General features: G+C 35.8%; 4 protein-coding genes across 4 annotated transcripts; all 4 read left to right on the forward strand.

Moving 5' to 3' along the window:
* Positions 1-21493: 21493 nt before the first annotated feature.
* Positions 21494-22068, forward strand: LOC133879855 (uncharacterized). The gene is made up of 2 exons (XM_062318642.1): positions 21494-21595; positions 21664-22068. Exons 1-2 carry the CDS (start codon positions 21494-21496, stop codon positions 22066-22068), a joined length of 507 nt encoding a protein of 168 aa, XP_062174626.1.
* Positions 22069-23205: 1137 nt separating this feature from the next.
* On the forward strand, positions 23206-24200 carry LOC133880040 (RING-H2 finger protein ATL70-like). Its single transcript, XM_062318906.1, has one exon. The coding sequence runs from the start codon at positions 23548-23550 to the stop codon at positions 24046-24048; it is 501 nt and encodes a 166-aa protein (XP_062174890.1). The 5' UTR covers positions 23206-23547; the 3' UTR covers positions 24049-24200.
* A 9872-nt stretch (positions 24201-34072) lies between these two features.
* On the forward strand, positions 34073-34702 carry LOC133880415 (RING-H2 finger protein ATL70-like). Its single transcript, XM_062319364.1, has one exon. It carries the CDS (start codon positions 34127-34129, stop codon positions 34595-34597), a length of 471 nt encoding a protein of 156 aa, XP_062175348.1. The 5' UTR covers positions 34073-34126; the 3' UTR covers positions 34598-34702.
* A 22919-nt stretch (positions 34703-57621) lies between these two features.
* LOC133879430 (uncharacterized) lies at positions 57622-59092 on the forward strand. Its single transcript, XM_062318006.1, has 3 exons — positions 57622-58093; positions 58192-58340; positions 58732-59092. The coding sequence occupies exons 1-3, from the start codon at positions 57806-57808 to the stop codon at positions 59030-59032; spliced, it is 738 nt and encodes a 245-aa protein (XP_062173990.1). The 5' UTR covers positions 57622-57805; the 3' UTR covers positions 59033-59092.
* Positions 59093-66863: the final 7771 nt, after the last annotated feature.

Consider the following 66863-nt stretch of genomic DNA (forward strand, 5'->3'; position numbering starts at 1 on the left):
TATATATTTTTTACTGTTTATTTGTATAGGCATTTCTCTTTTCAGTGCCCACAGGCCTGTTTAAATTCGACCTTTTTCTTATTTTTTTTTTTTATTTTTTTTTTTTAAATTCACCCAGGCTTAGGTGAGCTTAATGCTGATGCAGATTATCTGAAAATTAACATTGTTTGAAATGGACAGAAATTTCTACAAATGGGTTTGTAACAAATTTCATACAACCTACATATAAGAGTAATATATGTCATTTAAACATGTGAGAAGCATATGTTTTTCTATTAATGCTGTTAAAATAGTATGTGAAAAGCAGATTCTATTAAAATAACATGTGTATATTGGCATGTGATATACACATCAATCTTATATGTGAATTTTATAAAATTTTTTATAAACCGATTTGTAAGAAACGTATGATAGTTTGAAATTCCAATTTTGCTTATTTTTATGAATGGCTACATCTCCATAAAAATAAAATAAAAAAAAATAAAAAAAAAAAGCTTTTTTGCTTCTCTTTCTTGGGGAAGGTAAGGCTTTGATGTCACCTAACCTACAGTTCTTTTTCTCATGCTTCTATTAATAAACTCGAGTCAATGTCAAAACCTAAACCACGTAATAGAATTTATTATTGTTATTATTATTTTAAATGGAGGAAGAGTCATTATATAATTAACATTAAATTTTATAAATTTAATAATATATATGTTGTTGCATGATAAATATTTTATCAAGTTTTTTTAAAAAAATTAAATAACATGGCAATACATACATCATAAAAATATATTATAGAATATATTAAGAGAAAGAGAAGGGTGCACAAGCAGAGATAGAAAGAGATTGATGAAGACTGTTAGAACTAGGCTTAGAGCTACTTCTTCAATATATTGAAATATGACGAAATTGCATTACAATAAGTAATATTTATAGAGAATAAAAAAAATCAAAACTAAATAAGGAAGATAATAGACCTACAAGAAAATAGAATAAAGATCTAATATAGATCATGTTCTAAATATTCTAACATCATGCTTGAATTTGAAAAAGAAAAGAAATTGAGAATTTTTTATTTATTTTTTATGAAACTGGATCTGGTACGAATTATACTAAAATTTAAGCGTAAGCTCGGCCTTTAGAATTGCTGTTGAAGTTGATGACAATCTTGTGTGGCGAGAGATTGAGCAAAGATGGATGTGAGCTCAGATGGGGAAAAGATCCAATGTGAGGCAAAGGAAGGAAAATGTTAGATTTATAACACCAATACAACAACTGTACAACAATCCCTCACATGAGGATGGGTCCCACATACTGGGGCCCACCCTCATGTGAGGGGTTGTTGTACAGTTGTTGTATTGGTGTTGTACAAGAATCAAATCCCGCAAAGGAAACTCTAATTGCCCACTCCCAACACCATTGAATTTGTGACATAAACGTACAACTTGTGACAGATTTTTCCTAACATCTTTCTAGTCTATTTTTACGTATTAAAAGGAGATAAAATTTAGAGAAAAGCCTTGGATCTCTGCTAAATAAGATTCCTTATAAATTTGATTAGAATAAGCTTGTCTCATTTTTTATTATTTTAAAAAAAAAAACAAAAAAACAAAAAATATCGGTTTAAGATAAGTTATTCTTTGAATTCTTCATCGATCCTTTTTTTTTTTTCCCCTTAATTCAGTCTCATCTAACTATTAGTTGAAAAAGGGTCTATTTTATATACTTATATGATTGGGCTTTTTAATTATCCATAAAAAAAATGTTATACATACCATTTTTAACATGTGTCAACTTGTGGTTGGAGGTTAATTATTAGAGAGTTAAATGCTTATATTTTGTTATTCAAATCACACAGACACATGTCAAAAATTGTAAAAGAATTGTATGTACTTTTACAATTTGTTAGAATATTAATTTAAATAATTAAGTCTACTATTTCCTATCGTTTTAAGCTTTAATAATAAGTGATAATTGTAATATGGTATTAGAACAAACACTATGATCATTTCGAACTTTATCTCTGTTATTCAACTTCTATTTCAGTTATGAGAAAATACTATACACACTTCCACTCACAAACTACCTAAAGTTGTACTAAGAATAATTATTAGATTTTCGATGAACACTATTGAATTTTGTATTTAATGGTAATTTTAATATGCACTTACGAGTGTGTATCATTGATTGTTAAACACTACACATACTCCCACTCCGTAACTCCCTAAACTGATAGTAAAAATTAATAACTACTAAATTTTGGATTGATCTTTATTGAATTTTAGATTCAATAGTGATTTTTATTGACACGTCAAGAAGTGTGTATTTAATAGTATGAAAGTAAGAGAGTGTATCATTTCGCTTCAATCAAATATTTCACGCAACCACTCTGCTAGGCGGTTAACGATTTTAAGATAACTGCATGTTAGTAGTTATTGAAACTCATAACCGCACCGTATGACCGATTTTTAGGTATGGGCATATTTTGGTGTTACTTAAGAAACTAACTAAAAGGCGCTACATGTACAATCAATGTTGGTCTCAACTGGGCAGTTTATGAGTTTCAATATGAATAACCCAGCACTTTTAAACTAGCATAAAATATGAATAACCCCTCCAATAACCCATGAAACCTCATAATTAATTATCCAATCAAAAAGTTAGGGATATCACATACAAGTTGCAAGAACATTACAAATACAAATACATCATTGCAAATCTTAAACATTACAAATCTAAAATCCGTCTAAAAAACGACATCGCTTTTTATATTATTATTTTTACTAGGGGTAATTATATTTTCTATCTTGAACTGAAAATGCCGACCTTCTTCTTTTTTATTTGTTTTTTATTTTTTATTTTTTATACGGTCTCATCTAACTATTAGTTAAAAAAAAGGGTCTATTTTATATACGTATATGATGTAGCTTTTTAACTATACATAAAAAATGTTATACATACCACTTTTAACATGTGTCAATTTGTGATTGGCGGTTATTTCAGAGCAGTAAATGCTTATATTTTTTTGTTCAAATCACACACTCACACATGTCAAAAAGTGTAAAAGAGTTGTATGTCTACAATTTGTTAGAATATTAATTTAAATGATTAAGTCTATCATTTTCTATGGGCTTAAACTTTTAGAATAAATGTTAATTTTAATATCGAATTAAAGCAACGCTCTGAGTTCAACTTTGTCTCTGTTATTTAACCTCTATTTTAGTTAAGAGAAAATACTACACATACTCCCACTCCTTAAAAGTAGAGTAAAAATAATTATTTGATTTTGGATTGATCACTATTGAATTTTGGATTCGATAATATGAGAGTAAGAGCGTTTGTATAATTTTTCTTCAATCAAATATTTCATCTTTCATATCAGCTTACAAGTTTGAAAAGTGATAATAAGAGAAAATACTACATATACTCCTACTGCCAAACTACCTAAAGTGGCACTAAAAATAACTATTTCATTTTAGATGGTCACTATTAAATTTTAAAATCAATTGTAACTTTTACAAACCCGTTAAAGAGTATGCACTTAAGAGTACATATCATTTCTTTTTAATTAAATATTTTACGTTTACCCTTTTATGTCAACTTATAATTTTAAAATAAGCGGTAATTTAACACGGTCACGCCTTTATCATACTTCCACGCAATATGCATATAGTTAATACCACGAGTACTCAGCTACCACAGGTGTTAGGGATAAAATCAACCCTAGAGACACGTGGATCCAATGACATCTCGGAGTTATGTCTCGGACACTTGTTCCGCATGGTTCCACCCAGCGAAGGGAAGGTCGTTTAGGTCCGAAGACATCTCGGAGATATGACGATGTCTCGGTCTTAACATTCCAGGTTACGGTATGTAAAATATCCCGAGATCTCCCAGCCAAGATGGAGTGAACATATCTCGGATATTTGTGCCTCGGAGTAATAACACCTCGGTATGATATCGAGTCGGTGCGATATCTTCTCGGGGTGATATCCATTGGATGAGTCAACATCTCGGAGTATAAACATCTCGGACTTACACAACCCTGTTGTGGTGCGGATATATCCCGAGATCTCCAGGTAAGAGCAGGAGGTCAGTTGAAATGTGCTACAGTCTTCTAAGAAGGTGCCATGCACCACACCCGTCTCAGAATTCGATAAGGATAGAATCCCAGAAGATCAGGGATTCACTACAGATCCATGATTTATGGGATAAAATGGATAAACTACAGATCCATGATTTATGGGATAAAATGGTTATTGACATGGAATCGAGTTCAAAGAAGTACAAACACAACCAACTGCGGATTCCACACTCCTACTCAAATTCCTAGAAGATATGATTAAAACACGAACCAGGTTAGGACTCAAACTCCTAATCCAACTCGATGTCAAGAGGGTCCGGCCTATAAATAAAGACCGTCATACCAGGTAAAAAAACACAAATTCTCTAAGCTCTTGAGATTAAGATTAAGAATTCTCTGCAGAAAACCTTTTAGACTGACTTAGGCATCGGAGTGGGCGTGGTCGGCACCCCCGACGAGCTGTTTGTTCCTTTTTGCAGGGTTGAGGTGTTCAGTAGAAAATCAGGTAGCGAATCCTTAGGCAACACGTCACCATACCGGAAACTGTACCAACAGTTTGGCGCCGTCTGTGGGAACGATCAATTGTTCTTACGAAAAACAAATCCGCAATGGTGACGACGAGACGTTCCAAATCGATCTTAAACGAAGTACCGCCAACCAGCCGAGACGATGCTCGTGGAGAAGCAGAATCTGCGGATCCAGAGGCCCGGATAACCCAACTGAGTCAACAGTTAGCCCAGGCGCAGAAGAATGTGGAGGATTTGTTGGCTCAGAACGCTGTGCTCCTAGCCGCACGAACTCCGCCGCCCAATCATGATGTAGCCGATGGGACAAACCACGAAGGTTCAGGAGAGAGAAACGGGCGGAACGAGAATCATGACGGGCGGAACGAGAATCAGGACGGGCAGAGCGAGAACCATGGAGAGAGAGCCGGGCGGAACGAGAATCGTGGAGAGCCCATCAATCCGGTTCCACCCACGGAGGCAGAAAGGAGGTTGCAGAAGATGGTCCAGGATCTGGGCGCGAAATATGATATGCTGTCAAAGACGATTGACCAGAGGCGTGATGGGAAGGAGTCCCTTGTTGACAACCTCTTCCAGCACAAGGAGTCCATATTCACCGAAGAAGTGTCCAACTGCGACTTACCTGGAAGATTCAAGGTACCTGACATTCCTGTCTTCTCAGGCAGCGAAGATCCAGTGGAGCATCTGGACAATTTCAGGTCCCATGTCTCCCTGCACAAGACACCAGATGCTGTGGCATGCCGAGCTTTTCCTCTCACCCTGTCAGGAAAAGCCCGAGACTGGCTCAGGAATCTCGCACCAAGGTCGATTGATTGCTTCGACACCCTTGGACGAAAATTCCTGGCCCAGTTCGTATCCGGGAGAGCTAGAAGAAAACCCCGAGGGTACTTACTCTCTGTACAGCAGGGACCAAATGAGTCTCTAAAAGATTATCTGTGGAGGTTCAACCAGGAGAAGCTGAACACAGAGAGTGCACCAGACGACTTCATTTACGGTGCAATTTTTCAAGGCTTGAAAAAAGATGGACCTCTGATGGCGGAATTGGCGTTGAAACCGCCGAAAGATCTTCAAACCTTTATGGTGAAGATGGACAGGTACATCAACCAGGAAGAAACGCTCCGAGCCCTCCTCAGTAATTCCCAGCAGCAACAGCAGCCGTCCACCGAGAAGCCTAAGAAAAAGAAGAATCCTGAGCCCGTACAGGATGCTGGTCCCGCAGAATATAAGAAGGCGAAGAAAATTTTGGAGATTACAAGTGGACACCGTTGAACACCTCCATCACCGAGGTGCTCATGGAACTCAAGAAAGATCCGAATTACCAGAAACCGAGACCCATTCAAGGAAATCCCCCTCCGTACTTGGCTCACAAGTACTGCGCCTTCCACGATTCACACGGTCATCTGACCGAGCAGTGTGTTTCATTGAGGCAGTTGATCGAGAAATTCATTGAGAATGGGAAGCTAGTCCGATTCCTTGCCAATGAGAGGAATCAACAGGAGCGAGATCACTATCCGAGGCCTAGGAGGGAAGAAGATCGGGATAATAGAAGAAACTATCAACCGAGACAAGATGAAAGAAGAGAAAGAAGCCGAGAGCCAGCACCTCGGCCTCGGAGGGACGAAAGAAGGGAGAGAAGTAGAAGCAGGCCTCGGGGGGCGCAGCAAGGTAATATTCCTATCATCCACACCATCTCGGGAGGATTCGGAGGAGGAGGTGAGTCCAACTCGGCTCGGAAAGCATATGCCAGGCAGCTCGATGATTTCGAAGTTTACTCGGTCCAGAGGCCCCCAAAGTCTCGAAAATATAACCCTCTGGTTATAGGGTTTTCTGATGATGATTATGCTGGAGTCTCGCTTCCGCACACAGACGCCCTTGTGGTCACCTTGACCATAGCAAACTATCAGACCCGGCGGATCCTCATTGACACTGGGAGCTCGGCTGATATTCTGTTTAAATCAGCTTTCGATCACATAGGTGTTCCATTAGAAAAGTTGGTTCCGGTCTCGTGCCAGCTACAGGGTTTTGCTGGAGAGAAGGTGTTGCCTCTCGGTTCTATCGATTTACCTGTGACAGCCGGGACTTATCCAAGGCAAAAAGTCATTATGGTGAAATTCCTAATAGTTGATAAGGTCTCGGCCTACAATGCAATTATAGGACGTACGGCTCTCAATGATTTCAAAGCGGTGACTTCAACACCACATCTCAGCATGAAGTTTCCAACAGAAGAAGGAATTGGAGAGGTAAAAGGAGACCAGAAGGAGGCTAGGAGATGCTACAATCTGTCCTTGAAAGATACCCCGAGGCAGCACGGTCGGGGGGAGAAAACCAAGGAGGATGGAAAATAGCAATCACCGTTGGGGGAGCCTGTGGAAGCCTTGGAGGAATTCGAGATAGGCGACTCGGGAAACAAAATTCATATAGGCTCACAACTCCCTCAACCCATGAAGGAAGATCTGGTGGCGTTCTTGAGGCGCAACAAAGATGTATTTGCCTGGAGCCATGAAGATATGCCGGGGATTGATCCCTCGGTTATAGTCCATAAGCTGAATGTGAGCCCAAATTATCGCCCTGTGAAGCAGAGAAGAAGAGCTTTTGCTGCCGAACGAAACATGGCAGTTGCTGAAGAGGTAGAGAAGTTGCTGAAAGCTGGATTCATCCGAGAGGTGGATTATCCCGAATGGCTGGCCAATGTAGTGCTGGTAAAGAAGTCTAACGGGAAGTGGAGGATGTGCGTAGATTTCACCGACCTGAATAAAGCATGTCCGAAGGATAGCTTTCCCCTGCCTCGGATTGATTTATTGGTGGATTCGACGGCCGGGCATGAGCTCTTGAGCTTCATGGATGCCTTCTCGGGGTACAATCAGATCTGTATGGAAGAAACAGACCAGGAGAAAACTGCTTTCATCACAGACCGAGGACTCTACTGCTATAAGATGATGCCCTTCGGATTGAAGAATGCTGGAGCCACATATCAACGACTGGTGAACCGGATGTTTCAAAGTCAAATTGGCCGAAACGTTGAGGCATACGTAGATGACCTGCTGGTTAAGAGTGTTCGGGCAAACAAACACATAGAAGACCTCCGAGAAACTTTTCGGACTCTAAGAAAATACAACATGAAGCTCAACCCCGCAAAGTGCGCTTTCGGAGTTTCTTCAGGCAAGTTTCTGGGGTTTATGGTGTCACAAAGGGGCATTGAAGCTAATCCAGAGAAGGTCAGAGCTGTCCTCGAGATGGAGGCCCCGAGAACAACAAAACAACTTCAACGACTGACAGGGAGAATTGCAGCCTTGAACCGTTTCATATCACGGTCGACAGATAAGTGCCTTCCCTTCTTTAAAATTTTACGAAAAGCATTTATATGGAGTGAGGAGTGTGAGGAAGCTTTCGAAAAATTGAAGGAGTATCTGGCCAACCCACCACTGTTGAGCTGCCCAACCGAAGGGGAGATCCTTTATCTCTATCTGGCAGTCTCTCCCTCAGCAGTAAGCTCGGTACTAGTCCGAGAAGATTCAGGGGTTCAGAAACCAGTCTACTTTACAAGCAAAGCACTGCATGGTGCGGAAGAGAGGTATCCTCGGATCGAGAAGTTAGCGTTCGCTTTAATCATTTCAGCCAGAAGATTGAGGCCATACTTTCAGGCTCACGCTATCCGAGTTTTAACCGAGTATCCAATGAAGAAGGTGTTGCAAAAGCCTGACCTCTCGGGAAGATTAGTCAACTGGGCGGTGGAACTCGGACAATTTGATATCGAGTTTCATCCTCGGACGGCTATCAAAGGACAGGCTCTAGCAGACTTCCTGGTAGAGTTCTGTAACATTCCTGAAGCAGAAGAACTTCCTAAGGAGTCAACCTGGGTTGTGTTTGTAGATGGCTCCTCTACAAAGAGCAGAAGCGGAGTAGGAGTCCTCCTCAGGAATCCTGAAGGGCAAGAGTTCGGTTTTGCTGTGAAACTGGACTTCGTTACAACAAACAATGAAGCTGAGTACGAAGCGGTGATAGCAGGTTTGGCATTATCCAGAGAGATGGGGGCAACCAATGTCGAAATCCGGAGTGACTCTCAGGTAGTCGTAGGCCAAGTCCAAGGGCAATTCGAAGCACAAGAAGATAGAATGGCTAGGTATTTGGAAGAAGTACGGAGATTCCAGTCCTATTTCGAAAGGTTTGTCATCACAAAAATACCTCGGGAGGAAAACATTCGAGCTGATGAATTCTCAAAGATCGCGTCGGGAACAGAGGAAGAGATGGAAGCATCAAGAAGGCAAATTATTGTTCTGACTGAGCCTTCAATAGCCCCGAGGACCAAAGTTATGGAAGTAGACTCAGCACCAGAGGAGCCAGAGTGGGCTAGGGACATTATCCAGTTCCTTAGACATGGGTTGTTGCCCGAAGATAAGGTTGCAGCTCGGAGGGTGAAGATACAAGCGGCACGGTTTTGCCTTCTCGGGGAGACACTGTACAAAAGAGGATACTCCGAACCCCTTCTCAAATGCCTCTCCAAGGCCGAGTCGAATTATGTCCTCAGGGAAATTCATGAAGGAGTGTGCGGAGACCACTCAGGAGGAAGGATGCTGGCGCAAAAAACCATCCGAGCAGGTTACTATTGGCCCACGATCAAAAAAGACTCAGCTCTTCTTGTCAAAGCCTGTGATAAATGCCAGAGATTCGCAAGAATCATGAAAGCAAGTCCCGAGAAGCTCATCCCCCTCACTTCTCCATGGCCATTTGCAAAATGGGGGGTGGATATAGTTGGTCCGATGCCGGTAGGAAAAGGTGGACGGAAGTTCTTGATTGTAGCTGTAGACTACTTTACTAAATGGGCGGAAGCAGAAGCATTAGCAGCTATAACTACTGCGAATGCCATAACCTTCCTCTGGAAGTCAGTGGTGTGCCGGTTCGGGATTCCTCATGCTTTCGTCACAGATAATGGGAAGCAGTTTGACTGTGAACCGTTTCGGAAGTGGTGTTCGGAGCTTCGTATCCGAAACCATTATGCTTCGGTACAATACCCAAAGGCGAATGGTCAAGTAGAGGCGACAAACAAGACCTTGGTAAAGATCCTGAAGAAAAAGCTTGATAAGAAGAAAGGAGCATGGGTTGAATACGTTCCAGAGGTGCTGTGGTCGTACCGAACCACCAGAAGAACTCCAACGGGCGAGACACCATTCTCACTTACATATGGAACCGAGGCGGTGATACCTGTGGAAGTAGGATCTCCAAGATTCCGGGTAGCTCACTACAATCCAGGACTCAACGACGAGAATGCTAAGGTACACCTGGACCTGTTGCAGGAGAAAAGAGACGACGCTCATGTCACATGGGCGGCATATCAGAATCGAACGGCTCGGTACTTTAACAAACAGGTGGTGCCCAGAAAGTTCCAAATCGGAGATTGGGTACTCAGGAAGGTGAGCTTGATGACGAAAGACCCAACAGAAGGCAAAATGGGACCCGGATGGGAAGGCCCCTACAAGGTAATAGGATGCCATCAGAAGGGAGCTTATCGCTTGATGACCGAGACCGGAAAGATACTTCCAAGATCATGGAATGCCGAGCATCTGAAAAAATATTTCATGTAGTTCATTGTTTTCTTTTTTCAGTTTTTTACAAACAATTTCATATTCAATAAAGAATGTCTATTTTCAGTATCTACTGACAATCGCAGAAATCCAAGAATCAATCCGATCTATATACTTAGGAAAAGTCTCTCGGTCGCTCAGCACCGAGAGCAGGAAAAGTCTCTCGGTTTGTCCAAAACCGAGAGCAAGGAAAGTCTCTTGGTCATTCGACACCAAGAGCAGGAAAAGTCTCTCGGTCGCTCAGCACCGAGAGCAGGAAAAGTCTCTCGGTCGCTCAGCACCGAGAGCAGGAAAAGTCTCTCGGTTTGTCCAAAACCGAGAGCAAGGAAAGTCTCTCGGTTTGTCCAAAACCGAGAGCAAGGAAAGTCTCTTGGTCATTCGACACCAAGAGCAGGAAAAGTCTCTCGGTCGCTCAGCACCGAGAGCAGGAAAAGTCTCTCGGTCGCTCAGCACCGAGAGCAGGAAAAGTCTCTCGGTTTGTCCAAAACCGAGAGCAAGAAAAGTCTCTTGGTCATTCAACACCAAGAGCAAGAAAAGTCTCTCGGTCGTTCAACACCAAGAGCAGGAAAAGTCTCTCGGTCGCTCAGCACCGAGAGCAGGAAAAGTCTCTCGGTTTGTCCAAAACCGAGAGCAAGAAAAGTCTCTTGGTCATTCAACACCAAGAGCAAGAAAAGTCTCTCGGTCGTTCAACACCAAGAGCAGGAAAAGTCTCTCGGTCGCTCAGCACCGAGAGCAGGAAAAGTCTCTCGGTTTGTCCAAAACCGAGAGCAAGAAAAGTCTCTTGGTCATTCAACACCAAGAGCAAGAAAAGTCTCTCGGTCGCTCAGCACCGAGAGCAGGAAAAGTCTCTCGGTTTGTCCAAAACCGAGAGCAAGAAAAGTCTCTTGGTCATTCAACACCAAGAGCAGGAAAAGTCTCCCGGTCGCTCAGCACCGAGAGCAAGAAAAGTCTCTTGGTCATTCAACACCAAGAGCAGGAAAAGTCTCTCGGTCTTTCCAACACCGAGAGCAAGAAAAACCTAAAGGTTAGTCCAACAAAGACTATCAATGCAGGATTGCAGGCTTTCGGAAGGACAAGAGCATCCAAGAAAGAATCTGCCCACGTCCTTTCCTCAGATAACCCGAAGTGGTTATGAAAAGAACACTAAGACAAGAAAACCTCTCGGTTGGAGGTCTCCAAAGGTTGAAAGATTGAAACCTTCAAAGATAAAGAAATTAAAAGGTGAAGATTTCAAGTTATGATTTCATTTCAGTAACATATGAGGTCTCTTACAGATTACAAAGATTTCCGAAAAGAAAGGTAAAACTCAGCAACCTGACTACCTACCCCGAACGACTTGGCCTGCGGTCGCAGACTAAGGTTATGGGAGGTAGCTCTTTAAGGTGAGTAGAAAAAGTCTCTCGGTTTGTCAATTACCAAGAGCAAGAAAGGTTTTTTGGTTTGTCCAACACCAAAAACAGGAAAAGTCAATTCCTTAGAGAATACGAAGAGACTACGGAAAAAAAAATGCCTAAGTAAAAGGCTTCTCTGAATGCCATGATCAGAAAGGAAAGAATTAAAGGATAGAAATTTCATCCAAAATATATTATATTCAAAGTTTTGTACAGGTAAAGAAAAAAGAAGATAAAAATTCAAGACAAGAAACAGCTTCTAGCTGGCAGGATTGTCAAGAGGGTCTTCTTCGGGATTTGGCGCGTCAAGACCCCAATTCGGGACATCGGGCATGAACTCCTTACCGAACTCCTCCATCTCCTGGATGGCTTCTTCAGGAAAACCCACCAGCATCGGATCAACCGTCTCAGGATCAAATTTGTATTGGGGATTCGTCACCAAGGTTCGAAAATTTTCGAAACCCCAATGACAACCCCGACACCAACTCTGATCCCGAAGATGTGGTGCGTAGCTCAACTGCTTCTGGTAACGCTTGAGCTTTGCCCGATCTGCGTCATATCTGGTCCTGAGCCGAATCAAGAGACTCTCCGAGTGATCCTGCGCCTTGAGAGCTTTATCCCTCTCGGCTATAAGTCTTTCAACTTCATCTTTGAGCTTGTCCTTTTCGGCTTCGGCACTCAAAGCATTCTTGCACGCCTCGGAGCATTCGTTCTGCACAGCCAACAAACGGGTAGACAATTGATCTGCGCGATCCAGCTCGGAAGAAAGACTTTCAACAGAGCGAGTGTACCGATCGTTGGCCTCCATTACTTGGTTCCTCAAACGAGCGTTAGCAGAACGCATCTCGGATATGATCGAATCCCGGGAGGCGAGTTCCTCGTCCTTGGACTGAAGAAGAGACTTCAGCGTCGCAACTTCATTCTCTAAACCCGAGATACGAGCTTGCACTTCGGGGGAAGGAGTAGGCGGAGGCGCAGGACGATTCTCGTACTTCTGCCAGAGGGCTGTCATCTTCACAAGGAGCTATAAAAAAAAAAAAAGTAAGCCAAGTCAGAACCAAGATGCAAGCGGAATGAAAAGGCCTAGTTCCAGAAACTTACTTGATAATGAGAGATAAGAATGCCTTGAGCGATCTTCTCGGGAGAAGACACCCCTGCACTCCCTAGATATCCCTCGGGGATTAAGTTCTTTATGGCCTCCATCGGATGACCCAGAAGACCCCTGCCCAAAACGTCGAAACCGACCGAGACCCTAGGGGAAGAGCTGGGACCCGCATGAGGTTCAGCCCCTGCACTTGGAGCCGCTTCAGACCCGACAGATCTTAGTCCAGAAGGGCCAGCCTCGGCACGAGTAGAAGCCTCGGGAAGCACACTTGCTTCAGGGATAACGTTCTCGGGGTCGATCCGAGGCTCCTCAAGCACTTCGACACGAGGAGTTATTTCGGGTTGACCAGAACCTTGAACTTCAGAAGCAGAGCCCGGTACCTCCTGATCAACCGCTTCCTGAAAGGCGTTAGGCTCTTCGACATCCTCAGCCTCGGGTACTCCAGTAGGAGTCTCGGTTTGTGCAGGCGCAGAACATGAAGCTTGGGGGGTGGAGTGCCCTGTTTCACGATTTTCTTCAGGGGGTGGTGGTGTCTCTGGACGTTCTGAAGAAGGAGTTCGGGGAGTACCTTCTACTTCTGACTCTTCAACCAGAGGCTCGTCCCGGGGGGTACCAGTTTCCTCATCCATCTCTTCAAGAGAGTCACCACTTGAAGCGACAGGATCAGAAGGTATTATAACCACTTTACCCCACAAACGCCCGGCGTCCGCGAGTCTTTGAGCCATTCGGTCCTGGCCTGTGAGTTTCCGCTTCCTGGCCAGATGCTTCACCCTACGCGCGACTGGGACGTCTCGGGCCTCAGGAATATTTCCTTCTCCTTCTCCAGACCCCTCAGGTACCGCACATTGTTCACCATGAAATGAAGCCTCGGAGCCAGACTCATCCCGTAGAACAAAGGAAGGAGCAGGGCTAACCTCGGGAATGAAATCCCGAAAGCGGGCAGACCCCTCTTCAACGCTCACCCTAGGTGATGGAGCCGAAGAAGGAGTCCTCCTTGCACCCGAAGCGGCCAAAGGAATCTTCTGTTTCTTTTGTGCAGGAACATCCCCAAGAACTTCCTCAAAATTTTTAAACGACCTCTTCTTAGTAGCAGGCCTCGGGGATGGAGGGGCGTCATTCCTCTTCTTGACAGCTCCCCTCTTGGTGATTAGCTGTTTATCTCTCGGAATGTTGTATCCGAGAAACTGCCTCATATTCTCCTTGGTGACGAGATTATCGAAATCAACCTCTTCAAACTTTTCGGCCTTGACCCTGGCAGCGGACCACCCACTTATCTTCTTAACATCCTCCAGTTCAGATACAGTGAGTGAAGGGGGGTCGCTTCGGTCAGATCGCAGCAACTGCCAAGCCCGAGGCATCATACGGTCTTCAGGAAGAAGAGTACCTTCGGGGCATTCCCACTCCCCGGAAACTCTGAAGAATTGCATCTCCCAGAACTTGTTGTTCGTTAGCCCACTCTTGAGCTTGATGAAGACAGGCGGGTGACGAACGCAGAGTTCAATCATCCCCTCTGCAGTCTGCCTCGGCCTGTAGATGTTGAAGAACTGCGGAATAGTCATCTCATTCTTCAACACAAGCCTCCACAGAATGTAAGAGGCAAACAGGTATCGCCAGGCATTGGGCATTACCTGACTGGGCGCGATCGTCAGAAAAAGAACGAAGTCTCGAGCAATCTCTGGAAACGGTAATCGGAGCCCAGCAAGAAACATCCTCTCATAGAGGGTAATATCGCCGCCATTAATGGACCGAGCTCCAGGCGCCTGATAGAACATCTTCACGGTTGGAGAAATTTCATAGTTCGAGCGAAGGACACCCTCATGCTTCGCGAAGATGATGGAATCAACCCTACTCTCCAAAGGAGAAAGATCCACAGAGCCGTCGGATCTCTTTGTCCGAGCCCGAGATGGGGCTGAGACAGCTTTCTTGGGAGCCATGGAAGAAAGAAGAAAGGCAGAAACAGAAAATACAGAGAAAGGAAAAGTTTGGGGAGGAAGACGACAGTGGAGTATCGAAAAAAGGAAGTATCAGTGAATGAACAGTGAAATATCCCAACTTTAAATGCCTCCACTACCACGTGTCAGAAATGCCAAAGGGCGCTGTCGATTCAAAATTTCCGAAGGTGAAAAGGCGCGCCTTCCGTAATTTCAGCATTAAATACGCTGCCTCGACAATACCGTTTAATGATGACAAAAAGGCGGCTGTGCAGAGATGACGTCGACATTGGGAAAAGAAGCGGTCAAATTTAAATATTTGAACTGTTGAAAAGGCGCGCCCTGCACAACGTTAGGTACAGGCTGGCAGCCGGAAAGTAATTCTCTTATTTCCGTTTATTTCTGAAATTAGAGAATTAGGGGGGTAACTGTTAGGGATAAAATCAACCCTAGAGACACGTGGATCCAATGACATCTCGGAGTTATGTCTCGGACACTTGTTCCGCATGGTTCCACCCAGCGAAGGGAAGGTCGTTTAGGTCCGAAGACATCTCGGAGATATGACGATGTCTCGGTCTTAACATTCCAGGTTACGGTATGTAAAATATCCCGAGATCTCCCAGCCAAGATGGAGTGAACATATCTCGGATATTTGTGCCTCGGAGTAATAACACCTCAGTATGATATCGAGTCGGTGCGATATCTTCTCGGGGTGATATCCATTGGATGAGTCAACATCTCGGAGTATAAACATCTCGGACTTACACAACCCTGTTGTGGTGCGGATATATCCCGAGATCTCCAGGTAAGAGCAGGAGGTCAGTTGAAATGTGCTACAGTCTTCTAAGAAGGTGCCATGCACCACACCCGTCTCAGAATTCGATAAGGATAGAATCCCAGAAGATCAGGGATTCACTACAGATCCATGATTTATGGGATAAAATGGATAAACTACAGATCCATGATTTATGGGATAAAATGGTTATTGACATGGAATCGAGTTCAAAGAAGTACAAACACAACCAACTGCGGATTCCACACTCCTACTCAAATTCCTAGAAGATATGATTAAAACACGAACCAGGTTAGGACTCAAACTCCTAATCCAACTCGATGTCAAGAGGGTCCGGCCTATAAATAAAGACCGTCATACCAGGTAAAAAAACACAAATTCTCTAAGCTCTTGAGATTAAGATTAAGAATTCTCTGCAGAAAACCTTTTAGACTGACTTAGGCATCGGAGTGGGCGTGGTCGGCACCCCCGACGAGCTGTTTGTTCCTTTTTGCAGGGTTGAGGTGTTCAGTAGAAAATCAGGTAGCGAATCCTTAGGCGACACGTCACCATACCGAAAACTGTACCAACAACAGGCAAACTTTTCGAGAAAATATTCACTGATTAATTAGTGCTGCATTTTTAAAAAGAAAAAGAAAATGAAATGATCGAATATGCGAGAGAATGTTTGAAGTGACCATCCCTTTAAGTCAGTCAATATACAGCATCAGTTGGCAAAGTAACACAAGCCAAAGAAACAAAAAATATAGTAAAAAATAGTAGTGTTTGAACAGATTCCTCGATCATGAAAACGACAGAAACGTTGACCAAATCAGTGAAAAACTCTAAATCTTCATTAATGGGTTTCTCGACACGTCAAAAAAAAACATCGAACAAGGTGTCGATGAAGCCACTCTCAATAGTTATCCAAAGCTCCTCTACTCTCAAGTAAAGAAGGGTGCCTCGACAGCTTCTTGCTGCTCCATCTGCCTGGTGGATTACAAAGAAACTGACATGATCCGCTTGTTACCTGATTGTGCTCATCTCTTCCATCTGAATTGCGTCGACCCGTGGGTAAGGTTACATCCGACATGTCCAATATGTCGGAACAAACCAGTCGCAGGTCAACATATGACTCTTATGGCAGAGGTGGACCCCTTGGCAACTAGACAAGATAATTAGAAGTTGAAAAAATGTTTTGTACAGTAATATTCATGGGAGCCTGCTGATGAGATTAATTGTATGAAATATTGTGGATTGGATGTATTTTTGCTGCCTTTTGTGTGAATATATCTTTTCTTCAAAAATGAAAGAAAAAGTCTTCGACATGTATGAACTGTTGATGTAAAAGAAGAAGACACTGCACATAATGTCCATGATGTTGCAGCCGGAAGAACAGTCAAAGTAGTATGTCAGGATGAAGTACTTCAAACACTAGATAATGCAGCAATGTCAGATCATCAAGATAACAGGAAGTATGGACATAGAAAATTATCTTTTTGGTTGATATAGTTTGAATTGTAAAATTCAAATGTAAAGTTATTTGTTGTATTCTATGACAAAGTCTTCAAACTAAAACTTTCCCCTGTCCGAGGAAGCTCTTGTCAGCCAAATAAGATGGGAGGTGCGATCTAGGATTTTGGCTAGAAGATGGTTCAGATTGAAGATAAGGACATGCCTCTTATTCACTGTTGGAACCTCCATTCACTTTTGTAAATGTTTGGTTCTATTTGTACTTGTAGGGGGTGTTTTAGTTTATGCTGTTTGTCCTTATTGGAGTATTGTTTTGCTGGATTTAGCAGCTGTTGCTGCTTGTAGTGTTGCTTTCCTTGTTGTTGGGTTGGGTTTATATATCCAGTGTTGACTGGAGTGACTTTGCTTTGGGTGTGTTTTGAGCTATAAAAGTTTTAATTCATCCCAAAAGAAAAAGAAAAAAGAAAGTGTTCAAACTAATGGACAAGACTATATAAATTAGGGTTAAATGCCTTATACCTCTTGTGGTTTAATTTTTTTTTTTTTTTTTTTTTATTCAGTTTTTTTTTTTTTTTTTCATAGGTGGTACTTGTGTTACGGGAAAAGACGGAGATGATACCTCCGTCAATTTTTTCATCCAAAACTAATATTTGGTCATGTCATCGAACAAGTGTCGATGTAATATTGCGACACCTGTCCACATACCACACCTCATACATTTTACATGTTTAAGTAATGCCACCTATTATTAATGAAAATCCACATAAGCACATAATATTTCAAGAGGGAAATTAAACAATTAAACGCGTCGTCTTCCTCTCCCATTTCCCCAAATTTCTACAAACCGTAGAACCCTAACCTTAACTGACAGCTTCGGTTCGACGAATCTCCCCAAACCAAGCTTAGGAACTAAAGCAGATAAGGCCGACGCAGATTTTCGTGGCTTCCCATAGCTCCGGCACGACCGTTTCTCCTAGAATCTACTTCACAATTGGACGAATGGCATCATCAAGTCGCTTACGAGATTCAAGAGGAAAAAAAGTTTTCTGTTATTTAGACAATGTGCGCGCGTTCTCAACCCATTGTTTTGTTTTTGAGTTACAATTAGATTTTTTTTTATCAGCCTGTAATAAAATTTGTTTTGTTGTTTTAACATTTGAATAAAACGAAGTTATCTTTTGGATCTTTCTCGGTGGGGCATGCTAAGATGTCCTATCTATATTTTTGCGATTTACCAATACTATTAAGGACCTCATGGACTCAGGAAAACCTTTGAAGAAGATTTTGGAATTGTACCACCTATAACTCAATAGTAAGTAATTTTATGATTGAAGCACTTCCATTAGATAATTTGAGTGAGTTCTTACTAACCGCCTATTGTTAGGGATCATCCACTAATCTAATTAGATGCAGCGGAATATTGATTCCAGAAATTTTTTCTTCAAGATAAACATGACTAGATAATTTAAACAAATATGTTTAGAGTACTTACTTGAACGTGTTTAATAATAAACTGTCATATTGATTCCAATTCACTTTGAAGCTTTCATGTTGAATGATAAAGAACTTGTTCTTCGTATTCTTGACTCAACCTCTATATCTTCTCATTAATGACTGATAATACTCAAGAGAGTGGGCTCTCAACTTGCTTTTCAAAATTTTAAACTTTATTTTCGAGAGTTAACTCAAGAATATTAGTTCTTAGTAAAAACTAAAGAACTGTAGCAAAATTGCTTACCTTTGAAGAGCTACAGACATATCTGTTTATAGGCTCAGAATACTAGGAGACGCAAGCAATGTGTGATAAACTGTAAAATGAAGTTATAAATAGACTAGAGCTTCAAGTGGTAGACGGATAGAACTAAGATTCATCCTAGCCTTCCACCACTTTAATGTGGCGTATGGCTAGGGATAAGCTCCCTGGCCCATGTGTCCCGTACATGCTACTGGGCTTGGGTTTTATTCCAAAGCCCAATCTCTCATTGCATGAAATGCACAGTTTCTTTCTAACACATGTTTTTTAAAAAATAAAAACAACCGGTCCATTAAATAAAAAGTCTGTCTGGTTTATTTAAATCAGCTTGATGAGGGACCTAAAGATAAAAATACAATTAGCTTTAAATAGGTCTACGAGTATTTAACACGACCCTATTTAATTACAATTGATTCCACTAAACAATATTCTTAGACATGCGAGAACTAATTATTAGGAAAATATATATATATATATATATAAACTTCCTGAACTAATAACTGATTTTAGAATAATTCATTGAATTTTCAAGTGTACTAATGTGACTTATCAAACTACCAAAGTGTGCCAAAAAAGTCACTTTTATCAAAATATTTCTATAATACCATTATTATCTTAAAAACTAAAATAAAAATGAATAAAAAACTTTTTTTTTAAATAAAGAAATTTTAAAAAATATTAATATAAAACTCAAAAAGTTAAATAAATAAATAAAAAAAAAAACTTAAAAAATTAAAAAATTTTAATTAAAAAAATGAAAAAAAAGAAAGAAAAGAAAAAACAAGATGAAAAGGGGTATCGGCTCGGTAGCCACCCCTTGAAGGAATTTAACTACAGTAAGTGATTTAGTTTTATAAATAAATATTTTTAATATATTGATATATTTTTTTTTGTAAGAGTGACACATATTATCATTTTATTGGTGTTGATGTTGACATTAATATAATTCGTCAAGTATTTTGATTACTAAAATGACAAAAATGTTATTTTTTTACATACCTTGAAGACATTTGAGTTATCTTTTATTCTACAGTAAGCAATTTGTAATTTAGGTCAATCATGGAGATTGATTTTGTATTTTTTTTTTAAGAGAATATGGATATTATTGAAATATTTCGACAAAAGTGGTATTTTTGACATATTTTGGTAGTTTGATAGTTCACATTAGTACATTTGAAAATTTAAAGGGTTATTCTAAAATTAACCGTTAGTTCAAGAAATTTTTTTATATTTTTCCCTAATTATCAACTTCCGCGTTTCATTCTAACTTTTTTTTTTTTTTTCCTTGGGAATGCAAAATTGATAAAGATGTTTTAATTAATGTGACACACATTTATTTTCAATAAGTAAGCATGCATTAATTAAACAAAAGGTGCACTAGCAACCAAACGTGCCAATATTATTGTACTTGGCCAGGATTATCTAAAGCAGACCTCTAAGGCCTCGTTTGGTTTGCGGATTAGACCCATGGAAAGGAATAGCTATTCCTACGGAATAGCTATTCTTTTGTTTGGTTGTATATTATTTAAGGGAATAGTTATTCCCACGGAATAGCTATTCCCTTACGAAGAGGAATAGGTATTCCACTCAAAAAGGAGTGGAATACCTATTCCTTTCCTATGGAAATAAATTAAATTCGTCTTTTGCCCAAAAACCCCAACCTTCTCAACACCCAAGTCTCTTATCCCTCTCTCTCTCTCTGTTTCTCAACTCATGGTGTGTTTTGATACGAAATTTTGACAATAAAATATAATTCTGATTCTACTTTTTTCAGAAATAAATCATATTTTATTCAACTTTTTAAAAAACAAATCATATTTTATTCAATTTTTTCTAAAAAGTCAAATTTCAAAATTCGCAAACAAAATAAGAATTTAATTCTGATTTCAAAAATTCATCACTCAAGTGCACCATCAATATCTTTCCTCATCTCTGCAATTATATTCTCATCCCCCTCTCTCTGTTTCTCAACCCAACTTAATTTGTTGTGGGGTATTCTTTGTTCTTCTTCTTTTTTTTTTTTTTTTTTTTTTTTTTTTTTTCCTCCTCCTATGATTTAGCCTACAGAATGCACTTAGACGTAGCAAAACGAGACCTCTTAATATCGGGGGGACTCCAATTGCCTTGCGGAGGTTTGAGAAAAACTTTATAAGCAAAGAACGAATGTTTGTTACTGAAAAACAAATAAAAAATAATAAAATAAAAAGGGTTTTGTAGATGATTTATTTTTTTATGATGATTATGTTTTTTTTTTTTTTTTTTTTTTTTTTTTTCTCTTATAAATCATTTTACTTTGTAAGCAAAGAATGAATGTTTGTTGCTGGAAAACAAATAAAAAAGAATAAAATAAAAAGGGCTTTGCAGATGATCTATTTTTTTATTTTTTTATGATGGTGATATGATGATTTTGTGTGTGTGTGTGTGTGTGTGTGTGTGTGTGTGTGTGTGTTTTTTTTTTTTTTTTTTTTTTCCTTATAAATCATTTTGTAGCATAATTGTATATGAAAAAAAAAGAAGCCATGAACTCTATGAAATTAAAAAAAACAAAAAAGGTCATAGTATGATTGTTTATGTTTCTTAAATAAAGAAAAAAAAATGTCAAGAATATAAATTACATTTGTATTATAAGGGTATTTTAGAAAATTTGATTATAATATGATTCCATTCACCAATGTATTGCACTGTATCAAACAAAAGAATACATATGCAATGTTCTATTCCACTGTTACAACCAAACAAAAGAATAGGAATAGTTATTCCATTCCACCTTCATCTATTCCCATGAATAGTTATTCCTTTTCATAACGGAATAGACATTCCACAAACCAAACGAGGCCTGTACTGAAGTCAGAGGGATTTTATTTTTCTTGTTTGAGGATATATCTTATTTAGCAAAATGATACAACTTTTGGCTCAAGAGTTGGTCCGGGATTATCATAGGAAGGCTGGAACTGCTCTGTGCACTATGAAGGTGGATATTATGAAAGCATATGATTCTGTAAATTGGTCCTTATACAATGTTTGATCTGTTTTGGATTTCCTGCGAGATTCATCAATTGGATCAAGGTTTGTATAACTTCTCCCCGGTTCTCTGATTCTGTGAATGGTACTCTTGTGGGTTATTTCAAATGTGAGAAGGGGCTGAGGCAAGGGGACCCCCTATCCTCTTATCTCTTTGTGATTGCTATGGAGGTATTTTCTAGACTTATGGCAGATTATACCCGGTATGGTTCTGGTTTTGGGTTTCATCATAGGTGTGCTCGGCTGAGGATCACTCACCTATGTTTTGCAGACGATTTGTTGATCTTTTCTGATGCTAGTACTCATTCTGTCTCTATTCTTATTCTTAAGGCTGCCCTTGAGGAATTTGAGAATTTATCCGGTTTGCATGCTAACCCAGAAAAGAGTACCATTTTCTGTGTTGGTATCTCTGATAGGAGGAAGGAGCTTTTGTTAACCATTTGGGGATGAAGGAGGGTCTGCTTCCTGTTAGCATCCCCCAAAATTCTTCTTGGTGTTGGAGAAAGCTGTTGAAGCTCAGAGGTATGGCTTGGGGCTTTATTTAGTTTGAAGTTGGTGATGGAAAGAATATCCATTTATGGTTGGATAGTTGGCATCCGTTTGGTGCCCTATTTGACAAATTTGGGTATCGAATCATTTATGACTCCCAAAGCAGTTTGAGTGCTAGATTGGATGCGGTTCTTCGGAATGGTTCTTGGTGCTGGAAGCCAGCTCGGTCTGATTTGTTGGTTGCCATTCAAAGCAAACTTCCTGAAATTCCTCTCGGTGCTATTGATAAACCAATCTGGTCTATAGCAAAGAAGGGCTCTTATGTGTGTGCTGACACCTGGAATTTCCTTAGGAAAAAGAAGGAAATTGTGGATTGGGGGTCGTTGGTTTGGTTTCCAAATGCCTTACCCAAACAAGCTTTTATTTTCTGGCTTGTTATGAAGAATAGGCTAACTATGGGAGATAGAATGCTGGGTTGGGGATATACAGGTGATATAAAATGTTTTTTCTGTAGACATTATATTTTATTGAAAGCAGGGACCATCTTTTCTTTTCCTGTAGTTTTACATACAGAATATGGAAAGTTTGTATGCAACGTTGCTCTCCGTTGGCTCCTCCTTCTGATTGGTAGGTTATATTCAGTGATGGGTGCTAGAATTGGAAATCAAAGTCCATGGAGGGTATTATATATCTATCGGTTGATTTTGAGCTCTACTGTGTATAGTATTTGGTGTGCCCGGAATGAGATTAAGCATCATGTACAACCACGGACTGAGGAGCAGATTTTGAAGTCCATTTTTTGGGAAGTCCGGACTAGGATTTCGGGAAAAGGGTGTTTCCAAAAAACTAAAGAGTCTATCAGATTATGCCATTGCTGGAACGTAGATACTAGAATTTTGGTGTAACTGCTAGTTTTGTTTGTTGTTGACTTGGTTGGATGTTTGCTGGTTTTTGTACAGCTGGTTGTTTTTTTTGTTCGGTTTGAGCTTGTTTGCTCTTTAGTTTTGTGGGTTTGAACGGTTTTATACAGTTGTTTTGAGTTCAATATAGAGCACTTATTCATCGAAAAAAAAAATGATACAAACCATTGACAATCCTCAGATAGTAACTACAACGATAGCAGAAACAACACCAGATAGCAACTCCTCATCTTTGGAACCTAATGATCGATACACCTCCCTCTATCTCTTCAATGTATTTGCTTCCTTAAATACTGCTCGATCGATCCGCAGCCTCACACTTTTCTTCTCATACCAGATACAATCCTAACTGATCCTCTCTATATATCTCTCTCCCTATCCCTCTGACCAAGAAAACAAAAAGAAACGCCCTTGGCACGGTGGCATGGTGTTTCAGAGATTTAGTCGGGACGAAGCCTCGGATCATACCCAGATAGGCGGCTTGTTGTACGTGTTTGTGTATCAAATCGATTAGAGGATCATGAATAGCAGTAGCATGGATTCCTATGATGACCCACAAAACATGGATAAGTTTGCTTATAGCTTTGAATTCTCCCTTGGCGTCGTTGTTGTAATCGTCATGATTACCGCGGCTTCCTACTACTGCGCCCGCAGGCATTCGCTCAGTGAGCCTTCCAACCATGGCAACTCCCTTACAAGCACCGAACGTTCAGACTCTGTGATCATCGATGTGGGACTCGACGAAGCCGCTCTCCGTAGCTTCCCCAAGTTCCTTTACTCCCAAGCCAAGCTCCACAAAGGCGACTCAACCGCTTCCTGCTGCTCCATATGCTTGGCGGATTATAAAAACACTGATATGCTTCGGTTATTGCCTGATTGTGGTCATCTTTTCCATTGGAAGTGTGTGGATCCATGGTTACGGCTGCACCCTACGTGTCCGGTTTGCCGGAACTCGCCCGCCCCGACTCCTCTGCCAACTCCTCTAGCGGAGATTGCTCCCTTGGCAGGGCGACGAGATTGAGGGACTATAATTCTCTCCCTTTAGTTTAGTCAATATTAACATGTCTTTTAAAAAAACAAAATCAAAGACAGCGACAAAATTAAAATGATAGCTGAATTTTAGTTTTTTTATGCTCTTGTTAATATCATTCAACTTTATGTTTTTTCGTTTTATTATTAGAACTCACTACCAATGAAAACATTGGGATGATTTAATTTCCTGTTTTTTTTGTACAAATGATAAATCATAAGAAACAGCAAACTTATTAGCAGCTGATTTCGTGTTTGTAGATTTTGATTCAGGTCACTAAAAAGCCTTGAAAAAAGAAGAAGAAAATATTGCTTACTTGCTAGACTTCAATTCTCCTGCTTAAAGAATTCCCAGTGATCTTTTTCGAGTAGAAAAATGGAACAAGTAAAGGATTTAAATAGAATTATAAAGAAGTGGCGGCTACGTAACATATAGAAGAAATAGTCAACTATATATATATATATGTGAAGAAAGGCCAAAAGGGGGCGGTAAGCCGACAATAGGCATTAAGCCAAATGGTTTGGGATAATGTGGATAACTAAGATGTGTTAGGTAGCTAGCTAGGTACCAACTGATGCAACACATGCATACTTACAATCACAAGAAAAGCTAATAATAAAAAAGGAAAATAGAGTACCCAGCCGTCATAGGTGAAGTAATGAAGTTAATTTGTCCAAAAGATGTGGCTACTTATATAGCACTTCTTTAAAATGGTGACAAATCGAATCAAAGCCAGCTTAACGACATCATAAGATGTTGGGGCACTAAAACATGACGTGGGCTCTCATGGTCGAAGACGTTAGGGGTTTGAATGAGAAAGATTATGATACACCAGAAAGTTTGTCCTACATTATGCAGGTAGCTAGGTTGTGATCGAAGAAGGTGTTGTATGGATGATAAATCTCACATTAGTTGTTTATTACGAGAGATTACTTGGCTATTTAAATAACTCAGTCAATATTGTGGAAGGCTCCTGTACGTATGAGAGGACAAAGATTAATTTTACACGTCATTACATCTTGGGTGCCACCCTTTTCAATTCAGACAAATTGAGAAAATATTAAAGAAAACGATTAGTAACTGTTCAATTTTTTATTTTTTAAATATTTGAGACGATGGATCGAGTAGAAGTACTACCATCAAGCTATATGAGGCAACTGGTTTACTTCATCATATTTCAAGTTCTTTGGAACGTACCTTACTCATCTCCCACCTCATAAGAGGCCCATTAGATGTAAATGAGTCTTTAAAATGAAGTACAATCCAAATGGCTCGGTAGATCGAACGGTATAAACCCAGGTTGGTAACAAAAAAAATTAAATGCCTCGATTATACTGAAACATTTGGCCCTATCACTAAAAGTACTGTCACTGCTGATCATATGCTACTTTTCCTTGCAGCGATCCACAGTAGGTATATATCTCCACAAGCCTGACGTTAAAAACGCCTTCCTCAATTCATGTTGACCCTTGATGAAGCTGTCTACATGCAACTTCGATTCCTACAGGATTTGGACGAAATGGGGGGATCAAAGTTTGCAAGTTCAACAAATCCCTATATGACCTCAATCAAGTATATATATATGACGACAATAGTATGTCGAACTTTTTTTCTAATGGTTTTTTTTGTGAATTGTGAATTATGAATTATGTAATTAAGATCTATGGAGCAATTAGTTGTAAGTACATTTTGTGCGACAGCCTTTCCTATATGAGAGAAAATGATCCCACGATCACGAATCAATCTCACCTGGGATCTAAAGATGATCCATGGTTGATGGTTTCCATTTGTTGTGAAATCACTAATTAATTGGTTGAAACACCGATTGGTGGACCTCAATATAACACATTTGCAGCTGGTTAAATTGTATTTTGACAACAAGGTGGCAACTGGCAATCCACATTATCTCAAATCTTGTATTTCATGAGCGAATTTTAAAGTACATAGAGATTGACCATCATCTAGTTCGACAAAAAGCTTTAATATTGTTAAAAGGATATGTTTCTTATTAAAATAAAATATATATTATATTGATACTATACGGTATTTTTCTTGAATATATTTTCTATATTGAAAGGAAATATATTATACGGTACTTTCTTTTTACAAGGGTGATTGTAATTAGGTTTGATGGTAATCAAATCAATCAAAATTGATTATCATTCTTACCTATCTTAATTCTCTTATAAATAAGAGTATTCCGTATTGTAAATCAATCAAGCAACAATGTAGCCCTTTAAACTTTACCTTGTAGACATAGGTCATAGACCGAATCACGTAAAATTCTCTTGTTTCCATTTTCTTATTTCCTCTTGTCTTTATTTTTCTTATGTACAGTGTACGTTTATCTTTTCTTTCAAATATGGTATTATTCAAACCTTTAATGTGCCTACCACTTAGCAGTCGAGAAATCTATTCAGTACTAAAGCTCTTGGTTCATCACAGTTCAGTTATCTACTCTGTCAATTAATTTGGGTATCATCGATATCAACTCTAACTTGAGGGGGGTGGAGTGTTAATTAAGGATATATAGACATCAAAAAAGACAACACCCCAAGAATCAAGCAGTCCTACGGAATACACCCTCAAATATATCTTTAGCTTGAATTGCATTTTCCATTATAGGCCGACCTCCATAAATTTTGGAACAATTTGTTTTTTCTTGTCTGGAAATTGAATATATTCAGAATTTTATTGGGATCATCGCGTTGAATCACTACAAAAAATGCTGCAATTTGTCGCGTGTCTACAGTAGTGGTTACTGTAGCTACGCGGCCAATTGGCCACGTGTCTTGATGACAACGTGGCAGGTTGCATAAGAAAAAAAAGTAGCCACGTGTAATAAATTCACGCGGCCAATTTTTTACATGCGTCTAATTGGCAGCGTGCATCAAATAAACGCGGCCAACTGATTCTAATTTCCCCCTCTCTTTTTTCTTTTGCATTTCCCCGCCTTTTATCTTTTCATTTCCCCACGCCCCTTTGACTTTTCTTTTCATTTCTTTTTTTTTTTTTCTTTTTTTTTTTTTTCTTCCTTCTTTCCCTTATTTCTTCCCCTTTCTTCACACAGTCACAGAGAGGAAAATGGAAGAGGGAGACCGAGAGAGCTGGAGAGAGAGATTATGAGATGGATCCGGCGAATGACGACGGAGCTGGAGTTCGGAGGGTCACGGCCCGAGAGGTTGAGCTTGTGGTCGACCAACTCTCAGAGATGGAGGAGATCCGGCCGACTCACCCTCGTCGGCCAGTTTTTGGTTTGATTTCCGTTCGGTTTTTCTTTTCCTTCTTTCCCTTTTTTCCACGCTCGTCGTTCCTTATTCTCCTTTTTTTTTGTTCTTTTCTTCACACAGAGGGAGATGAAAGAGGGAGACCGATCGGAGATAGATCCGTGGTCGACGACGAAGCTGGAGTCCGGAGGATCACGGCCGGAGAGGTAGAGATCCAGATTGACCGATTCTCAGGGATGGAGAAGATCCGGCCAACTCACGCTCACCGGCCGGATTTTGAATTTGATTTTGGGTTTCTCTTGTTTTGGTTTGATGATTTCCGGCGAGTGGTTGAGTGGGAGATTGGGTTTAATGGCCGGAGAATTGGTTTTTTTTTTTTTTTTTTGGTTTTATTTCCGGCGACTTCTTGTTGTTTTGGTGTATTGGTTTTATTTCCGGCAACTTCTTGTTGTTTTGGCGAATTGGTTTGATGAATTTTTTCCCATTTTGGGTTTTTGTATTTTTGGTTTGATGGGTTCGAATCCAGCAATTGGGTGATTGCTGGTCCCGTCCTGGATTTATGCCGGATTGGGAGAAGAAAAAAGAAAAAACAAAAATGTTAGTCACGTGTCTTTCATTACACGCTGCTAGAATTGCCAGAAAAATGAAATTTTAGTTAGCCACTTGGAGTGGCACGTGGCTAAATGCTACATGGCTAAATAGCCGCATGTATAAAGGGACACGTGGCTAAAATTGCATTTAGTCACAATTGAATTCACTGCGTGTAATTGGCCGTTGCTAAATGCATGTGGCTAGCAATTAGCCATGTGTATGACCCCATACACGTGGCTAATTACAAGTAGCTAAAAGCAAAGTTTTTTTTTTTTTTTAGTGATGCATGCTCAGGAAATAAAACAAATGGCAAGTTGATGAAAGGAAGGATGCACATTGAGATTTCTTTTCTTTATTTTTTCTTTTTTCGCTCTACTTAATAAGCAAGTTGACTAGCTAGTTGAATGAAGAGAGAGGTAGAGTTCAAGTGGACATGTTTTCCGTAATGCAATTAATACATGCATCTGATCGATAGTCAACGGCATCAAGCTGATCGAACACGTACAACTTGTTTAAATTTTCTTAGAATCTGTGGGGGTGGGAACCAAGTGCTCAGGTCCAACCTTTCTACCATGATATAATATATATATATATTTTAACATTTCCACATAAGAGAGATGAGAGATTCGAATTAGTGACATTCGCTTCATGAGGCATGATCTCCAATCGATTGAGTTACTCTTTAGAGACTCTACCATGATATAATAAAACACGTAAAGAGAGGCAATAAAACTAATAAACAAAGGCATGGAGCTGACCGAGAGGAACACAAATACCAACTTGGTCTTTCCTTTCATGATCTACTTTCTTTCATCCCTACTCAATGTCCAAGTTGAAGTAAAGATCGAGAAGAAATGTAGAGTTAAATTGGACTTGTTTCATGTAATTAAGGTTGATGATTTTTTTATATATATAACTGGTAAATTCAACACGAAATTAATAGATTTAATTTAGATTGAAAGATCTGATCCGTTTAATTAAATTGGTCAAATTAAAATTATATAGTCTTATCATAACTACACCTCAATCAGCACAATCTAAACTCGATATGTAAACACGAATTGCTACCCGGCCTTAAGTGTAATCTAATGCAACCAAGCCAAGGCCCTTGGGGCCAGCCAACTATGGTTGTATCAATATCTTAATTATAACATTGTCAAGCCTTTGGCCTGCCTATTTAAGATTCTACTTACATAAGCGTAAAGTTTGACTTTCCAGCTGTTTTCTTTTATTCTATTTTTTTGTCAAAATTTCAACTGGTATATGCTTGTAATATATATATATATATATATATATATATTTGTTAAAATCATGCCTGTCCTCAAATATATATTTCTTATAATTGTCTCATAGAGTATGGCTACTCAATTCATGACTAAATGGACCTTTCGGATGTTAATACATATGTAAGCTCAAACGTACTCTAGTCCTAATTAAAGTCAAATTAATGAGTTTGATAATAAATTAGAAAAATGGCATGCAATCTCCAATTAATACCATAGTTCTTGACATTTACATGTACCATACATGATGTAGGCCATGGCACGTACAATATGAAGGTCGATCAGAAGGTCAATTATTATTGTCTAACTATTTCATGAATATTTTTGTACGTAGTAATTCAATTTCTTTTATTTAGAGGTTAATCCTTGATTTCCCCCCTCAAAGTAGGATCTGTGTGACTTGCTATTTATTAGAGTTAATTCTTAAAGCTTATGACTAGTTAAGTTTCGTAAGTCTGGTTGGGTAAGGCCCTTTATTTATTTATTTATTTTTTTATTTAGCAGAAATTTCAGAGTTACACCGTGTAAAAAACAGAAAAAAAAAAAGAAAGAAGAAAACACTGGAAAAAAGAAAGGTTTTACTCTTATCTCTTTTCACATCCGTTCATCCACTGTTTTGCCGGGCGTCCTTTCCTGCAACTCTGGCATCAAGAGGTTCTGCTTTTGGGTCGTTGTATTCCTCTTCTCCAGATTCGGTTCATGTGCCATCTCCAGAATCCAGATACTCAAGCATTGATCGGTGGCTACTCCAGCAAAATTTGTTGATCCCGATGGTTTCATAGTGTCTTCGGAGAATTCCCTTCTGGTTTGTGGTGTTTAATAGTGGTTCTAGTTGTTTCCGGCAGCTATTGCGGTATTTTCTGGCGAATTTTTGAGTTCTCCCACCACTTCTACAATGTTTCCGACAAATTTTAAATTTTTATTATTTTTTTAATGAAATATATGACACGTGGTAAAAGTATTATAAGAATATTTTGATCAAAGTGGTCTTTTTGACACACTTTGATAGTTTGATGAATCACTTTAACAGACTTCAAAATTCAATAGACTACTCTAAAATTGGCTGTTAGGAGGCTCTTTTTTTTTTTTTTTTTATTATTATTATTATTATTATTATTATTATTATTATTATTATATCCCAATAAACTAATTGCCATGAGATTTTTGTTTTACCAATAAAAAATTTCGATTCGAAGCTGCGAGTCAGATTTAATGTAACTAACATGCATGCTCTTGAATAATAATGCGTACAGATTTTATTTTCAAATTGGGTTCAATGAATTTCTTTTAATTTAGTCTATAAAATTTTTATGTGTTTTTTAAACATGAAAAAATTACATGCTTTTTTAATTAAAAAAATATAAAAAAAAGCACCATGAGCTAACACCCGATTTTAAAACAGCTTCTTGAATTTTCAAGTGTGTTAAAATGACCAATCAAACTACCTATGTATGCCAAAAAGACTATTTTTTTTATATTCCTATAATACACCAATTCTCTTAAAAACTTAAAAATAAATAAAAACTAAACTAAACTAAAATCACAAATTGCTCATTATGAAATAAAAAATAATTCAAATGTTTTTAGAATTGGCAAAATTAACAATTTAGTCATTATAGTCAAATTACGTCAAAAAAATTTCTTTTTTTTTTAATTGAAAATTTTAAATTTTAAATTTTTTATCTTTATTTTTTTTGTTTAAAAAATTGTTTTTAATTACCTTTTATTTTAGTTTTTAAGAGGGGGTATTATAGAAATATTATAAAAAAATTTGGCATTTTTAGCACACTTTAATAGTTTGATGGGTCACATTAGCACACTTAAAAATTTAAGAGGTTATTTTAAAATTGACTTTTAATTTAGTGAGCTTTTTTATTTATTTATTTATTTATTTATTTATATTTTTTCCTTGTTTATTTGTCTAGGCATTTCTCTTTTCAGTGCTCACAGGCTTGTTGAAATTCGTCCTTTTTGTATTTTGTATTTTTTTTTTTTTTTTAAATTCACACCCAGGCTTGGGCGAGCTTAATCCCGATGCAGATTATCTGGCGAATTAACATTGTTTGAAATTCGAATTTGCTTATTTTTCTGATTGGCTACATCTCCCTAGAAAATACTTTTTTGCGTCTCTTTCTTGGGGAAGGTTAAAGGCATTTATGTCACGGTCACCTAACCTACATTTCTTTTTCTCATGCTTCTGTTAATAAACTCGAGTCAAAATGTCAAAACCCCAACCAAATAATAGGATTTATTTATTTATTGATTATTATTTTAAATGAAACGAGGAAGAGCCATTACATGGTTAAAATTAAATTTTATAAATTTAATAATATATATATGTTGCATGATGAATATGATATTCTATTATTTAAAAAATTTAAATGACATGACAATATACACATCATATATAAAAATATATAATAAAATATATTAAAAGAAAAAGAAGAGTGTGAAAGCGGAGATATAAAGAGATTGATGAAGACCGATAAACTACATCTTCAATATATTGAAATATGATGAATTTGCATTACAATGAGTAATATTTATAGAGAATAAGAAAAACTGAAAGTAAATAATTAAGGAGGAAAATAGACCTACAAGAAAATAGAATAAATATTTAATATAGATAATATTCTAAATATTGTCGTAACATCCGCCTTGAATTTGAAAAAGGAAAGAAATTGAGTTTTTTATTTATTTCTTTTTTTTTTTGTTTGTCTTTTTGTCTTTTTTTAAATATTGTCTCATCTAACTATTAGTTGAAAAAGGGTCTATTTTATATACTTATATGATGGAGCTTTTGAATTATCTATAAAAACTGTTATACATACCATTTTTAACTAACATGTGTCAACATGTGGTTAGAGGTTATTAGAGTATTAAATGCTTATATTTTCTTATTCAAATCACACAGACATATGTCAAAAATTGTAAAAGAGTTCTACGTACATCTACAATTTGTTAGAATATTAATTTAAATGATTAAGTCTACTATTTCTTATCACTTTAAACTTTTAGGATAAATGATAATTATACTATGGTATTAGAACAAACACTGTGATCAGTTCGAACTTTTTCTCTGTTATTCAACTTCTATTTTAGTTATGATAAAATACTACACACTCCTACTAAAAAACTACCTAAAGTTGTACTAAGAATAACTATTACATTTTGGATGATTACTATTGAATTTTGGATTCAATATTAATTTTTATTGACATGTCAATAGGTGTGCATTTAATAGAAAAAAAAATATATATATATATATATATATATATATATATATATATATCTTGGTCCCAACTGGGCAGTTTATGAGTTTCAATATGAATAGCGCCTAGCAAGTTGCAGGAAAACATGAATAAAGCCTCAAATTAATAACTCAATAACCCCTCCGGCAAGTTTCAATATGAATAACCCATCACTTTTAAACCAGCATAAAATATGAATAATTCATCCTTAAGAAGTAGCTCAATCGGCTGGGGACTATGTCTCATAAAGCGGAGATCATTAGTTCAAATCCCCCATCTCACTCTTATGTGGACATGTCAAAAAAAAAAAAAAAACAATAACCCCTCCAATAACCCAAGAACCCTAATAATTATCCAATAAAAAAGTTTGGGATATCACGTTCAAGTTGTAAGAAAATTACAAATACAAATACATCATTGCAAATCTTAAACATTACAAATCTAAAATTCTTGTAAGAAACGACTTTCGCTTTGTATATTTTTATTTTTATTTGGAGTAATTACATTTTCTATCTTAAACCGAAAATGTCTACCTTTTATTTTTTCTTTTTAAAAAAAAAGTCTCATTCAATTATCCATAAATAATTAAAAAAAGGATCTATTTATATACTTATATGATGTAGCTTTTTAATTATCCAGGAAAAAATGTTATACATACCACTTTTAACATATGTCAACTTGTGATTGGTGGTTGTTAGAGAGCGTTAAATGCTTATATTTTTTTGTTCAAATCACACACCAACACATGTCAAAAATTGTAAAAAGTTGTATGCTACGATTTGTTAAAATATTAATTTAAACGATTAAGTCTACTATTTCCTATCGGCTTAAACTTTTAGAATAAGTACTAATTTTAATATGGTATTAAAGCAAACACTTTGAGTTCGAACATTGTCTCTGTTATTCAACGTCTATTTTAGATAAGAGAAAATACTACATATACTCCCACTCCCTAAAGTGGCAATAAGAATAACTATTTGATTTTGAATTGATCACTATTGAATTTTGGATTTGATAGTATGAAAGTAAAAGTGTGTATATCGTTTCTCTTCAATCAAATATTTCATGTCTACCCTTTTATATCAGCTTAAAAGTTTGAAATAAGTGATAATAAGAGAAAATACTATGTACACACACTCCTACCGCCAAACTACCTAAAGTGGCACTAAAAATAACTATTACATTTAAGATGATTATTATTGAATTTTAAAATCAATTGTAATTTTTACGGACCCGTTAAATAATATGCATTTAAGAGTGTATATCATTTCTTTCGATTAAATATTTCACGTCTACCCTTTTATGTCAGCTTATAATTTTAAAATAAACAGTAATTTAACACGATTATCCATTTACCATACTTCCAAGCAATATATATGCAGATAGTTAAATATATATACCAAGAGTACTCAGCTACCACAGGCAAACTTTTCGAGAAAATATTCACTGGTTAATTAGTGCTGCATATTTAAAAAGAAAAAGAAAAAGAAATGATCGAATATGCGAGAGAATGTTTGAAGTGACCAAAGTAACTCAAGCCAAAGAACAAAAAATATAGTAAAAAATAGTAGTGTTTGAACAGATTCCTCGATCATGAAAACGACAGAAACGTTGACCATATCATTGAAAAATTCTAAATCTTCATTAATGGGTTTCTCTATCATAGACAAATTCCGTTACCCTTCACCAAATTCTCTCTCTCTTTTCTTCAGCGACGATGAACAGCGGCGGGGACCAATCTAGTGGTAGTGCCGATATCAGTGGAATTACCTATGGAATCCTATTCGCTATTGGTCTCTTTCTTCTAATCCTCCTCATCATTTTTGCCTGCACCAGGTTGCGCCTCCCCTACAATCGGCCATCTCGCCGGAACGGTGACCGGCGTTCCATAACAATCGAACAAGGTGTGGATGAAGCAACTCTCAGCAGCTATCCAAAGCTCCTCTACTCTCAAGTAAAGAAGGGTGCCTCGACAGCTTCTTGCTGCTCCATCTGCCTGGTGGATTACAAAGAAACTGACATGATCCGCTTGTTACCTGATTGTTCTCATCTCTTCCATCTGAATTGCGTCGACCCGTGGATGAGGCTACATCCGACATGTCCAATATGTCGGAACAAACCAGTCGCAGGTCAACATACGACTCTTATGGCAGAGGTGGACCCCTTGGCAACCAGACAAGATAATTAGAAGATGAAAAAATGTTTTGTACAGTAATATTCATGGGAGCCTGCTGATGAGATTAATTGTATGAAATATTGTGGATTATATGTATTTTGCTGCCTTTTGTGTGAATATATCTTTTCTTCAAAAATGAAAGAAAAAGTCTTCGACATGTATGAACTGGAACTGTTGATGTAAAAGAAGAAGACACTGTACATAATGTCCGGCCATGATGTTGCAGCCGGAAGAACGGTCAAATTAGTAGTATGTCAGGATGAAGTACTTCAAACACTAGATAATGCAGCAATGTCAGATCATCAAGATAACAGGAAATATGGACATGGCAAATTATCCTTTTGGTTGATATAGTTTGAATTGTAAATTTGAAATGTAAAGTAACAAATAAAAACTAAAAAAAAAATTATTAAAAAAATATAAAATAACAAAAATTTATTCCAAAAAAAAAAAAAAAAAAAACTGTTTTTTCTTTTAAAAAAAAATAATTGTCAGTTTTTTTTTTTCATTTAAAAAAATGTTCTTTTTCGTTTATTTAATTTAATAAAAAAAGGTTTTTTTTCATTTGTTTTTTTAAAATAAATAAATTTGAGTTCTTTTTTGTTTTTTCGTTTTTTTTTCTTTAAAAAAAAATTGTTCTTTTTTTTATTTATTTAATAAAAACTGGTTTTTTTTTCATTTGTTTTATTTTTTAAAAAATAAATAAATTTCAGTTATTTTTTGTTTTTTCGTTTTTTTTCTTTAAAAAAAAAATTGTTCTTTTTCGTTTTTTAATTTAATAAAAACTGGTTTTTATTTTTTCTTTTTCATTTGTTTTATTTTTTTTAAAAAAAATAAATTTCAGTTATTTTTTGTTTGCTTTTTTTAAAAAAAAAAATTAAAAAATTTGTTCTTTTTTTTTCGTTTTTTATTTAATTTTTTTAAAATATTTCTTTTTTAGTTTTTTTTTTTGTTTAGTTTTTTAGTTTTAGTTTTAATTTTTTGAATTTATGAGGACATTTTTGTCTTATTAAAAAAAAATTAGGGTCATTTTTGTCTTTTGTTAGTCTTAGGAGGGACATTGACATTTTTTGGTAGTTTAGGGAGGGACATTGATACAATTGGTAGTTTATGGGGTACATTGACAATTGAGTTGTAATTTGAGGGGTTATGTGTATTTTTCCCTTTAATAAAAGTTCAAACGAACTTTAAATTTTAGAATAACGAAAATAGGGTCAAACGAATTCCGTTTTGGTCGATTAGAAAGCCAGAACGCTCGTCTCGAAGTCCTCTAACTACCCTCCGAATTTCATAATTTTTGGACTTCATTTAGTATCAGAAAATACTCATGAAAAATGGTACCATGATTTGGACGAAAATTAGCATTAATAATTTGTGGGCCTATTTTATTTATTCCTACATAACAGCCCAGCCCATATCTATTTATTAAAAGCCCAGCCCACATGAAGCAGATCCACAGCCCATGTGCAGCCCCCCACCCCCACCCTCACCCTCATGTGAGGGGTTGTTGTACAATTATTGTATTGTTGTTGTAAATCTAACATTTTTCTTTGCCTTATATATCAAAGCAAATATCTAATCTTCAAACTTGCTCCCCAAGTTGTTTCTCAACCCTTAAATCAGATTGTTTTGGGTTAATCTGGGCTGTCCAAAACCTTATAAAAGGAACCCATCCTCCTCTAATTGCTCACGCTCAATCTCTCTCATTCTCTCCCTGCAATTTTTCTCAATTATTGTCTCTCTTTTGGTTTGGGCTCAGCAACAAGACCAAGGGTAGAAGGGTAGAAGAAGATCAAAGGTAATTTCTCTCTCTCTCTCTCTCTCTCTTTCTCTTCCCCTCTCTTCACTGTCTTCGTTTCAGTTCACCTGCAGGGAAGAAGAAGAAAAAAAGAAAAAGAAAAGAAAAGTAGGAGGTAAGAAAGAAAGAGACAAAATGATAAAAGAAAGAAAAAGAAAATGAAAAAGTGTCTGTTTTCGGTGGGTACAAAAAAAGAAAAGGAAAAGAAGAAGGGAAAAGGACAAAAGTAAGAACTCTCTCTAAAAAAACATAAAAGAAAAAAAAAAGCAAAGAGGAAAAAGACAAAAGTAATGGAATAAAGAGACTCTTTAATATCGGAAAAGTACACATAACCTCTTCAAACTACCACATCATTGTCAATGTACCCCCAAACTACCAATTGTGTCAATTTCCTCCCTTAAACTACCAGAAAATGTCAATGTCCCCCTAATGACAAAAATGTCCTTCATAAAATTATTAAAATAAAATAAAAACAAAAAAAAATTATTAAAAAAATATAAAATAACAAAAAATTATTCCAAAAAAAATTAAAAAATTAAAACTGTTTTTTATTATTTTTTTTAAATAATAATTATTTTTTAAAAAAAAAAATTGTTCTTTTTCGTTTTTTTAATTTAATAAAAACTGTTTTTTTTTTTATTTGTTTTATTTTTTTAAAAATAAATAAATAAATTTCAGTTATTATTTTTTTCGTTTTTTTTTCTTTAAAAAAAATGTTCTTTTTCGTTTTTTAATTTAATAAAAATTGGTTTTTTTTCATTTGTTTTATTTTTTTTACAATAAATAAATTTCAGTTATTTTTTGTTTTTTCGTTTTTTTTCTTTAAAAAAATTTGTTATTTTTCGTTTTTTAATTTAATAAAAACTGGCTTTTCTTTTTTGTTTTTTTCATTTGTTTTTTTTTTTAAAAAAAAAAATCAGTTATTTTTTGTTTACTTTTTTAAAAAATTAGTTCTTTTTTTAAAAAAAAAAATTTCGTTTTTTATTTAATTTAATTTTTTTTTTTTTTAAAGTTTTTTAGTTTTATTTTTATTTTTTTTTGAATTTATGAGGATATTTTTGTCTTATTCAAAAATAATTAGGGTCATTTTTGTCTTTTTGTTGGTCTTAGGGGGGACATTGACATTTTCTGGTAGTTTAAGGGGGGAGATTGACACAATTGGTAGTTTAGGGGGTACATTGACAATTGAGTGGTAGTTTGAGGGGGTTATGTGTACTTTTCCCCTCAAAATACGATTTTGAGATATTTAGTGAGGCTTTGATTTATTTTATGTAAATTTCTAATTTATAAGTTTTAGTTTTATGAATTTTATATATTTTATTATTATAAATTATAAAAGTGTTTTAAGTGTTTTATGTTGTGTTTAAACAAAACTTTTTTTAAGTGGCGCGAATGATTTATAAAACACGCAATTGTGATGCCCGAATAAAAGTCACTATTTTATAAAAAGTGTCGTTGCGCTGCCTAAATGCTTTTGAATATTATTAGACATTATTAATGCCGTTATTCTGCTCAATTTAATAAAAGAATAAAATTGGATTATCTTATAAATATAACAATTAGTTATATTAATATCTATGTTTATTATGATATATTATAGGGAAAAGTACACATAACCCCCTCAAACTAGCACCTCATTGTCAATTTACCCCCCAAACTACCAATTGTGTCAATGTTCCCCCCTAAACTACCAAAAAATGTCAATGTCCCCTTAATGACAAAAATGCCCTTCATAAAATTATTAAAATAAAATAAAACTAAAAAAAATATAAAATAACAAAAATTTATTCCAAAAAATAATAAAAAAATTTAAAACTGTTATTTATTTATTTTTAAAAAAATAATTTTCAGTTTTTTTTTAAAAAAAATGTTCTTTTTTTTTTTTTTTTTTTAATTTTAATAAAAACTGTTTTTTATATTTTGTTTTATTTTTTTTAAATAAAGAATTAAATAAATAAATTTCAGTTATTTTTTGTTTTTTTGTTTTATTTTTCTTTTAAAAAAATTGTTCTTTTTCGTTATTTAATTTAATAAAAACTGGTTTGCCTTTTTCTTTTTTTCATTTTTTTTTAAATAAAATAAATTTCAGTTATTTTTGGTTTGCCTTTTTTTTTTTTTTTTTCCAGTTTTTGTTTCTTTTTTTTTTTCGTTTTTTATTTAATATTTTAAAAATAATTTTTTTAAAAGTTTTTTATATTTTAGTTTTAGTTTAAATTTTTTGAATTTATGAGGACATTTTTGTCTTATTCAAAAAAATTTAAGGTCATTTTTGTCTTTTTGTTGGTTTTAGGGGGGACATTGACATTTTTTGGTAGTTTAAGGAGGGACATTAACACAATTGGTAGTTTGGGGGGTACATTGACAATTGAATGGTAGTTTGAGGGGGTTATGTGTATTTTTCCCTATATTATATTACTATGGTTTAAAAATGAAAATGATCATTTTTAGTAAAATGGTATTTTAGTTATTCAATAATAAATGCTGTTATAATGCCCACATAAAATATGTGGCATTATAATTAAACCATTTTATATGCCGTTATTATGTCTAAATGATATTAGAGATTATATTAAGATTTAAAGGTTAAAAATGAAAATAAAGTTAAGATGAGTTTGTTAGTGGGTTGTACTAATTAATTATTATTTGAATTAAATATATATTGCAGTGAACAATTATCTGTGAACCTTTTTGGAAGCTGGAAATAACTGTGAGAATTACTCACTCATTGGGGATGATACGTGTTGGTGGTCTTTGATGATGTTGTGACGTCTGTTTTATTTAATTGTATGCGAGTTATTTGTTATTTAACATGTTTGTTTGGAATAATGTATATGTAACTGCAGTGAGCATTTCTTACTCACTGGGGATGATATGTGTGGTGGTTTTTGATTCTTTGTTGAAGTCTGATTTATTTAATTGTATACGAGTTGTGTATAACATGTTTTGTTTGGAACCGTGCCTATTTTATTGAGTATATTATTGACATGATTAATGATTATATTGATAAACTGTCATTGCATATTTTACTGTGAGAACATATGACCTGTTAACAAGAAAAGACCGAAGGTTAGCAACCCATGGCAAAGACCAAGGGGTATAGTCCTAAGACGAAGACTGCAGGTGAAAGTCCCAATACATCAATTAATCAGTCAGACTGAAGGTTAATGTTCCAAGACAAAGACCAAGGGGTATAGTCCTAAGGCAAAGACCAAGGGGAATAGTCATCAGGCAATACTGATTCAGACCATAGGTTTTAATAAAACTTAAGATGGTGAGAGTCCATAGGCAATGATCAATAATTCACTAATAATAATAAGACTGAGGCTTAAAACCTATGTCATTAATCAATAATAAGTCCCACGGTTTAAATCCCAAGGCATAAATGAATATTGAAATTGTGCATGCATATAATTGTCATTATATGATTGTATAGTGTACTTTTAAATGATTCAGTATTTCATTATGTGGCCAAGGACCGTTGACTCACTTGACCACATCATGAGATTGTGGTGGTAACTGAAATCTCATGCGAGTTTTCTAGGATGGATTGAAGAACGGAACTATTAGGAATATTACGATAATATTATTATAGTATGGTTAAAGACTTTTAAGTTGATATGCAATATTTTATATGTTAAGTTGTATTAGTTGAAGACAATGTTTAAATATTATTTAGTGCCGCATGTGGCACATATGTTATTATTTTGAATGTATTTATTATATCAGAACAATTGATTAGTATTTTTATATATTGAGGTAATTCAGTCAGCTCTGATGTGTTATTATTAAAAAAAATATACATTTCGTTGCCAATATTTATAACTTTGATGATGTCGTAATACCATGTGGAAATCGAAATTTTTACTTACGCTTTTTGTAAAAAGCGAGGCGTTACAGTCCTATCTATGTTTTTGCGATTTACCAGCACCATTAGAGACTTCTTGGATTCAGGAAAACCTTGGAATAAGATTTTGGGGTTGCACTATCTGCAACTCAAGAGTAAGCAGTTTTATGATTGAAGCACATCCACTATATAATTTGAGTGAGTTCTTACTAACTGCCTATACTTCAACATACAGACAAAAACTGCATGCAATTTTTGCAACTGGTTGGACAAACCAACTTGTGCAAGGGGTATGAAGGTCTTAAAACAAATTATTAAGAAGGTTAATGACCGGGATGATGAAAATGATACCTTGGTGACAAGGATTAAAAAAATTGGAGAATGAAAATGACAGTTGCATGAAAAGGGTTAAGCAATTGGAGAAGGGAGATGATAAATACATGGAAATCATCAAATATCTAGAGAAGAAAAATGACATCTATAGGGTAAGAGATAAATTTTTTTATCTATGCTTTGTTGTTTGTCATAGTTTGCAATGTTGTTGGTTGCTTGTGTTGTACTTGTTAAATGACTTTGTAGTTTGACATATATATGTGAATTATGTAAGTTTGAACCCCATTTAATTTCATTAATTTCACGTTTTTTCCCTGATGGTTTCATTAAGTATCACAAATTAGGAGTGTAAACCTAGAGCGGGTTCCAAGTTATTGGGTAATAACCAGGAATCGGCTCCGGGATCCCCAATTATTGAATTTTAGTAACCGGAATTGGAACCGAGTACCTCGGTTAACCGGTTTTTACCTAGTTATCTGGGTGAAAACCAGTTATCCGGATCGAGTACAGTATTGTTCTCTACTTTCTCAGTTTCTAGGCAATCAAACAGAGGGAATCTAACTCCAAATTTTCCTCCCAAACAATCACTATTCAAATATCCCCAAAAACAAGAAACAATCAGACGGGTTTTGGATTAGCAGTTGTAGATCGGTTATAACCAATCCGTCTATACATGCCTAGTTAAAGGTGTGTTTTAGTCTCTCGGACCACCCCTTATTTACTTAAACATTTTTGGATCGTGTTCATATGGTGTTCATTGGTTTGAATTTAAGAATTAAAAGCCTGTTTGAGTCTAATGCAAATTAGATTTTTTTTATTATTTTTTTTATTTTTTTTAAGATTAGAGTTTAAAAATCTAATGGCCTATATGTTGCCACATGGTGAAATATATTGCCACGTTACTTAAACTTTTCAAATAATTTTGTACAAGGTACATCATTAAATGCAACAAAACAAAATTTTGACAATAAAATAGTTGTTTCACGATTCATTAAGATCCTAATTCACTTAAAAATGGTAGTTTTTGTTCTGAATAGGGTCCTCTCCACTTCAGCCATTTTATAATCAAGATTTTATTTCATGTCACGTGCCTTGTTAAATATAACCAAATAAAATCTTTTTTTCTTCACTTTGGCTCCTAAGAACATTCCTAGTAGCCTCACCAAATTTTACTAGCCAAAATAATTAAAAATCACTTTTATCTATTTTAGCCATCAATTTTTTTTTTAAGCACCTCAACAATCTTAGCATTTCACCTATCCACTATCATTATTTCATTTAAATAATCTTTATCAAAAGGGAGGTCATATATGATACATGAGAGAGAAATAAAAAAATTGAAGAGAGAGGAGAAAATTTTCATAGTTTTTTATTGTTTTGGTGTGTCAACAATGTTCACTATTGTTGGTGAGTATTATTCACTTACCAAATTGATAAGGCTGATAGGGACTCATTTTTTGCACCAGGCCATTTCAACAAATTGGCTCACCAATATAGTTTTTTCATTGTCAAGATTTTATTTCATAAATTTAACGATGAATATGCTGTTATATCACGTACCTTGTTAAATATAAGGGATAATTGCACTACTGGTCCCTAGAGTTAGCCTAAATTACGAATCACTCCCTGTGGTACAAAAAATTCATGGATGGTCATTGTGGTAAACTATAATTACAAATCACTTCATAAACCCGTTTTTCACCCATCAAGTTAATAGAATCCGTTAGTTTGTCACGTCATACCTAATAAAAAATCGACACATGTCCATTACAATAAAAATATAAATATATTAAAAATATATAAATAAAACTTAAAAATTATTATTATTTTTTTAAAAAAAATTAGAAAATAGTGAAGGGTGGCTGCCGATTGGGCAGCTCGTGTGCCACCCCTATAGGTGGTCGGGGGTGGCTCACGACCATCCCCAAAGGTGGACGGGGGTGGTGCGCGGCCTCCCCCAGGCCTTGGGGGTGGCCTTTGCACGGACCACCCCCAAAGGGTTGGCTGCCAGTTCCTTCACTATTTTCTAATTTTTTTTTTAAATTTTTTTTTATGTTTTATTTATTTATATTTTTAAGATATCTATATTTTTTTATTGTAATGGATACATGTCAATTTTTTATTGGGTATGACGTAAAAAAACTAATAAACTTTGTTAACTTAGTGGATGAAAAATGGGTTCAGAGAGTGATTTGTAATTATAGTTTAAAACAAAGACCCTCCATAAACTTTATGTATCGTAGGGAGTGATTCGTAATTTAGGTCAACTACAGATACAAAGAATGCAATTATTACTAAATATAACAAAATAAAATATTTTTGAGTCCATTTTGGCTACTAATAATGTAACAACGATTAAAGCAGAATCATTTTAATGCATTTGGCGCATGTAAATTGGATGTGACGCGCGCGCGCGGGGCTCACGGAGACAAGACCATTGAGTTTCGCCTTGTTCAGGCCTATGCATGGCATACGCATCGCTCTCTTGGGAAGGCAGACCGTCGGCACCTTTCCCACTTCTCCATGTTATAAGTAAAGCGAGACTATAAATTGAAGACATCAACCAATGCCTTTTAATTTCACCCTCGAGAAATAGAAGAAAAATCCGCTTGGAGTTGGAATCATCCTCCATAGGCATTGCTTTTTCAGGTATGCTTTTTTAAGATATTTGAATCTTCAGTAAAATCCCGGAATTTCTTCTTCTTCAATCTTCTTTTTTCTTAGTTTTCCTTCGTGGTTTGACATCACGTCGTTAATTAGCATGTATATAATTAAATACAATAAAAGAAATCAACTAATTAAACGATAAAGGGAAAGAGATGCAGATCATATCATAAAATAGTTGAAACCTTTCTCCTATATATACTAAAAGTTGAAAAGAGATAGATAGAAGATTTATTATATATAGTAGTTTATATCTTGTACAAAAGGTTTTTAGTAAGGAAGAACCCAATGCCAGTTTTAATGCAAGAGTCCTTATTTGTTAAAGCTTTTTTTAAAACAAAAAATACTTAAAAAAAAAAAAATTCTAAAGCACAAATTAACTACTTAAAAGAAAACTATTTAAAACATATCTCGTTAGTCGATATAAAATTAGTGTAAATAGTAACATTATGTTTTACCTTTACGTCAAATCAAAATTTTTTTTAAATAATCCAAAATACCCCCAACTACGTACTTAAAACCACCCGAACACCCTCGCACAAACCGAGCACCTCATGAAGAACCAAACACGATCACTACACACTCATGAGAAACAAGCATCCATGTACGTTGTTCAAAAAGCCACAGAAAATCACGACCAAAAGGCCATATATTCGGCCTATTTTCAATGCAATTAATTTGGTATTTAAAGAAAATATAAAATTTGTAGGAAAATGAAAAACCCTTAATTAACCGGATGATCCTATATATATATATATATATATATATATATATATATATATATATATATATATATATATAGAATAGTGACGTGTGTTTTTTTTTTCTTTTCCCGCCTACTAAAAATGTGGAAAATTCCAAGAACAAAATACCAAAAATATGTATATCTTTTAGTACGAGGAAAGGGAAGGACACTTCACTTTCCCTTTTCTTCTGCTTCTGCTTCTTCTTCCTTTTTTTTTTATTTTTTTATTTTTTATTTTTATTTTTTATTTTTTATTTTTTATTTTTAATAAATCATTGATATTGCCTGCAGATCAAAAGAAGAAAGATTGAGAGAAAGATATTGGAAGAGTGGAAATGATATTGCCTGCAGTTGATCAGAAGAAGAAAGATTGTGAGAAAGACATTGGAAGAGTGGAAATGATGGAGGGGGAAAGTTCAAAGACAAAGAGAGCAGTTTTTAATGATCGCGGTTACCTTGATGTTGTGCTTTCTTGGTCCCTTGAAGACATTTCCGATGAAAACCTTTACAAGAACCAGGTTTGCTTTAATTCAACACTAATTCTCTTTCTTCTTTTGGTTTTTTGTTTATTATTGTCTCATTATATTTTATCGCAATTTTTTGAATAATTTTTAGCATTTACAAAAGAAAAAAGACATGTACTTTTTGTTACTATTTCTGTACTTAGCCCACTTTGCCTTCACGGGCTTGAAAATTTTAGGCCCGACCCTTATATCAAGACCAAAAGCTTCCTTTTTGCGTTACTACCATTTGTGGAGAGAGTAATAAAACTCTTCCCGCTCATTTCATTCGCCGACGACGTCAACTCCTTAAAAGAAAGAAAGAAGTCATTCAAAATACGTCACGTTAACATGTATAAAATGAGTTTGCATGATAAATGAGTTTGAAGAATATCAATTCTTTTTGTGAAAAAATATACGCATCTTAGCATTTAGTTGTTTGGATTGCTTGTGTTACTTAGGCAGTTAATTGTGGGAGGATTCCTTATGGCCACTTGTCAGAACACTTGTCTCCACATGTAGACCGTAAAAGTTCATGTGTCTTACTCACTTTGTAGAGAAAGCTTCCAAAATTTTGTATTATATATATACTAAATGGTTAATAAAAAAGATATATTTGTTTAAATATATCTTCTCTTAGGTGCATGTTTCTGTGGATTAATTCATGCATTTGAACCCTTGTTTGATTCTTTATAGGTAGAAAAAATTCCACGGGGGTTTGAAAATGTTGAGCAGTATTTTGGGTCATACGTTTACCCCTTACTGGAAGAGACTCGTGCACAACTGCAATCAAGTATGGAGATTATATCAAACGCTCCATTCGCTGAAGTAAGAGCATTTGATGAATCTAAGCCGTATGGGAAGAATTTGTATGATGTTAAGATTGATTCTTGGAGAAACAGATTCAGTTCTCCTGGGAAGGAGCCCTACAAAACACTGCCTGGAGATTTATTTGTTTTAGCAGATGCTAAACCTGAGGATGTTTCTGATTTACAGAGAATAGGAAGGCAATGGGCTTTTGTAACGGTCACTAAAATCCAAGAGGATGAAAACGGGGACAATAGAACATCTACTAGTTTTAAAGTCAAGGCGTCGAAAGACATTGGAGATGATGCTGGGATACAGAAATCATTGTTTCTGATTTTCTTGATAAATACAGTCACTAACAAGAGAATATGGAATGCCTTGCACATGTCTGGGAATCTGGAGATTATCAAAAACGTTCTGAGCACTAATTCTTTGGTAAATACTAATTCTTTAGCATTTCATTCCGGTTAAATCATTACTTATCCTAAAAGCTTGAAATTGATTAGAAATGGTAAAGTTAATCATGTAATTAACATTTTAACGCTCCCATTCACATGGGGCAATAATCATGTGAAATGGAAATGAACCATTTCATTTAACGATGTAATTAATAATGTCACATCATTTAAATTTTTTGAATGGCGTGCAAATATATTTATCACGTGACATCATCTACACCGTTGAAACAACATTAAATTTTGATCATGAAATGACTCTTATCTATTTTGATCACTTGAAATTGAGAGAATCATATTCCCTTCAAGTTTGGGACTAGACGACATGTGAACTATTTTATTTGAAAATAGGGATAAACTATAGAGTCAAGGTTCAAATTGATTCGAAACTCAGTTTGAACCTTAACTTTGATACTATGTTAAATCACTACTTATCTCAATATTTAAACCGATAGGAAAATGTGAATTAAGATTATTTCCTCTAGTTATCAAAGCTGTGTACTGTTGTGGATAGTTTTGTTTGAGTTTATTACATCTCTCTACCCTCTCCTTACCCCTTAATTTTGGGTATAAAATGTCATACTCATATATTTCGTACGTAAACAATAACAAGAGAAATTTGTCTTGACTTTATCTAAACTCATATTTGTTTTACTTACATTAATTAATTATTGGAGACTTAGTTTGACTATTTTCTTTTTCTGATGTTGTACAATAGATTGAGGAAGATGGTGGTCTCTGTTGTGCACAGAGAGGTGAGAGCTGTGATGAGAAATTTGTGACAAGTGTCACTTCTAAATTGAATGAATCACAAACCAAGGCAGTTCTGGCATGTCTCCATAAGATACATTGCAACCACAAATCAGCTGTGGAACTTCTATGGGGACCTCCTGGTACAGGGAAAACAAAAACTACCAGTACACTGCTCTTTACCCTTTTAAAAATGGGATTTAGGACTCTTACCTGTGCCCCAACAAATGCTGCAATCACAATAGTGGCTTCTTGCACTTTAAAGCTGGTGAAAGAATCCTTCGAAACTAACAGTTGGAGCGGTGCTTTGTTTTACTCATTGGGAGATATTCTCTTATTTGGGAGTAAGGAGCAGCTGCAATTTGGTTCAGACGTTGAAGAGATACATTTGGATTATCGGGTCAAAAGGCTTACTGAGTGCTTAGGACCCCTGACTGGTTGGAGGCATTGTTTTGCTTCAATGATTGATCTTCTTGAAGATTGTGTTTCTCAGTATAAAATCTTCTTGGAGAATGAATCTCTCAAGGAGAGAGAACAGAACAATGAAACTGAAATAAAAAAGAAAGGTAGTAGTATTAGCAAGAGGGAGTGCAACTCATTTCTGGATTTTCTGAGGAAAAGATTTATTTCTACTTTACCATTAGTCAAAAATTGTATTCTCGTCTTTTGTACGCATTTACCAAAAAAAAAACGTTCTGGAACATAATTTTCAAAACATGGTCTCTCTTATTGGCTTGCTTGAGTCTTTTGAAACCTTGTTGTTTCAAGATAATGTGGAATCTGAAGTACTGGAGGAACTTTTTTCGCGTTCGGAATTAGCTGCGGATATATCTCAGTCATTCATGGATATGCCATTCCAGTTGTATAAAAGGAGAAGTGAGTGTCTGTCTGTTTTAAGGACTCTTAACGATTCGTTTAATAAACTTCACCTTCCAAACATTATGAACAAACAGTCAGTAGTGGAATATTGTCTTCAAACAGCTTCCTTACTTTTTTGCACTGCTTCAAGTTCTTCTAAGTTGCACTCAGTGGCAATGAAACCACTGAGCATTCTGGTTATTGATGAAGCTGCACAATTAAAGGAGTGCGAGTCAGCCATACCATTGAAACTTCCGGGTTTAAGGCATGCGATTCTTGTTGGCGATGAGTGCCAATTACCAGCAATGGTTGAAAGCAATGTATGTAAATTCTATTTGGTTACTCCTCTTTCTTTTTCTTTTTTTAATTTTTCCTTTTAATATTCTTTCAATATCTATATGTTTCTTTTCACAGATTGCTGATGAAGCTGGCTTTGGGAGAAGTTTATTTGAGAGATTGAGCTCATTGGGTCACTCAAAGCATTTTCTCAATATACAGTACCGAATGCATCCATCCATAAGTTTCTTCCCAAATTCAAATATTTATCACAAACAGATCTTAGATTCTCCAAATGTTAAAAGAAGAGGCCACGAAAAGCACTACCTTTCTGGGCCAATGTTTGGTTCCTATTCTTTTATAAATGTAGTAGGTGGAAGAGAAGAGAAGGATGATGTTGGGCGTAGTAGGAGAAACATGGTTGAGGTTGTGATGCTAAGAATCGCCAATGTTTCTTTAATGCTGATGAAGATCATGATTTGAACAAAGCAATATTGGATGTGAAGAAAGAGTTTGAACATTTTGATGATTTGCTCAATGGGGATAGCATACTTTTCAGAAGTGCTAGGTGGAAGGTACTTGGTGTTCAATAGTTATTTTTTCCATGCAACATATTTATATTGTAACTTCTATAAGTGGCAATTTTAATATTCTTGTTTAAATTTTTTTTTTTGTGGTCTTTTTATTAAAACTTTTGTACTCAATATCAACAGGTTCTTTTCAGTGATAACTTTCTAAAGTCATTTCAAATTCTGAAGTCTGTACAGACAAAGAAATCAGTTATACACCTTCTAGTTAAACTTTCTAGTGGATGGAGACCCAAGAGGACGCATGTAGATCCCATTTGTGGAGGTTCTTCACAGATTTTAAAGCAATTTAAGGTTGAAGGTCTTTATGTTGTTTGTGCAAATGACATAGTAAAAGATTGGAGCGACGCGGTGACAGAATTTAGGTACTATCAAGTTTTGAAGATCTGGGATATATTACCTGCATGCGATATTCCAAAATTAATCAAACGTCTTGAGAGTTTCTTTGGAAAACATACAGATGACTTTATTAATCACTGCAAAGAGAGATGTCTGGAGGGGTATGTATTTTCTTTTTCATTCTAGTATTTTTGTATGCTAAATTTTAAAACTTAAATGATGCCTTATTTGGATCTTTTAAAATTGCGTGCATCTCTTCTTTATATTTGACATTCTAATTGGCTTAAACTTTTTTTTTTTTTTTTTTACATTGTTTTTTGCATAGGAATTTGGAAGTTCCGAAGAGTTGGTCATGTTCTTCTGATATTGTCAAGATTAAGAATCTTGATAGCAGTGAAAATGAGATTGATTTAAGTGGTTCTGCTCCTGATGGAAGAAGTTATGTTGAGAATGTAAGGGTGAGTGAGAGTTTGATGCTGATGAAATTTTACTCCTTATCATCAGGTGTAGTGGGCCATTTTCTTTCTAATCATGATGGTAGCGAATTGGATCTTCCACTTGAAGTAACTGAACAAGAGTTGGAGATAATCCTTTTTCCTAGAAGTACCTTTATACTTGGACGCTCAGGTACAGGGAAAACAACTGTTTTGACTATGAAGTTATTTCAGAAAGAAAAATTGCACCATATGGCAAAAGACTTATTCTATGGTGTCAAGAGCGATAGACCTGTGCATAGTCAGGAAAAAGAGGCTGAAGAGACTATTGTAGAAAAACAGGGAACTATACTGCGCCAGCTTTTCGTTACAGTCAGTCATAAACTGTGTTATGCTGTCAGACAACATGTTTCTCATTTGAAAAGGTGTGTAGATTAGAGCTTAGGGTAGCACATGAGATATCAGGAGTGTAGATTGTTCTTTTCCTATCATTTATTTACATGAGAATGTTTTTGCATATGTTTAGCTTTCAAATCTGTGATATGGGGATAAGAGCTTAGGGTAGCACATATGCATGAAGTAAAATGTTTTTGTTCTGTTAGTAAGAATCTAGCTAGCAAATCCTCTACCGAATATTTAGGTTCTGACTTTTAGTTCCTCATGTGGATTGGCTTTTAATATCCACTTTTTGTCGCATAAAACTAGTTTAATATCTAATGATTGCGGATTTTTTATATTTTTTTATATTTTTTAACATGCAGCTTTGCCTGTGGTGGTAGTTTTTCAAAAGGAAGTAGTTCAATTGATTTTGATGATGCAGCTCAAATCACGGATGTCCCAGATACTTTTGTTGATGTTCCACCCAAGGCATACCCTCTTGTCATTACATTTCATGATTTTTTGATAATGCTTGATGGAACTGTGGGTAATTCATACTTTGAAAGATTCCATGAAGTAAGGAAACATTCTCATGGAAAGGTTTGTGGTGGATCTGTTGCATTACAGACATTTATTAGGAAGAAAGAAATTAATTATGACAGGTTTAGTTCATTACTGGCCCCATTTCAATACCCAACTGACAAAGAATCTCGACTCTTTAAGAGTTTTTACGGAGATTATTTCTCATATAAAAGGTGGCCCACAAGCTCTAGAGGAAGGTGATGGTAAACTTAGCGGTGAAGACTACGTTTTACTATCAGACAGCCGAGTGTCCAGTTTAAATAGACATGAGAGAGAGATAGTATATGAAGTCTTTCAAAATTATGAAAAAATGAAGGTTAAAAATGGTGACTTTGATGTGGCTGATCTTGTAATTGATCTTCATCGTCGATTGAGAGATGAAAGATATGAGGGTGATGAAATTGATTTTGTATATGTGGATGAGGTGCAGGATCTCACATTGAACCAAATTGCACTATTCAAATATATCTGCAAAAATGTAGAAGAAGGTTTTGTTTTCTCTGGTGACACTGCACAAACAATTGCAATGGGAATCGATTTTAGATTCGAGGATATACGATCTCTGTTCTACAAGAAGTTTCTACTCGAATCTAAAAGCTGTGGACATGATAAGAGAAATGAGAAAGGGAAAATCTCAAATATTTTCCAGTTGAGCCAGAATTTCCGTACTCATAATGGGGTTCTTAAGCTATCACAAAGTGTTATTGAACTTCTTTATCATTTCTTTCCTCAATCTATTGATGTTTTGCAGCCTGAGACTAGTCTTATAAATGGTGAAGCTCCAATCTTGCTTGGATCAGGGAACAAACAAAACACAATCTGTGCTATTTTTGGAAATAGTGGAAAAGCTGAAAGGAGTTTCGTTGGCTTTGGTGCAGAGCAGGTAATATTGGTTCGAGATGATCATGTTCGGAAGGAAATTACCGAGTATGTTGGGAAGCAAGCTCTTGTTCTAACTATTGTGGAGTGCAAGGGCCTTGAGTTTCAGGTGGTTATAATACATAATTATTTATTCTATTTACTGGTTTATATGGAGGTGATTATTGTGACGAGTTTTCTTTTGCCTATTTGTTTGCTAAATTTTTTTATGAATACAGTTATCATCTTGAAAGGTTCTTTTTAATATGTTCAGATTCATCACCATTTTAGGTGGGATAGCATTATTCAAATGTTGGCTTTGTTATGTTTGCCTGATTCCAATACATATATGGCAATTTTCTTGCAAAACTTCAAAGTTTCAAGCTTCATGTCTAAACGCATTTTTGTTGTCTGTTGCTGTAACAGAAAATGAAAAAGTTTATTTCTCCAAAATTTATTTAGATGTGAACAATTATCACTTTATTTGTACAAAATCTATATCTTTTTTCAGTAGTTTATTGTCTTATTTTTCTATCCATTTGTGACTCCTATATTGCTCTTCATGTAGGATGTATTGTTGTACAACTTTTTTGGCTCATCACCTCTGAAGAATCAATGGAGGGTGATATATAAATATATGGAGGAACAAGATTTACTCAACTCAACTTCTCTCTCTTTCCCAAGTTTCAATGAGGCTAAACACAATGCCATGTGCTCAGAACTGAAGCAACTTTATGTGGCTGTCACTCGTACGAGGCAGAGGTTGTGGATCTGTGAGAATGTAGACCAGTTCTGCAGACCTATGTTTGACTATTGGGAGAAAAAGTGTCTTGTCCAAGTCAGACAGCTGGATGACTCGCTTGCTCAGGAAATGCAAGTTGCCAGCAGCCCAGAGGAGTGGACGTTGCGGGGCATCAAGGTAAGTGAATGGAAACATATTTTGCTCCAGTTGTGAACGGAGAATATGAGGTTATTGCATGGAACAAATCGTGGTGAAGGAATAAGATCCTTCATTTTTATGTATCATAGACTTACAATTGTTTCATTAAAAAAAAAAAAATTTCTAAAACAATAACGGTAATGTGCAACTCGTTTTTCTTTTTTCTTGCAGTTGTATCGTGAGTATAACTTTGAAATGGCAACAATGTGCTTTGAGAGAGCTGGAGATACTTATTGGGCAAGAAGGTCTAAGGCTTCTGGCCTCAGAGCTACTGCTGACCGCAAGCGCCATTCAAATCCTTTAGTGGCAAACAAGATCCTTAGGGAAGCTGCTGAAATATTTGAAGCCATAGGCATGGCTGATTCTGCTGCCCAATGTTTCTCTGATTTGGGGGAGTATGAAAGAGCAGGTACGCATTGGATTCTCGAACGTTTAACAACTATAACTTACCATCTTTGACAAAAAATTTGGAGTTATGGTTCTACTATTGCAACTATATCTTTTTATGGGACATAAACATCATATTTAAAATTCAATCTGTCTCTCAATTGAAAGTTAAAGCTTTTGTAATGTTGGAAGTTTTAATATAATACAACTTGGAGATGATAAGTTGGGGTCTGTTGCATGGTAAAGTCATGGGCTGCCAAGTGCAGGTGCACATTCCAGTGCGATTGGCTGCTTCATGAGAAAATATTGGAGGTAGGACCATATCCAAGCTACTCCCCAGACTCACCTAGATTGTACCAGCATTGGGTGATGACACTTTTTAGAACTAAGTTGGGGGAGGGGCAACCTTATAGTGGGTGATGACACTTTTTATCTTACCATGCGTTGATGTTTGATCAAAATTAGTTGTTGCCATAATTTGTTCTGAGATTCCAGCAGGTATAATTGATGCAAAATTGTTCTTCACTTTCTGGACATCAACGCGAGGTTGAACCAGTGTTTGCACCAATAACATTGCATGTTTTCTGACTTTAGATATTTCAGTGGACACTAGAACATCGTTCAGAACTTAGGTTGCTTGCAACTAGTTATTTCAGTCAGCAGCTCAGAGGAACAGGCCAAATGGTTTATTTAGTGTATCCTAAGACACTGCACTTCAGGTCATGATTCGGGGTCATGGTTGTGTTGTAAAATCAAGGTTTAAATATAGGCTTCTTTTTTTTCTTTTTTTTTTTCTTTTAATTTTGTTTTTAATTAAATATAGGCTAGCTTACACATGATGAGTTGTTGATGTTAAAAAAGTGTCCAATTAATATTAAAGCATCATTCAATTTTCTGTTACATCACTTCATATTAGTTCCTACTCTATTCCCAAATAATGGCTATCTGTTATAATGACTTAATGAGGGTATATCTTCTCATAAAAAATGCGCAAGGGCGCGCATAAATGATTGATTATGAATGTTTAATCAGATCAGAGGTCTCATTATGCACTTAGAAAACAGAAAATTCCATTTTGGTAAAGGGGACAGAAGCTCAGCTTAATCTTCAGTGAGTACACAGGACAAAATTTTACCATCATACCAGATCCAAAAATCAACCTACACAAAACCCCCAACATAGTTTTCTTCTTCCAATTTCTGCAACCCTCCGAGAACAAAACCTGCCAGTCAAGTGAACAAGGCACACCAGGACACCTCTGTATACAAGACTTCCAAATTCTGGAACTAAAACTACACTAAAAAAAAAGATGATTTCTGCTTTCAATAACATGATGACAGAACCCACAAAGAGGATCTCCATTGAAACCCCAAACAAGAAGGCGATCACTTGTTGTTAACCTGTTATGTACTGCTAACCAAAGAATAAAGGCATGTTTTGGGATAGCATAAGGAAACCAAATCAGATGCCACCATTCAACTTCAGCTTTCTTATCCCTCAAGAAATTCCAGGTTTCAGAACTCACAAAAGAACCATTTCGAGCAATCTTCCAAACTGGCTTATCAACATGGCCCAAAACAATTTCAGGTAGGCGACTTTGAATAGCAACAAGATCCTCAGACCTGGCCGGATTCCAGCACCAATTCCCATTACTCAAAACAGAAGAAAGTTTAGAATTTAGCCCACTTCTAGCATCATAAACAACCCGAGAACCATACCTCTCAATCAACACACCACAAGGATGCCAATTATCAAACCATAAATGAATATTCTGACCATTTCCAACCTCAAAAAAAATAAAGTCCCTAACAACATTCCGAAGTTTAAGAAGACTTCTCCAACACCAAGAACAATCCTGAGGGATATTCACACTCCAGAAACTCCTACCTTTCAGCAAGTACATTTTAATCCAAGCAACCCAAATGGATCCAGCACAAGCAAATAAGTTCCAGATATGCCTCATAATAGAAGTTCTATTCCAAACTTCTAAATTTTTCAATCCAAGACCTCCCTCTTTCTTAGGAAAACAAACATCATTCCAAGCTACTTTAGCTTTAGCAGAATTACTATCTTTTCCATTCCACAAAAACCGATTAAACTTTTGACTAATATCCCTAATAATCTTCTTTGGAAGGATGAAAATCCCTGACCAAAAGACTTGAATACTATAGAGAACTGAGGATATCCATGGTTTATGGAAAGCTAGAAATGCTATTCGGTTTTGTGGAGTTCCTTATACTGAGGAGCAGATTCTTAAGAGGATATTTTGGGATGTTAGAACCCGGATTTCTGGGAAAGGCTCTTTCAAGAAGACTAGAGAAAATGTTTTGCTTTGTCAGATTTGGAATTTGGATGATTCTGTTTTGAACTAATTCCAGTCTGTTTTTTTTTTAGTTTGTTGTTGTTTGGTTGTAATTTGTTTTGTTTTGTCGAGAGATGTTGTTTTGTTTGGCTGCAGTTTTGTTTCTGCAGTTTGGATGGTTTGTTGAGTTGCTTTTGTGTAACTCTGTTTTGGTGGTTTAGTTGTTAATAATATGCTTACTTATTCATCTAAAAAAAAAATTTTTACCATCATAAGAAAAAAGACAATATAGAAAAAAAAATTATATATATATCAAGATTCTGTATATCTTCTAGGGTAATTTCACATTGGAGTTTATAAATTTTAAACATTAGTTTTAATCATGTGATTTAGATTTGGTATCTCTATATTTACTGTTAGAACAGTTTCTAAGACAATTCTTCAACCTCCTTCTTGGGCTATACTTCGTTGCGATCCAAATGTTCCATTGCAATAAGAGAATAAGTTAGACAAAAGAGCTTGCCGAAGCGGGCCGGCTGGAGACAGCTCCAATGCCTGGGTCAGATGATATTCTGAGGAGGAAGAAAGCCTAAGGAAAAGTTTGTTTGTTGTGTGTGTTTTTAATGATCTGAATGTCTTACCTTCTCTTAATCAGTGAGTAATGAATCCTTGATGTCTTGTCCTACTTTTTTGCGTTTTTCTTCCACTTTAAAATGTGTAGTTCTGAAGTCCTTTTACTGTTTACTGTAATCTCTTTTCCATTATTTATATTGCAATCTTCTTAGAATCACTATTATTGTTTGTATCTGAAAATTTGCCATGTGATGTTGGGAAGTTTTTTAATTGATCTCTGAATTTCAGGGAATAAATTGTTCCCTTGATGAGTGCCAAAAAATGACCATGAACACTATTTTTTATTTGTAGATAAGTTTTTTATGCTTTAGTTTACAAGTGTCAAAGTCTGATTCAGTATTGGTTCCAGTCTTAAGTTGGTAGATTTTGACTTCGAACATTTCAACTTATTGTTTCAGGGAGGCTTTATTTGGACAAATGCGGTGAGTCTGAGCTGAAAAGAGCTGCGGAATGCTTTTCTCTAGCCAGATGCTATAAAATTGCAGCTGATGTGTATGCTAGGGGCTATTTTTTCTCAGACTGTCTGAAAGTATGCACCAAAGGAAAATTATTTGACATGGGTTTTCAGTACATTCAGTATTGGAAGCAAAATGCAACTACAGATTTTGGCGTGGTTAGAATGGTAAAAGAAATAGACAAAATTGAAAAAGAGTTTCTAGAGAGTTGTGCTCTTCATCATTATAAGCTTAAGGATAGCATATCCATGATGAAATTTGTTAAAGCTTTTCAATCCATAGATTTGATGCGCAAGTTCTTGGAGTCTCATTCTTGTCTTGATGAGCTTATGATGTTGGAAGAAGAATTAGGAAACTTCTTGGTGGCTGCAAACATAGCGAGGCAGAGAGGGGAGATTCTACATGAAGCTAATCTCCTAGGGAAGGCTGGGAATTTCACAAAAGCATCCTTGTTAATTCTTTCCTATGTACTGTCCAACTCACTTTGGGAACCTAGAAGCAAAGGCTGGCCGTTAAAGCAGTTTACACAGAAGCAAAATCTTTTAGCAAAAGCCAGGACATTTGCAAAAAATGGGTCTGAAAACTTTTTTGTATTTGTTTGTACTGAGGCTGATGTTTTATCAAATGAGCAGAGTAACTTGTCCATGATGAAAAATTATTTGAATGCATCTCAGAGACATAAGAGTGTTGGAGGTGAAATAATATGTGCTCGAAAACTTCTAGACGCTCATCTTCATTCAAACTCTTCAGAGTATGTATGGGAAGATAATTTTGTTTTCGATCTAATAAAGCATTCGGAACAGAAGATTGCTACAAATCGGATTTCTTTAGAAACATTGGTTTGCTTTTGGAATCTTTGGAAAGATAAGATTGTGAACATTATTGAATTCCTAGCTTAGATGTCCTGAAACCAAAGCTGTTAATGAATATGGAGATTTCTGCTTGAATTACTTTGGAGTGCGGAAGGAGTTTGATAATGATAGTGCCATCTATCTTTTGCTCAACCCTAATGCTGATTGGGTGAGACAATTGGGAAAAAGATTTCTTCATCAGAACGGGAAGCTGGTTTCTATCACTTTTCACAAGTTTGTTTCAACTGCTCAAAGTTATTGGTGTTCAGAATTACTTTCTGTTGGTATGAAGGTTTTGGATAGAGTTAAAGCCCTTTATGATTTCTCATTAAAGAATTCTCTCTCCATGTTTTGCCAAAGCATATCGCTTACTCATATCTATGAGGTTACAAAGTCTCTTTTGGAATCCCAATATCTGGACCTCAGGTTCAATGATATTAAGGCATTGTGGCAATATGTCAAACTTTCCTCTAATATCTTTTGCTACATTTTTCCTCTGGACTGGCTGAATTCATTGGCAGAGAATATGTTTTCTTTGAGAGGAACTGAGGTTACGAAGAATTTACTAAAACAAGTCATACGGGGAAACATCAGCTCGAAGGGTAGGTTGACTTATGGGCAAATTGGAAGAGTTGTAATGGTAATTCTTGGATTGGGTAAGCTTGACAATGATTTATGTAAGGAGATTTTGGATAGGTTTGATGGGATTGACAAGAATTCGCCTTGGAAGACCTTCATTCAAACTCTCTTTGTGAATATGGGTACCGTGCCTGACAATAGCAGTGAATCTTCAAGAGGGTTATCCCTTCTGTTGACGCTCAACGATGCTTTGGTAAATACGTACAGGACAGGCTGGATGAAAGAAAAGGACTATATGTCACCAGGCTGTTTTTTGTATCTTGTTGAGCGCCTACTGATGTTGGCATCATACTCCCAAGGTTACTTTATCACTTCAAAGTCTTGTTTTGCTGAATGGTTTGTCTACCAAGATGGAGATGCCAACCCAGATTTCACTTCTTTGGGTGAAATGCAACCATCTCTTGGAAGAATCTACCACTTTGTTGTCTATGAAGTTGTTATGCCGCGTATTTATAATAAGAAGGATACAATGAAATGGATCAAGAACTCTGGTATATATGCGAATGACTACTATCCACTGCTGGTGTTGAGATTGGTTACCTTAATATTTTTGGTTCATCTGAACTGTGGGAAGTTTTCAGATTTACTCTTTGATTTGCTTCAAAGGAGCTATGTTACTGAGCAACTTCCATGGGGCTTTTATGATGTCCTTAGGAGAAGATTGAAACATTTCAACAATGTAAATGTGATTGCTGAAGCATTTAAAAAAATTAACAATCCTCTTGTAATTGTGAGTTTGGGAAAAAATTGTTCACAATTTCTATGTCCAGATGCCATTTTTGTGGACTTGACGGTAAAACAGTGCATGGAGGACATTTTAAGAGTCTTGTTTCCAAAGACAGCCAAAGCCTTGCAAGGTCAAACTGGAATTATTGAAGTGGAAACAACTCATTCTTGCAGTGAAGTGCTTTCGTCGGGCGGTTATGTTCAGGAGGGTTGTAAACTTGCACCTTCAAACTTTGTTTTGAACAACATGAATGGAAGCAAGCTGCCAATGGATTATAGTTACTTTTGGGAAATGTTTGAAGCATTGAAGTCATTGGAGAATGGTAGAGATCCAAAGAGCTTTTTGGCCAATCCTCAAGTAATCAAGGTAATGCAAAATTGCTTCACATTATTTTCGACTTGAGTGGAAAGCATATGCACATTAGATCCATACTGATTTTTCATCTTTTCCTGTTTAAATATCAGGTGGATGTTGACAAAAGTATTCTCCTTGTAAATACTGTTGTGAACGAAAGCCTTCAGAATACTATTTACCATGATGATGAAATCCTATTGCAGGAAATAGCCAGCATGCTTGATGAATTGAAGCTACTATCTGCTGCATTGGGTGTGAGGTAAGTATACTGGAGGTTGATATGCCTTGCCAAATATCGAGATTTTTTACATACGATGAATTTACTTGTTACTAATAGAGTCTAGCCTTTGTTCTTCTTTAGATCCCTTGTTTCACTCCGATAGTATCATACATCATAAATTGAGTCAAAGAAAAATAAATGAACGCATTTTTATACTATTAAGTAAAATAGATAAGACAGAATCTGTATTATACGACATCACTTATTCTACTGGATCTTACAAAGCCTATTCACAGGCAACATGATCAAGTCTGATCATAGAAAAGATTCTCTTCAAGTGAACTAGCCTATCCTTTACGGGACACATTTACTGATGCTATGTATAATTAGTATGATTTTATCTTGCTGACATGCCTTTTCACTTTCTCAGTGAAGCGGAGCTTGGAAAGAATATGTCAACAATTGGAGAACTTTCCAAGAGATTGCTGTCAAGAATGCCAAATGTGGAACCTATCTTGAGTCAGCAATTCTTGCAACACGACACAAACATTCTGGTTGAGACATCAGAAACTAGATGTACATCTGTTGACCAGGATGAAGAGGACAATGGTAGCAAGGGTAAGTCAAAGGCTTTAGAAGCCAACAGTGAAAGCAGTCAGGAAACAGAAAACAAGGGGAAGGGGAACAAGTCCAAGAAAAAGAAGAATCGTAAAGCAGGCAAGAAGAGATAAATGGCTGCACGTGAGGTGGAAGCTGCTATGCCATCATATGTTTCAGAAATGTTCTTCATATGCACTATATTGGATTTTAGATTATTGTAGTTGGCAATGCTATTGCCCTATCTTTTTGTGCAGTAAATATGTTGTGTTAGACGTTCTTTCTCAAATTTTAATCCCCCAGCTAAGTAAACTTCATGCCTAATCAGAATCAGCTGCATAAAAGGGTCCGATATAGTAAAATTGACTTTGTTAGAATATATGGAAAATATATTATCTTTTTCGTATATTCCTTATTTAGTTGATATTGTAATATTTTCTATTAAGGGGTTAATTGTAATCAAATCATGGCCATATTAGTATTTACTTTAAACCATATAAATAGGGACATTTGTATTGTAGACAAAAAAGGTTAATGAGCACAATGTAGCCATTTGGGCATTATCTTATGGATGTAGGTCATAGATCGAACAATATATTCTAACACTTGTAATTAATGGAGTCTAGCCTCTATTTTTCTTTAGATCCCTCGTTTCACTCTTATAGTATCATACATCTTAAATCGATTCAATGCAAAAGAAATGAATGCTTCTCCATAATGAAATAGATAAGACAAAATCTGTATTATACCACATTACCTATTCTATTGGATCTTACAGAGCCTGTTCACGCACAACACGATCAAGTTTGATCATAGAAAAGATTTTGTTCAAGTGAACCTGTAATGAACTTTCTTGTTTTTGGTAATTTGTAGAAATGATTGTAATGGAAAGATAAGAAATGATAAGAGAAAGATTATGAATGATATACTTCTGAATTGATAAACTAGCTGATTTGAGCTCAGTTAAAGCTCCAATAATGGGTGATTCGAGTTCAACCCACAAAGTCTCCAAGATAATTTGTAGAGATGATTGTAATGGAAAGATAAGGAATGATAAAAGAAAGATGATAAATGATATGCTTTTGAATTGATAAACTAGCTGATTTGAGCTTAGCTAAATCTTTAATAATGGGTGATTCGAGCTCAACCCACAAAGGTGCTGAGATTCAGTTTTTGAGAAAACACTTTGTAATGTTCGGGACATTATTTAATAATTAAAGTAGAAAATTTAAGTAAATAATTAGTTAAGTTAATTTAGTGTTATTAAAAATGCAAGATAATATTTTTAAAGTCCAAAGAAAATAAAATAAAATATAAAAGAAATTAGAAAAGAAATTAGAAAAGGAAATAAGAATAAAAAGAAAAATAGAAAATAAAATAAAAAGAAAGAGAATCATAAAAAGCAGGAAAAAAATAAAAGAAAAGAAAAGTCAAAGAAAGAAATAAAAAAAAATTAAAAAAAAAAAAATGGAATGTGGGGCGGCCTGCGCCCCCACAAAATGAAGGGCCACGTGACCCTTCACCTAAATAAGGCTGGGCACCTTATTTAGTGTTAACAAAAAAAAGAAAAAAGAAAAAAGAAAAAAGAAAAAAGAAAAAATAAAAAATAAAAAAGAGGAGACAGTACGCCTCTTTGAGAAAAAAAAGGGTATTTGGTTTCATTTTCTTTCTTTTTCTTTTTATTTTTATTTTTATTAAAAATTGTGATCTACGAAGATTCAGCCATCCAAACTCAAATCCGATTTCGAAAATGTGATCTACAAAGTCCGATCTACGTTTTTACCGATTGTTTTGAGGCTTTGTGTTACTTGGAGCTTGCAAAGATTCTCCAAACACTGGGTATTATTTGGGCAAATTTTTGGTAACGCATTGCAATGTGAGGTCTAGGAGACATAGTGCTTAAATCCGCGTAGCCAAAATGAGTATTCTATTCATTGAGAAAAGTTAGTTTTATATATTTTAAGGAATGCAAATAAACTGTTTTTTTTACCGAATCGACAATATGTTAATTATATGTTTTGGATGTGTTGAGTAATTTTAATTATGTTAAAATATGATAATAATGTTTATATGATTTAAGAGGATTTGAGATATGAGTATGAAATATGTTTGATGTCTTGAGATAGGATTTGAAGTGTTTTATTGTCTACTACGATTGAAAATTTAAGTTATGCAAATTGTTTGAGAAAAAGACATGTTGAACTGTTTATGTTTTATGAATAAAACATGTGTTAAAGGCATGTCCATGAAATTAAATGTATAGTATTTGAGCATGAGCATTGACCATGAAACGAACAAGACCGGAGTTCAATTCCCTTGGCAAACGCAAAACGACAAATGAAACAAGAAACAGAAACATGTACTATGAATGACAAGCATGCATAGCATTATTTTTATGAGTGTGATGTTTTTATGATTTGATATATAGTGTTTGCTTTTACAAGTTCCCTATAGTTGTTTTCATGATAATCCGCATAACTGATTTAAAAGCATAAAGCCTAGACGTACATAGATGTTCACATTGTCCAGAAATGGGAATGCTGAGGTCTTTGTATGGTTAAGCTAGATGCCATTGTTTTCTAGCTTAAGGTCTACGTGCATGCGAATGCCCTCGTGTGTATATAAGCCTAAGTCACGGAATCAAAAGTATTATAATAGGGGAGAGTGTATGTAGTTGTTTCCAATAATGGAACTTCTATGTATAATCTCAGCTGCATAGTATGCTTTAAATGTTTTATAATGGTCGGTGTTTGCTGTATCAGCTATGGGGGTTTTTCAAACAAAAGTTTATAAAATTGGTAGTTGTTATAGTGTATGCATGACTAAAAAGGAAAAGTTGGTTTTTTGCGAAAATTCAGTAAATAGTATACCTTTGAGGTCTTAGTGTATTTATTTATGCTAAGACGGTGGGCTAATTATTCCACCTGTGCGGATGCGGCGACCCCCGCAACCGTGCAAACATTGATGCTTTGGTTGCAGGTTCTGTGGATATAGATATTGACTCGTCCACCTAGCGTATGAGATGCTATGATTGGAGCACATTGCGACAGTCATAAGTCACGGACTCATGGGTAGTCTGCATTTTGGGTATTTTATTTATGGCTCATGTCCTACGTGGTATATTTATTTGTTAAGCTTATATTTTAGTATGTAGTTAGTGTAATGTGTTTTATAAGCCTTAAATAGATAGGCTTGTAAATGGCTCTTGTTGTAATTAACCGTTATGTATTAGATGTATTTCCGCTTATGATATGTGTTCCGCTGCACATTGATTATTATATTCCGCTGTTAGATGTAACTCTGAATGTCAGGTACATGTTATGGAACGTGTACGTTATGTTGGTTGAGCGACATGTAGTTGTGCCACTGTGAAGATTCGTTTGTATGTTTTCAAAAAAAAAAAAGGGTCGTCACACACTTACACAATTTTGATAACTATCTCTACACTCCCCTTGGCTTTTATACCTCCTACGTCATCTAACTATCTAACAAAAGCCCAACTATTACAATTATATCCCTTAGCCTATTATATCCCTTACACTACCCACTCCTTCAAAGCACCTTGCCCACAAGGTGCGGGTAAAAAGGATAAAAAAAATCGACCCACTCCAACTAATACAAAACAGCCCAGAACAAAACTCAAGGCCCACAATGTGAAACACACTCTACTAAACTCAAAAATACACATAAAACGCAGCAAGCCCTTTTGGAATTTTCTCACAATAGTGTGCTGCCATCTAAAACACACCGTCTTGATTTCCTTTATTGCATACCATCTAAAATGCACAGTCTCTGCTCAGCTTCATCAACACCAGCCACGTGGTCTACGCCTCACTCACTGCCCACTTCTTAAACACTAACTGGACACTCCACATTGATGAATGGGAAGTGATTCCTACACACCCCTCTCATACAACTTCTACACAACTTCTTTTACATTGTGTGAGACTCATGTATGTGGGTTTCACATGTGGGTTCCATACAATGTGAGAAGGGGTTGTGTGGGAGTTGTGTGAGAGTTGTAAGGGAATCATTTTTCTAAGAAAATACCTCCCCGAAAGGCAAATATACATCAAAATGCTAATCAAGAAGTACATCAAATATACATGTGCACCAAAACTGTACAAATATACATACATCAGCATCAAATATACATTCACATCAAATATATATCAAAATGCCCATCAAAATGTACATGAAATATACATCAATATACACCCATCTTCAACGACAGCCAAAATGTACATCAAATACCATTAATTATTACATTGGTCTCAACGTGAAAGTAATGACTTCATCAGAAGACCAATAATTGACCGCATAGAATCCGTAATTGTGGGCAGGACACTTAGATGGTTGAGTGCAGCATAAACTTCATTGAAGATGGGCCGCACATGCATTTCAATTGCAAAATTGGAGATCTCCTTTGTTATTGAAAATATTAAAGCCTTCTCCCTTGCCACTTGGATCACTGACCTACACTCATGTTACATGATAGGGGCAGATGATACGATGGGTCCTTAAATTAAAATTCACTCGCACACATACACACATAGAGACACATATCAGTATATGTATATGCATATTTTTGTATGTGTGCATGTGTCCATGTTTGTTTCAGTACTCCTATATCTGTTACCAAGCCTCTCGCTCTGCTACAGGACAAAATTCAACTCGTCAATTGGAAACCAACGAGAGCCACTGGAAATTGCCGCATCTCGCGGCCAAACTCCAAAAAAAAAAAAAAAAAAAAAAAAATGAAAAAGAAAAAGAAAAACAGAGTGCAGAGTGCATACGTGAAGGTGAATCTATACATCCATAGTCATAAATAAGCAACAAGCAACGCATAAATAAACTATATGAGGGTGGATTACGTCTGTATTAAGTAGTGAAAACACCATCCAATAGATCCGACTAGAGAGAGAGGGGGAGATGGAGAGTACCTTTTTTTTTTGCGTGGCTGGAGAGAGATTTGGCCACCAAATCCGTTAGAGATAGAACGCCGGTGAAGGATGGCTTGGTGGAGGGTGGCCGACTGCTGAGAGGGTCAGTCACGACCTGTGAGCGAGAGAGAGAGAGAGAGAGAGAGAGAGAGCTGTGTTGGAGGGGAAATGAAAATTTCAATCCCCTCCAATCGGTTTTCAATCCCAAAAAGAAAAAAAATAAAATAAAATAATAAAAACCACTTTACACGTCAGCTAGTTGTGTTTTGGTAGTGCATGAATCATTTCTCATTTTCTTAACCCTTTCAATGGTTGCAGTTTTTGTGACTTGCATTTTGTTTGAATAAAGTATTTGTCCATTATGAAAAGGGTGCTTTTGGAGGTGTATAAATGTCAGTAGCTGGAAGGCCATCACTCAGGGAAGCAAAATCAAATATACATTGAGGCTTAAGACACTCATGTTGAAGGCATGATTGTGACATAGTACTTCATGAGAGATTCTCAAATATACTTCATGTTGAAGGCCATCATCACTCAATGACATAGTTCTCCACTGAGGCTTAATTTTCATTTGCCTCAGAGATTGAAAGTCATATTCCACCTTGAAGAGCTTGCACGACAAACAAGAGAAAAAAAAAAGTGTAAGAGCTTTGGAGAAAAGACACTCATGTTGAAGGCATGATTGTGATCTCTCTTATTGGTCATGCGGGCAGGGGTTCAAGAAAATGAGCAAAAGTTTACTATAATTTTATTACTTGTCGGGATAAATTACTGTACTTTTCAGTTTTCACTTCGAAGAATAAATTACTCTCTGAGGCGTGAAGTTACTGTCTGTAGATCATATTCAAGGGAAAAAGAAAGAATATGAGCAGATATGACCCATTAAAGAGGAAATTCGAAGGAAACCTGGTTCTGAAAGTTATATGATTCGAACAAAATGCAGGTTAAATAGCATATAACTTTGTTTCAACATTATCCTTTTCACAATGAGATTCAACTACACAAATACCACCAATTAATTTTAACATCAACTTGCTACCACTAGATTCAATATAATCACTAACATAAAATAATATAATCAAAATGATAAAAATTAAGGCAGCCTGATACATCTTTTCTCGATTTTCTAATTTGAGCCGAAGTTGATTAGTTTGATCCATATTCTCCTTAAATTTTGTTTCTATTAATTTCTCAAGTCAAGCAAAGTCAACCTTCATTTTCTCTTTTGTGACTTGAAGATGTTCCATCATTTTTTTTTTCGTATGTGGACATCTCATTATCAGCCCACCCAAAGAAGTCACAACCACCAACTTTTTGCAAGAAAAAAATAGTCTGAAATGTCATAAACTACCAAAGAAGGAGATTGCTAATCAATCACCAAAAAAATAGTTTGAATGTCATGATTATGTCCTGTAATAACTATCAATCACCTCCATCCTATGATGGGATGCCAGAAGTCCACAAGGTAAAGTTGTCTCTTAGAAGCTACATAATTGGGGTGCTATCTTTGTACGATTCCTCATTGAGGGTGTCAAGCCCTGAGATAGCTTCATCAAAAGCTTATTTTGCAAGGTGGCAAGCCCTGGAAAACAAAACCAAAGCCAATACCCCAATCAAACTGAAAACAAGAACATATTTCTACAGTTCAGGCTGAAAGTAGAAATTTAAAACTTTCAGGCGAATTCAGGATCTCATAATAGAACACTGAGAAATTCAAAGCCAAACCCAATCGGATGGGATGCGTAGAGGGCAAATCAGCCTCAGCTGCAGTTGTAACAGCTTGCAAAGAGAGAAAATTAAAATTAAATTCAGAAAATCTGTAAGAGAAATTTGTGAGAACATTCCCAACCCAAAAAGAAAAAAGAAAAAAAAAAGAAAAAAAAAGAAAGATATCAGCTAACTACAAACATACAAACTATCAATATAGAAGTAATGTAATTTTTTTAAAAGCAAGCAAACCCAAATGTAAAGCATGAGACCAAATAATTTTTGCTAGTTCAATTTTTCCAAAAGCAAAGAATTCATGCCATAACAACCTGGCCAAGCAACAAAGAACAACAAACAATAGAAAAATAGAAAGCCATTCTTCTTATGTAAAACATACATATAAAGAAGTAATATAGCAGAGCAATTATCAAAAGTCTTTCTTCATGAACAATCTAACACTTGAAATAACTTTGGACAAAAGATAACATAATATTGTTCAACAATCAGAGAATAGAAAACTACTAGAAAATAAGCAACCACTTGGCTCAAGGGACTAGCACTTTGAGTTAGACCTTGAGTATTATTTTAATCAGTCATTGAAATTTGAATCAGAAATGAAATAATCCAACTAATCTTCTAGTCATTTAAACATCCTAATAAATATAGAATTAAGCAACTTTGTTTGCAACAGAACTTTGCTATTAAACATAAATGTTAGAGTTTTGCTGTTAACAAAATATGTCCCAACCATCATATCCAGACATATGAAATGTTGTATACAAGATCAAAATGACTAATTTTTTAGTTTTCTTTTAACTTTTTTCAGGTAAGCCATAACTAAAAGCATAATTCAGATTAGCAAAGCTTAAAGCATCTTTTATTTTATTTTTTTTTATAAGTAAATAAAGTTTTATTGAAAGCTTAAAGCATCTTTCCATGAATATCCTTAAAAGTAAGAACAACAAACATCTGCATATCTCAGAATCAACCAAAATGAAACAAACAGCTCACAAAAAGTACAGCCAGGAATGCACAAAATCAAAAAAGTAATTACCTTCTACAAAAACATTTTCCAAATTTTAGACCAATGATTACCAGGCCAATAAACCATAAAGAAAAGTTCACAAATTTTTTCTCCTTATGTCAAACACCACAAGGATAAAAATGCAACTCGTCAACTGGAAACCAACTAGAGCCACTGGAAACTGCCGCATCTCGCGGCTGAACTCCACAAAAAAAAGAAAAAAAGAAAAAAAAATGAAAAACAGAGTGTAGAGTGCATGTGTGAAGGTGAATCTGTACATCCACAGTCATA

This window comes from Alnus glutinosa, chromosome 10, assembly GCF_958979055.1.
Source record: "Alnus glutinosa chromosome 10, dhAlnGlut1.1, whole genome shotgun sequence".
Lineage (NCBI taxonomy): Eukaryota > Viridiplantae > Streptophyta > Magnoliopsida > Fagales > Betulaceae > Alnus > Alnus glutinosa.

What these genes read in the sequence shown, in the direction of transcription:
- LOC133880040 (XM_062318906.1), top strand. Translation starts at nt 23,548, where the DNA reads ATGAATAGCAGTAGCATGGATTCCTATGATGACCCACAAAACATGGAT.
- LOC133879430 (XM_062318006.1), top strand. Translation starts at nt 57,806, where the DNA reads ATGGAGGACATTTTAAGAGTCTTGTTTCCAAAGACAGCCAAAGCCTTG. An exon ending in CCAATCCTCAAGTAATCAAG is followed by an intron (nt 58,094 to 58,191) that starts GTAATGCAAAAT and finishes TTTAAATATCAG; the next exon opens with GTGGATGTTGACAAAAGTAT. An exon ending in TCTGCTGCATTGGGTGTGAG is followed by an intron (nt 58,341 to 58,731) that starts GTAAGTATACTG and finishes TCACTTTCTCAG; the next exon opens with TGAAGCGGAGCTTGGAAAGA.
- LOC133879855 (XM_062318642.1), top strand. Translation starts at nt 21,494, where the DNA reads ATGATACAACTTTTGGCTCAAGAGTTGGTCCGGGATTATCATAGGAAG. An exon ending in TTATGAAAGCATATGATTCT is followed by an intron (nt 21,596 to 21,663) that starts GTAAATTGGTCC and finishes AATTGGATCAAG; the next exon opens with GTTTGTATAACTTCTCCCCG.
- LOC133880415 (XM_062319364.1), top strand. Translation starts at nt 34,127, where the DNA reads ATGAACAGCGGCGGGGACCAATCTAGTGGTAGTGCCGATATCAGTGGA.